Source organism: Pistacia vera, unplaced genomic scaffold, assembly GCF_008641045.1.
Source record: "Pistacia vera cultivar Batoury unplaced genomic scaffold, PisVer_v2 Contig940, whole genome shotgun sequence".
In the NCBI taxonomy this organism is placed as follows: domain Eukaryota; kingdom Viridiplantae; phylum Streptophyta; class Magnoliopsida; order Sapindales; family Anacardiaceae; genus Pistacia; species Pistacia vera.
In genome coordinates this window covers 270,003-342,091 of record NW_022196824.1, presented here as the reverse complement: position 1 = coordinate 342,091, position 72,089 = coordinate 270,003, and the positions used below count along the sequence as shown (strand labels likewise).

The window sequence follows — 72,089 nt, the reverse complement described above, 5'->3', positions numbered from 1 at the left end:
GTTACATGCTGATGAAAAAACGAGATAACAAATAACAAATGACTGAAAAACAAGAGCAGATTGAAGAAAGATCTCATAACAAACTTCAGAATATTACTCTTAGAAAAACAAATGAGAGGGCGAGGACTAGGAGGATAGATGAAATTTAGCATATTTCTTACAACAATATATAGAAGTTCTGAGATAGATCAATAATCATAAAGGTTCCTTAATTTGTATCTAGGAAATTAGTTTAAATTTTGTTTCATAAGAAAATCTTTAATACATTACAGGCATCACATTATTCATAAGTTAAACCAAACATATGTTATATCTATATATGAATTGCTTTCATTAATCACAATTTTAAGAAATATAATAACAATTGATAAGTTTTAAGATGATTATTCGACCTATAAATTTCACTTACATAATACATCTACACATGAAATATATATATATATTTCATGACATAAATTATATACATGAACTCAAAATGTCTGTTATGTTTTTGCATAATGTCCAACAATGAACCCTAAGTCACCAACCATAATTGAGTTATGACAAGTTCACAAAATTTTAAATTATCTCTGAGTGGTTTAGTTGTGTGATAAAAACTCTTGAATGTATTACTCAAAAAGTTTTGAGTTTGAGTTCTTACTCAGTTACTAGTAGAGATAGTCACTGAAGTTTTTACTTGACTGATAATTTCAGGGTTTGAAGAATTAGTTGAGGGCCACATAAACTAGTCTAGGCACTTTACATCACACGAAAAAAAAAAATTTCTTAAATTTTAGCAGAGCATTGCATTGCAAATTTATGTTTATTTATTGTAATTATATGTCCAAGGGTTGTCGTTGGATTTGGAGCCATAAAAAGGTCATAAATACTTTGAAGTTGGGAAGTTTTTTAACTTTAAACCACAATATGACACGTGACATAAAATAAATTATTAAAATAAAATTGAAACATTTTTATTGTGTTTTGTCTCACGAGAGGAGAGGACAGGACAGGAGAGGGGAGAGTGATTTGCTATGACAACGAGAAAGGAAAATAAATAAATAAAAGGGCCAATTTTTGTAAGGGAATCTTTAAGATTTGCCTAAAAACAAAAGAAAGAGTAAGAGTGAGAGAGCACTAGGCCCGAAAAATCCATGTGGGTTTGATTTGATGTTTTGTTGGAATGGGCCTATAGGAAGATTTTGTGATAATCATAAGAGTAGACGACATATTCCCACCCAAGGTTTGAAGAAATCCTAAGTTGGTATCTCAAGTTCTATTTATTTCAGATTCTCATCCTTAAAGTAACGAAAAATGGTTAGATATAATGGCTCAATGGTAAATTGGTCATTTTACAGAGGAGGCCCACATTAGCTGATAGCAGCCCCTAACAAAGCTCCGGCACACGTTAACTAACATCACCGTCGATGTTTTTCGCCTTTTTTGGGCGATTCTTTCACCCAAAATCACCCTTGTCATCACCATTCGAACCCTTATCCTCCCCTCTACAAAACCTTACCCTTCACAACCCCTCATCACTCGCCGATCGCCAGCCACAACAATCGCCACATGCGACTAGTTTTTGTCAGTCTCCACCAGCGAATGGCCACTAAACAGGTGCTGGGGGCATAGGGGTTTTGTAGATTTGGAGACGTTGGTTGCAGTGGTGATGTCCAATTGGATTTTCGTCGCGGAATCCAACGAAGAACGAAGAAAACCTAAGCCTGATGGCGCCGACGATTGGAAGGCCCAATGAGTCAGGAAACAGAGGGGCTTCGGATGACGGACGATGGGGAAGGTGATGGAGGTGACCAGGGGGTTCGCCGCCATTGGAAACAGCCCAGATCCGGTGAAAACTGAGACCATGCGCAATCACTGAGGGTGTAATCAAAGTAATTTCAAAATAAGATGGTTAATTTTATAATTTTAGTAATTTAGAGGTTAAAACATAATTTATTAATTTAGGGTTAAGGGCATTATGGTAATTGCACCCTCATTACCCCTAAAAATTGTTAACAGTGTTATTTTAAGGGTGGGAATCTAGAATAAATGGAACTTGGGATACCAACTTAGGATTTTGTCAAACCTTAGGTGGGAATATGTCGTATACTCTAATCATAATAATTATGTATCAAAGGGCCGCTTCCACTACCGCATCCCAACCAAACCTTCTTTCTTTTGCCTTCTTATCCACCAATGGAAAGATTTTATTTTTAAATTTATCTATTTTTATAACTGAGTATTCTAGACGATTTTTATGATATGACTGTATTGGAGCTATTGATGACACACATGTGTACGCTTCAGTTCCACAGGAGTTTGGCGATAGATATCGAAATCGTAAAAGAACGTTATCACAGAATGTAATGGTTGTATGCGACTTTAGGATGATGTTCAGTAATGTCGTCACTGGGTGGGAAGGATCTGCGCATGATTCAGGAGTTTTAAATTCTGTTCTTGATGATCTTAATTCTGAATTCTCACATCCTCCACCAGGTATAAGTATCTTTTTTTATGTATTATAGCGTATTCGCTCCATTTTTGAGGCCCTGGAACTCAAATAACATGTGTGATTTTATTATGGGAAAATACTATTTGGCTAATGCGGGTTATCCAAATAGAGAGGGGTTCCTCGCCCCTCATAAGCGAGTGGCTTATCATATTCATGATTACTACCGTAACCAGAGGGGCCACAAAAGTTGTTTAACTATAGACATGCATCACTCTGCAATGTTGTTGAGAGAACCTTTGGTGTTTTAAAAAAAAAAAAAAAAATTAAGGTTTTGTATTCTCAATGGAATGAATAATTAGTCGTTGGACAAACAATGGAAGATTGTTATGGCATGTTGTGTACTTCATAATTTTATCAGAATGTACAATAGGGAGAACCTTATCTTCCAATGGTATACTGAAAATATGGGTAATGAGTAAGTATATTTTGATGGCCAAAACGGGGCAGAAGATGGAGGAAATTGAAAGGGATCGAGTCAACCGCAACAAGATAGACGACATGACGACTCTATGGGATAGCATGATGACTGAACTGTGGGCAACACATATGACCATGTCGTAGTTGTTAATGGAGTATAAGTGTACAAACAATTCTAAAGGCTGATAATTAGTAGCTTTGTCAATATGTATTAATGTTGTGTTTTTACATAGTTGGATTAGTACTTGAAATTAATATAGATTTTTTTTTTTTTTATTTAGTGGTTACGAAACTACAATCAAATGTTTAATATTATTAAAATATAAATTGATAAGTTTTTAGGTTATAATAATAAATTATTTTAACAAAATACACCAAAATATTGTATTAATAAATCATTTATAAAAAATATACTAAACAAATATTCAACAATTTATTCAACACAACTAACAAAGTCAAAATACTCTAACATACATATTTTATAAATCTTATTCTCTAATAATAATCCAACTCAACTTCGTAATGCTATTTTAAAAATCCTACCTAAAATAACAAAACAATCACACATATTTTAGGAAGTTTTTTAACTTTAAACCACAATATGACACGTGACATAAAATAAATTATTAAACTAAAATTGAAGCATTTTTACTATGTTTGACTCACGAGCAAGGTTCTGAAACCCGGACCGGACCAGGCGGTCGAACCGGTCGGACCGCCACTCGCTTGCATTTCCGGTTTGAAGAGAGTGTATAACCGGGATTTGCCATTAAACCGTTTCAAACTGCGGTTGAACCGTCGCAGTGTAGCAAACCGACGGTCCAACCGTTATTTAAAAAATTTTCGGTCCACACATTTCCGGTTTAACACATGAAAATGAAATAAAAAAAAAAAAATTTAAATTCAAAACAATCACATGCACACACATAAAAGTCAAACTGTTGTCAGACTCAAACCAAACCTCAAAATACTTTTATTAAAAAACACATTCTTTTTACTTTTGGCTACAGATACACTGATAGTCTGATACAGAGCCGTCGCCTTCTTCCTTCAATTTTTCACTTTTTCTTCTGGTTTGCCGTTTGCTGCTGCCATTCACGATCTCCTCCAGTCTAGTCCTCCTCTTCGTGTCCTCCATTCGAGATCTCAGAAGCAATGTCAGATCTCCTTCAAGCTTTCAGCTAAGCTTCAGGGCCTCACGTCTTCACTCTTCAGTCTTCAAGTCTTCGGTCTGCAGTCTGCTCTACTCTGCTTCAGCGCTTCATTCTTCAACTTCCAGTCTTCTAGTCTTCAACGTGAACTCTTCAATCATCACCATCTCCATTGCTGATCTGCCGGATAAGTCATTTCAGCTCAGATTTCAGCTTCAGCCTTCACATCTGTTGCCGTCTGTCGCCGTCTGCTGCCATCTACGAGCTGCCATTTGCCGTGACCTTCTATTGAATTTTTTTGTGGTTGGGTTGGTGGAATGGATTGATATAATGTAATTTTATATGTTGGTTGGTGGATTGGTAGGTATTTTGATATTTTGTAATTTTGATGGTTGGCCATTGGTGGATTCATATTTGATAATTGATGATATTACTTTGCAATGACTTTAAGTCTTTAATGTTATTTGAAACTTTAGAGTTTAGACTTTAGACTTGAGGATTGAATTTGTAAACTTTAACTATCAAACTTTGATGGTTTATTATTGTTGTAGCCTAGGGTTGGTTTGATGGTTTTTAAAGTTTAAACTTTAATTAGATGGAGAAATTATTGTTGTAGAGTTGGTTTGATGGTTTTTAAACTTTAATTAGATGAAGAAATTATTGTTGTAGGGTTGTTTTTTATGGTTTTTAAACTTTAATTAGATAGAAAATTTGAATTTTTTTGGCTTTTTTTACATTTTTTCTTATTTCAGCATGCTGATATCAGCATGACATTGTGCTAATGTCACCGGTCTGATCGACCGTTCGAACCGGGAATCGGCCGTTTGGCCGGGTCGGCTCCCTGTCCGATTTTCAGAACATTGCCCACGAGAGGAGAGGAGAGGTGGGAGTGATTTGATATGACAATGAAAAAGGAAAATAAATAAATAAAGATAAATGGTCAATTATTGTGCTTGACTCACGAGAGGAGTGGGGAGGAGAGAGTGATTTGATATGACAATGAGAAAGGAAAATAAATTAATGAAGATAAATGGTCAATGTTTTGGGAAAGAAATATTTAGTGAAATTTGTTTAGTTATTTAGAATAGTAATTTTAAAATATTATTATTAGATAGAAGTAGGTGATTATTATAAGATATGATTAAAAAATTAAAAATAATTAAATAATTTAGGATATGATTTTGAGAATAGGGAAACAAATATATATTTTGATTTAGAATATAAATAGGATAAGAAAACAAACTTTTTTGTTTAATTATTTGAAATAGTATTTTTAAAATATTATTATTAAATAAAATTGGATAGTAATTATAAGGTATGACTTAAAAATTAAAAATAATTAAATAATTTAAGATATGATTTTGAGAATAGAAAACCAAATAGGGTATTTATTTTAATTTGGATTACCGTTGGTATAATAACATGGACAACCTAAGATTTGCCTTAAAACAAAAGAAAGAGTAAAGAGCAAGAGAGCAGAGCACTAGGCCTGAAAAATCCATGTGGGTTTGATTTGATGTTTTGTTGGAATGGGGCCCATAGAAAGATTTTGTGATAATCATAATAATTATGTATCAAAGTGCCGCCTCCACTACCACATACCAACGAAGCCTTTTTTCTTTTGCCTTCTTACTCGGCAACGGAAAGATGGTTTTTTTTTTTTTTTTAATTTATTTATTTTTATAACTGGGTGTCCAAGTTATTTGTTTTTATCTCGATTAATTTTTTAATTCATTAAACATTTTACAAACTAACATATTAAGTAAACTATAAATATAGTAAATGATCTTGAGGTGAATTCAAGAAGTCAATAAAAAGAGTAAAAAAGTGTTTATCTAAATTTATAAACTGGCTAAACTAGTTTATAAACTCTAAAATTAAGTTAACGTGTTTGTTTATAACTTTTTTGAGCTATGAGCTAAAAAAATAAGCTAAGAGGAGGAACTTTTTTTTTTTGCTTATAAGCACTCTGATTATAAGCTAGTTTGACCAAATATATTACTATATTATCCTTATTTAATTTTAAAATTTCATAGCATACCCTTATTAAATGTAATACATTTTTTAGTCATTTTATAATAAAATGTACTTATAAGTCACATTTTCTTAAACACGTTAATTACTTATCAGTCACTTATAAGTATTTTAATCAAATTGCTTAAAATTTTAAATACTTATAAGCTAAAATTAGCTTATAAGCACTTGTCGCTTATAAGCTAATTTTCATAAGCTCAGACAAACACTCCCTAAATCTCTTTAACCACCACATCAATCCCTAGGAGATATAGGAAAATACCTTCTTTTATTGATTAATTTTAAGGCTAACTTTATCATTTTTTTCTTAAATTATATTTAATTTTATGACTATTTTTATTCCGACTTTACTTACGTACTTGACTTAAAATTAAGCATCAGAGGGAGAATATTGGGATGAAAAACTGTGTTGGGTAAGCCACAAAGCATGACCTAACATAGGTTACACATGCTTTCACAAAACACGTTTATGTTAATTTTGTACTCTCAATAATTGGACAGATCTTTGCTTTACTTTTATTATATATATATATATTTTTTTTTTGCATAAATTTTCACTCCATTTGTTTAGGATCAGTTTGGTACACTTATATGCAATTAAAATTGAGGGTATAAAATAAGGCTGAACGACTTACACATACTCAAGGTTTGCCAAAACGATAAGTCGATACCCGAAAGGTTTTGAAACGATAAATAGGTACCTTCCGTCATGTTTCGTTAGTGATTTTCGTTTGATAATATTGAAAAGACTAGAATGCCCTTGAAAGTTTGATATTTTAGTTTTTTATAAATTTAAAAATTTCTAAAAAACCCCATAGGTTTGCTAATTTGACTAAATACCCCAATATATAAAATTTTTGTAAAATAACAAAAACACCTCCGCCACCTGCAGTGCCAGATTCTGGCCACCACAGTCGGAATCTGGTCGTAACGCGTTGATTTGGCTTTTTTCGGCCTCGATGGCCAAATCCTCCACAGATTTGACCGAAAAATGCCAGATCGACATGTTACGACACAGATCCGACGGGTATGTGTTGTAACGCAATTTTTCGGCCAGATCTCAGCAGTGGTGGCTGGAATCTGGCATGCGGGTGGCGGGGCTATTTTTTTTATTTTATAAATTTTTTATATATTGGGGTATTTAGTCAAATTAGCAAACCTATGAGATTTTTTAGAAATTTTTATATTTATAAAAAACTAAAATATCAAATTTTCAAGGGCATTCTAGTTTTTTCACTATTATCAAACGAAAATCACTAACAGAGCATGACGTAAGGTACCTATTTATCGTTTTAAAACTTTTTAGATATCAACTCGTCATTTCAAAAAACCTTGGGTATACGCAAGTCGTTCGGCCTATAAAATAAATACAAATTTTAGGTGAGTTGGATTTATCATCTTCTTTATATATATATATATATATATATATATAAAGAGGTAGATATAAACGTGTTTTGAGAAAGCATGTGCAATGATTGCTGTAGTCAGACCGAAACAAAATGTTGGAGGATTTTAGTGAACTGTGAACCAGAAGAGACATTGTGACAGCCATTATGTTATGTTTTCCAAACGTTTTATTTACCCAAATAACCTTTCCTAATTTGTATAGGGATACAAAAAATCTTTATAACTAAAATTAATATTACGTGTATTAACTAAATTATATTAGTCAAAGTACTAATAATTAAAATTTTAAAATATTTCTTTTTAATTTTTAGATACCAATAAGAAAGGTCTGTCACGTTATTTAGTACTTGGATTAATATAGTTTTGGTTAGTGCACATAACATTATTCTTTTCTTTAATTAAATATCGATCTCCCATTATTTTTCAAGAAAAAAAGGCTTAACCTAATCTATAATAATTCAATGTCTTATGCACCATTTCATAGTACATTTTTGGATGTTTCAACCACTTGTTTGATTTTTTTATCTCTTTCTTTTTATTTTCTTTTAAATGTAAGATCGATTTAGTTCAAACGTATTTAAATTTACTCGTATTAAACAAAAATGAACAGTAAAACATCTCAAATATTTATCACTAACATTTTTAGTTTAAATTTGACATTTAAAATATCTAGATTGAAGAGTCACCCAATTTTTTGAAATAATATATATAATTTGTTCAATAACTTAATCAATTTTAAGTAATCTTATATATTTTAAATAATAATAATAATAATAATAATACGTAGTTAAAATGTCTTCCCTCCTTAAATTGTTTTGATTGATTACTTAGGTCATGGCTCACCCAGCACAACTATTCATCCCAATTTGCCTTCTTCTCCCTCAACCTTTCAATCATGTAGTGAAACAACATGGACACAACCTTTACTTATCATAATGCTATTTAAAAATTCAACATTCTCATAAATAATGTATATATAGAAGATTTGAACATTGTAACTTAAAATTTTACTTAATTAGGCACAAACAAGAATTTAAATTACATTTAACTAAAAAGAAAAACATAGGAAGAACTCAACACCACAGTATAACGTGTTACGCCTACCACAATCTTGAGAAAGCAAACAGATAAGGGACATAACAGAATTGGCAATTTCTAAAATGGTTTCCTCCCGAAAGTCTTCACAAACCAATTTTTTATGAACATCTTATTGCATTCAATGATAATTCCAACTACTAACCCTTTGCAAGAACTATCTTCCATACAAATTCACCCAAAGAACTGAAGTTCTGATCCATTTGAAACATCGAAATTCACTTCCAACACAACAAAATACGAAATGGGTATTTGCTTATGTACACCTTAAATGTATAAACGATATGGGGAAAAAAAAAAAAAAAAAAAGTCAGAACAAGGTAGAAATTACAGAGGAAACAAAAGTTAAAAGTGGTTATGAAATGAGAGAGATAGTGGGTGAAGAAGTGAAGAGTTAAATAAGGAGAGATTAGATTAAGGCGAATTAGAAATTTGGTAGAAAGTGAGAGCAGATAGTGATTCAATATTACTATTAAGATTGCGTAGGGTTGGTGTTTGATTTAAGTTCTAAATCTTTTAAAATATCAATTGAGTGAATATCTATAATTAATCTTTGATAATGAAATCATGAAATCTAGCAGATTCAATCTCAATCTAAATCAATATATTTGTAAAGAAGAAAAATAAAAAAGATTATAATTTAATGGACGCGGTTTCAATCTCACGAATGAATTTATTCTCACGCGACCGTGACCCAGTTTCTTTTTCATCCAACAACCTCCGTTCTAAATATTTGTGTACAGTTATTTGTGCAACTTCAATTATCACACCCGTCAGACAAATCAGTTTCACTTTTATGGGTGTAAACTCCAGTACTCCATTATAGCATGTGTTTCTTTGTATTCTTAAAACTGACACGAGTGATAGGTCTCACACGGTCACCAGTTATGACTTGATGAGTTGATGCCTTTTGATGCTTTGCTTTTCTCTCAAGTAATTAATTATTCACCAAAAGGCCTGTAAAATAAAATTTCTATTTTTGAAAACGAGTGGTAAAAGAGATTTGAAATTTTAAATAATTTGGTCAAATTAATTGAATTGGAAGTGCAATATTTCCTCTCATATACTAGAGATTAATTAATTCAAATTCTTACAGTCTATATTAGTAATGTTAATTGATATATATATATATATATATATGCAGGGGCGGACCCAGGCCCCTTGAGGATAGGCCAGACCTGCCCTCAACTTTAAAAAAAAATTGAAAAGTTTTTTTAAAAGGTCAAAAAAAATTTAAAAGTTAGGTTTTATCTTTTTTATATTGAAGTTTTTCTTCCCCAATTCCCAACTTCCTTTTTACATGTGGATCTGGAGTGATTGTAATCCATCTTTTTGTAAACCTTTGTATATTTTATTTTTGTTAGAGTTATGATTAAGCTCTAAATTTATGTAAAATATTTTTGGTGGATTTGTGGTTGTTGTAAATGATAATTCTATTTTTTCCTATGATTTTGCATTGAATTTCAATAGGATTTAGGATACTTCTCATACAATTTGGGCCATAATTGCTACATAATTCTATTAATTTGTCTTTGCAGGCCTAAATGATGATTTTGAGCATAAATGACAGTTTTGAGCATAAATTGCGTAACTTGAACTTGGAAACTTAGAATGACCTGATTTTAGAAGCTTTGGAAAGCTAAGAAGTAGAGCTACAACTTTAATGTTTTGGGTTTTTCCTAATTCTGATTGGACAAGGGTGAAAACTTGGCTTGAATTCGTAAATAGTATATTGGAAACTGAAGAAAAACGTCTTTGGACGTGCTTCAGTATTTCTGTCATAACTTGAGCTGTAGAGCTCGGATTATGCTGATTCTTGAACGAGTAGAAATATAATTTAAAGGGCTACAATTCATATGTTTAACACTTTTCTGGATTCAGACTCTTTCATGCTCAAATTTGGCCTAAAAGATTCTCGCCGTGGTAAGGAAAAAGCTTCGCCGCGACGAAACTGCGTTAGATGTGAAAAATAAAACGACGCGTTTTGGCTTGCTAGGGCTTAGTCCTTAAGTGAAAGAGGTATAAATTAGCACGAAAATGAAAGAAAAAGGGTCTTGGTTCGTCATTTTGAAGGCAGCTTTTGGGAGGAGAAGATTATTGAAAATTTAGGCTTCAAATTAAAGAAGATTTCTCCATCTTTTGCTTATTTTTTAATGATGAATCTTGATTCAGTTTGTTTTTGTTATTTTGTTTTGTTTTTGAGTATGAACTGAGTTATTTAGCTAGGGTTTGATGTAACCTTGATACAATGATTCAAATTTATATGAATTGATTTACTTTGAGTTTTAATTTCATGATTGAGTGTTTATCTTGTTTAATGACTTTTGGATGCTTGATCACCATTCAAATGTGTGTTGTTCACAATGAGACTGAGAAGTGATTTGTGATTGTGCCTCTTGGGATAAATACCGTAGATTAAGCAAACGTTAGAGATAAGTTTAGCGATTTATGAAATCTGGATAGAATTCCATAAAGCTTAAAAGACTTTGAACTATTAATCTTCATTTTGTTAGACGGGGAAGCTTAATAGGGATAAGTCAGAAAATATAGTCTGAGAAGGTATGTTTTACAACTTAGGAAATTCGATTTTCAATCAAGGAATTAGAACTTGGGTAATAGATTCTATGATCTGGGTTAGCGTATCTTGGTGAAATCGACACCCTAGCATTTTTTTTAGCATTTTGTTTAATTAGTTAAGTTGTTGGGTTTTACTTTAATTTCATATTGAAGAGGTTTTTCCACGTAACGATTTTCTTGTGTTTCCTTGTGAATTGAATGTTATTTTCTTATGTTTTCATTAGTTGATTAGCAAACAGTGGCAGAGCGAGGGGGCCCCCCGGGGCAAAAATCCTAGATCCGCCACTGTATATATGTGTGTGTGTGTGTGCGTGCGCACGCGTTAAGGAAAAATTCTTATAGAAAAAATTATATGCAATATTACATTTATAACTCAATCTCACAAATTTTTTTTTACAATCTTAACGTGCAGGTCGCAATTGGTTTTTGATAAGTTTTTTTTCCTGACCTGATTGCGATCTCTCACGGGATTGTGAGAGAAAGTTTGTTAGATAATCTTTATTAAAAAAGTATAGATATAATTATAATTATTTATGTCTTTCTAGGACCTTAAATTCAATTCCAGTTTTGCTAAGAAAGTGGAGTCGAAGTAAGTTTTAAGTTATGATATAATTTATACAATATTTCTTAACTAATAGACTTTACTTTTAATACGATTTGTGATATATAGAGTATTCAAAGCTTATGCATAATTTCAGCTCAACAAGTTTGGTTGCTTGCTTTCAAAGGTCACTTAAACAAGGCAAATAAGATTACTGGAAAGTATATGCATTTGCTAAAACTAGATCGGAAAGCCAAAGTTTTAGGCTCTAAACATATTATCAACTGAATATTTACAATTATTTTTTGATAATGAAATCTCATGCAATTTCATTTTCGATCTTAATCAAAATATGCGTAAAGAAGAAGGGAAGTTAAGAAGACTAAAATTTTAATTGACTTGGTTTTAGTCTCTAATATGACTTCATTTTCACACGGTCGTTTTTCTTTTCGTCTAGCAACCTTTGTAGTCTGTACTCTATATATATCTAATAAAAAAATATACTTTTAAACTTATAATAATATATTGACATTGCTTGTTTGGTAAAACTTTAAATTTTGAGTTTTTTTTTTTAAGTAAATATAAAAATAATGTTTATAAATTAAATTTAATTAAAAATATGATTTGCAATTATAAATTTCATTAATGTTTTTCTAACCATAAAAATTTTATATAATAAACTAATAATGATATTAAACTAAATGTAAATTTTAGTCAAAGTGGTAGCATAAATGAGGAAGTAAAATATGAATAATTAGGTTAATATTATGAAAGTTAAAAATCAATATCACAAGAAGATGGAATTAGCATTAAGCCATTCCCTATATCAACAATTAAAATATTAATTAATATTTAATATTTATTTGGTAACTTCCTATTGTGAGAAAACCAACTTCCTATTGCATCTCATTCCTATCTTGAGCAACAACAAAATTTACTTAATTAATTTAGAGATAGGGGTCTAAAAACTTTGCCAATATGTCAAAGAAATTTAAAATATATATTCTATAATTAAATATACAAGTTTAATTTTACACAAATCAAATTATCAATTTCCACTCTGAAATACATATAGCGACACTGTCCTGATGAAGGATCCTCTAGGCGGGTTCCATTACCGTAAGTTGTCCAACGACTTACCCAAAACTATCAACCTGTTAGATTACTGTGTCAGGGAGATAACCAAAGGTTATCGGCTTGAGTTGGCCACTTCCAATACAAAGAATACCAGTAGAGTCCATACGATTAAGCTTTATCAAAGGGAGCCCACCATCCCCACCCTGACCTTTGATGGCGCGTAAGTTTTCTCGTCAACCAACCTTTGAAAACCCGACCGAACCCACCTTCACCTAGCATTGTAACTGGCCTAAAATTTTTTGTGGCTGCTCTTAGTTCTGCCAAAGTAAACATTTTCATATTCGGAGTTACATTTCCACTTGAATCCATATCTTCCACGATAATATTCTCTTCCGGTTTATTTGGTTGGTTGTCTCTGAGTTTCACATCTGCATATGCAACTGATCACATAAGAAAGAGTAAAAAAAGATCGAGATGATTAGTATTGAAACCTTTTATGATCAGAAATAAAAATATGTATAACTCAGATATTGTAAAAGTCAAAGACAAAACTTCATATAACATCTAAAAGAGAATTTAAAAAGGAAGAGTGAAGATTGAATTAGATACAAGGAAGTGATGAGTGGGTACCTGGGCTGGAAGGTTTGGTGGTTCTGGTCTGGGCTATGGCTGTGACTGTGACTGTATTCTCAGTCAATGCTAAGAACTCCTTCGACGAAACAGAGAAAAAAAAAATTTAGACCAGATACAATGCTGGGTGAAGGTGGGTTCGGTCGGGTTTTCAACGGTTGGGTTCATGAGAAAACTTACGCGCCATCAAAGGTCGGGGTGGGGATGGTGGGCTCCCTTTGGTAAAACTTACTTGTATGGACTCTACTGGTATTACTTGTACTGGAAGCGGCCAACTCAAGCCGGTAACCTTTGGTTATCTCCCTGACACGGTTATCTAACAGGTTGATAGTTATGGATAAGTCGTTGGGCAACTTATGGTAACGGAACCCGCCTAGGGGATCCTTCATTCTGACAGTGCCGCTATATATATCTCTGAGTGGAAGTTGATAATTTAAAGAAGATGGTGGGCTCCCTTTGGTAAAGCTTACTCTAATGGACTCTATTGGTATTCTTTGTACTGGAAGCGGCCAACTCAAGCCGGTAACCTTAGGTTTTCTCCCTGAAACGGTAATCTAACAGGTTGATAGTTTTGGGGAGGAAACATAGTGGAGGGATGGTGATGGTGGAAGAATTGTTGATGAGTGTGAAGATGAGAGTAACAGTAAAGAAAGGAGTAAATGCAGAAAAAACAGAGCATGAAAAATACGTGTTTATATTTCTTTATATCAGAAAATTTTTCCATGTATGAACCTTGACAAAGGCTACAATTTATACACAATCACTTGATCTTTCACACAATCGTCTCCATTGAACTTATTCTTCAGCTGTCATCTTCCACCGTTAGATCTACAACTTGCTTTGCCACTTGCATTTTGTTAGAAAACACATAACGTGTTGAACTGAAATACTGGCGTAAAAAACCAACTTGCTCTGACTAATTTATTGTAAAAAGACTTAAAAACCTGCATGAATTTGCTTAATGTTGCAGCTTGTTTTGCATGGTAACATCGTTAACTGAGAAGGCCAAGAACTGAATTGTTGTTGTTGCTTTGAAGAACAGTTTTGGTGTTGATGAGCTGATTCCATATTTAAGGATTGTTGTTGGGGAGGCCACCAGGGGTTTCTTGTATGTCGTTGGAGAAATGGTTGATGGACATGTTTGGAAGGCGAGAAACTGAGAAGGAAAATAAATTGGGAGAAGTGAGGAGAGAAGGGGGCAAAGGATGATTATTATGGATTTGATTAAGAAAGTGTGGGGATATTTAAGGTTTTTATTTTTTATTTTTTTTAAGATAGTAATTAAATTATTGAACTGAGGAGAATATGTACGTATCACTCTAGTCTACACTCTACATCAATCTTGAGAAAGAAAGAGATTCTAGAGAGTTAATTAATTTTTTATTGGCAAATTAGAAGAAACACCCGATGTTACTATAACTTTCAAACATTCTTGTTAAAGTATTACGTAAAGGAGTGGTTCTTAAATGAATTGGCTTTTGTATTTGGTCATCATCTAAATTAAATTAGATGTGTATTTTTAATATATAATATGAATTATTAATTAATTTGTGGAAATATATATAAATAGAAGAGAAGAGATAATAGTATAATACTCACGTCCATGACATCAATATCGATGTTTGGCCATTCCTAGTTTTAGAAAGGTATTCCATGTATTTGTCTCGAATTGAAGATGTTTCCATATCATAATTTTATGAAAACGGACCTTTAATATAATAGTTAACTATTATTGGGTGGTTTGATAGTGAAAAAATAAAATGAGATTTTATGAGTTCGTGAGTTTGAGTCTTTCCAAACACTAATAAGGATGATCCTACTAGAACTCTTATCTAGCCAACAGTTTTAAAGTTTTAAAGGATTAGTTGAGATACGTATAAATAGGCTCTGACACATTTGATGATAAAAAAAAAAAAAAAAAAAAAAATCGACCCATCAACAATAAATTAAAGAAAGTTTAACCTAACATAGGAAAACATGTACACGTCTTTATTTTCTTTTCTACTGGCAATAGTGAACTGACGATTCCTTGTGCAACTGTGCAGTATGATATCTTTATAGATTAGGGCATGTGGGTCTCTAACCCTTCACTAATCCATGTGAATATGCAGCTAATTAAGTCTTCAAATTATTTTGCATGTGATTACATGTCTTATAATTTTGTCGATATCATAAATGTTTCTTTTCCAAAAAGATATTACAATTTAAAACATCTTTGTCACTTTTCCTATTTAATTAGCCAATTTTTTTAAGGTAAACTTTAGACTTTGTGCGTTTTGTAAATTTTAATTAAAGGAGGACCACTGATTAAGCCACAATTATGAGCATCTTCTAGACTAAAAAAATGTAATAAGTATATTAAATTAGGTCAATGTTGAGTAAAATAGTAAAAGGGGATTGGTTCAACGTTGAATTCTCCAGCACAAGGGTCTACAACAATATCAAGCCCAAGAATATAATGGCGAGCTAGAAAAGCCGGAAGACTATTTCCACCTTCAAAAACCAATGCCTAGATGCATTTATAATAACAAAGGTAAGCTAGTAGAGATCACTAACACAACTACACTTAGCAATAGCATCTCTGTGCAGATTGCATAATTCAAAGCACTTGCATAAAATAGTAAAAGGGAATTGGTTCTCGGTGGTGGTGACTAACTGCCGGCAGTGGCTTGGGGTGGGTGAGAGTGATTTTGTTATAATTTAAAGTTTTATATGACTGAGGTGTTTTAACAAAATTTCAAATGTAAGAGATTAAAAGAATGATTCAAAAAATAATAATAAAAAATACTATTATATTAATATCTAAAAAGGAGGGCAATTTAGTAAACTATATAATATATTTATTAATTTATCTTTCCAACTAAACATATTATTTACCAATTTATTTGAACCAACTAAACACATTTTCTAAAAATTCTTAAATTTTTTTAAAATAATTTTTTTTTATAATATAATATATTTTTATAATAAAATATTATATGATTCAAAGAGCTCTGTACCGCTGTGCAACGCACATGGGAAAAGCAGACATCAATAATGTTTAATGTTTTTTTTCTCAACCACAGCACATGGGAAAAGCATAAGTTGACAGCAAATTAATACTGTAGCAGAAAAACAATTCTTTGTTTTTCAAATAATCTTTTATAAATAGATAAAATGTTTGGGCTTTATAAGTGTGATTTTGAGTACAGAGAAAGAGGTATATTACTTTATTTATTTGAGTAATGATATACTTATAATTTTTTTTCGTAAATTTTTTCTCATAACTTTGACGTGATAATTTATAATTGGTCAATCATCATTTATTAGATAAGACCTATTACGAGTTGATTAATTGTGAATTATCACGTTAGGTTATAAAAGAAAATTTATAGGAAAATATTGTATGTGTATCATTTTCCTCTTTATAATTTACAGATAGAAAAGGCATTTTTAATCCAGATTACAAAGTTGTTGATTGCCCACTATAGTAAATAAAAAACTCGAAAATTTAGGCTTTGTTTGGTTCAAAATTGGGAATACTACTCTTAGTATTCCCAAAAAAGTTAAACAGTAAAATACCAAAAAACTCTCATTTTTGAGAATACTACTTTCAATATTATTCAATTTTTTTTAAACCCTCTAAATTTGTTAATTTAATTAAATACCCCTAAATATTTTTTTAAAAATTACAAAAACACCCCAACAATCCACATTTACCAGATTCCGACCACCACCGTCGGAAAATGGTCGGAATCTGGTAGGATGGAGCACTACCGGCTGAATCTGGCCGTTAGTGCGCTGATCTAGCCTTTTCCGGCCAGATCCACGATGGATCTGGCTGGAAAAGGTTAGATCTAAGGCCAAAGATCTGGCCGTTGACGGCCAGATCTTTGGCCGTAACAGTCGGTCACGACGGCCAACAAACGGTCGTCATTGACCATCAATGACGACCATTTGTTGGCCGTCGTTGAGAGCAAATACGGCCAGATCTGGCCGTTGACAGCCAGATCTGGCCTTTGTCGGTCAGATCCACCGTGGATCTGGCCGGAAAAGGCCATAGCGGCGCATGACCGGCAAGATCCAGCCGGTCATGCGCTGATAAGATGACTCCGGCCACCTCCGGTGGTGGTGGTCGGCTGGGGGTATTTGAGGGTGGGTTAGGGGTGTTTTTGTTAACTTTTAATGTTTTATTATAGGGGGTATTTTGTAAAAAAATAAACATAGGGGGCATTTTATAATTTATAAATCTCACCTCGTAATACCCGCCCAATTCAACTTTTTTAAAAAAACTTTTCACAAAACCCCCAAATTTTTAACCAAACGAAGCCTTAAAGATTTATCCATCTTAAATGATAAGACAGTTCCTGATTTTGTTCTGTAAGCTATATGTAGAGTGCAATGGATGTTTGGCTGCGTGTATGAGTCATGACAGCATTATTGATGTCTGGCCATCCCTAGATTTTGAAAGGGAGAACAATGAAACGATTGGGAGGTCTGAAACAAAAATCCCATACATCCCTTTCCTTTTCCGATAAGCAGAGAGATAAGATAAGATAAGATTTGTCCAATTGGAAGTGTTGTTCAGATGCTAATAAGAACAATCCAACCTAAGTTAGTTTCCGGCATTAATGGACAAGGTGGTTGAGATGTAACATCCAAATTTTAATGGAGATTAAGCAAAACCTGATATGTGTGTGTGTGTCTCTCTCTCACTACTCTCTCCAATTTCTCGATTGTTTTCCATTTTGCTGAAAATATATCCTCTAATTGGTACACTTTTTAAAAGTCTATTCTATTATCCTATTATAATCTAAACGTTTTTTTTAAACAGTAAAAATGTGTTTATTTTAATATTGACTATTTAATTCAAAATCTAATTATATTTTATTCAACTCAAAACATTTAACAATTATCTTTCACAATAAAAAATTATAAATTAACAAAAAAAAAAAAAAACCCACCCACCCAAGCCGTTGTTAGCAGCCAGCAACCACCGTCGGCTACTAGCCGCCGTCAGAATGTCGTATAATCGATTGGATCTGACCGATCATGCACCAATCAGGCCATTTTCGGCTAGGTCTACCATGGATCTGGCAAGTCCACCATGAGTCTGGCCTAATATGACTGTTGATGACAACCATACCTTGGCCGTCAACAACGGCTAGATCTATCTGACTATTGACAACGATTATATTTTGGTCGTCGATCTGGTCGTTTCTGGCAAAATACATGATGGATCTGGTCATAAAAGGCCATATCGGTACACCGGCCATATCCAGCCAGTTGTGCGCCATTTCGACTATTGTTGGCCAGCATCTCAAAGTGGTGGCCGGCTGCCAACAATCGATTGGGTGGGTGGTAGGACTAAAATCATCCCAATCCTCCGCCCTCTCTGCCGCTGCCTCAGACCCCTCACCAACAACGTCAACTCCATCCCCTGTAGATGTAGAAGCACGGGCAACAGTCAATGCTTTACTGGCATCAACATACTCCTTATATACCTCATACAAGGCATCTCGAACAACATCAACATTTGCCTACGCTTCATGCTCAGGATACATCTTAGGGAACGACTATTGAATCACCCTCATCTTCAGTCTAGGGTCCAAAACAACAGCCACACCCATCAATCATTTTCCAAATCATGGACTATATAAACTCATCTTCATCCCGACTCTTACTATCCAACATAATTTTGATTGTACAAACTTGTTTTAGAAACAAGTTTGATGTCGGATAATCACTCCTCGATGTGAGATTCGATGCACCACTAAACACCTTCAAAATTGAACAAATTTTCTCAACGTTATCACAATCCTCCTCATTAGGACAATAATGATAACTCAAATCCCTCTCCTTCAAACAAGGAAAAACACGTCTAAATTTCATTGCCGTTGTCAACATATCATATGTTGAATTCTACCGTGATTTGCAATCAAGAATAAGCTTGCGAAATGGCAATGCCACTACTGAACAATCTCTGCAAACACCTTTAGTCCACTCTCCTATGAATTGATATACACCACGCTATCACGAATGTCTTCAATAATATGTCTAACCTGATAAAGACCATCTTGAACAACCAGGTTCAAGATTTGTTAAATTTTAAACTTTTGTTGTTGTGATGTTTTAGCTAAATTCTCAAATGTAGGGGGTTAAAAATAATGTTCTAAATAATAATAATAATATTAACAAGGAAGGATAATTTAGTAAAAACTCCTTGATAATATTTTATTTCTCCCAACCAAACATATTGATTATTTATACTTACTAATCTAACTAAACATATTAGTATAACATTCTCTCATTAATCTTTAAGATAATCTATCTCAGTAGTAATCCTATATTTTTTGTGATAAATTTTTTTCTCAAACAATCACATCTTTCTAATAATAGAACATTTCTTTAACCAAATGCACCATAAGGTTAAATCATATTAAATATTATATTGACGATATAATAATTAAAATCATAATTGAAGTGAAAAAATTGGAGTTAATACATCGCTTTTAATCACAGTCAAGGTGTTTGCATTTTAGTAATAATTTAAAATGTCAAATCGTTTATATTTGTAGAAAGATTTCTTAATCTCTTAATCTCTTGAAAGTGTCAAATTTATGTGGAGTTGAAAGTGTCAAATTTCTTAATCTCTGCTTCTTAAAGGTTACGACTATTGGCAATAATCAAGCTGTAAAACGCGTTCTCTCAGTCCCGGCCCCCAACTTTAAAGTCTACCGTCTCTTTAGCTTTTAGCAATACTCACACTTTGTTCCGTACCATCTGTGCTTGCATAAATATTATACTGATCAATTGCTCTTAACGTAACACAATATCAACGTCATCCAATGTAGGGGTGCTTGAGGAACTGTCTCTCGAGGTCATACCTATAATTGAAAAATAAGACACCATTAATAATGAGTAAAAAAAGATCTAAAAGCATTTTAAGAAAATATCTAAAACCAATTCAAGTAGGCACTAAGAAAAAATCTAAAAGCATTTTAAGAAAAGATCTAAAACCAATTCAAGTACGCATTTTATAATATACTTAAAGCATTTTATAGTATACTTAAACCATCACAATATGTAACTACATTATGGTCTCCTGAGGCTTTCAGCCAATTGTACTGTAAAACAAAAAGGGCACCAGACAGCGCTGAGAGGAGCAGGTGACTTTCAGAATTTCAAAATTTTCTCCAAACCCGTTATAGTTGGTGATAAAACCATGCAGATTTCAAACAACTCAAAAGCAACTGTAAATTCAAGTGTTTTAAACAACTCATAAGCATAACAATAAGTTCGCGAAATTACTCGCAAGAACTATTCAAACTCAACTGCATAAGATGATTCACAAGAACAAAATGATTAAAGTATTAACTCGCCAGAACTATAATATTAAACCCTAGATGACTAGACTTTGGTGCAAGTCTGGAGAAAATTACAGATTGTAATAAGGGCATATTGACGGGGTAGACTCCACCTCGGTAACCATCCAAAGAATAACATCCTCAATCTCACAACTTCAAATTGTAGAACAAAAACTGTTTTACAGTCAAATAAATTAACAATTACACAAGTCTATTGACTGGATGGTGCTTCATTACAAGGACATCTACGAGCAGTGTTTGAAGTCATACAAAAAAAGGGCGATTTCCAGTTCTTTTAAGCTAATTGGTAAACAGAATGCGAGAACTACAAAGGGAATTTTCGAAATTTCCTTTTTCCTCTCATTTCAACTATAGTCCAGCTAATCATTAAAAGCTACTCTATCTACTGACATAACAAAGTTAAATGGTTGAGCAACTTCAAATTTAAAGTTCTTACATACTTGACTGAACCAAGTTAATAGGCACATGGAAATTTATGGTACTAATTAGAATCTGTTAGAAGAAGATATTAATAAAGCTACAGATTAAATGATTCAATTTAATTTGAAAATTACAGTTCACACGATATTTCTGTTGCTTTATTGGCAGTATGTTCTTTTACGTGCAGGGACAAGGGAAACCTATTATGTATAATATTAGCAACAGTAGTCTGAAGTTTATAGTAAGGATGAAAGAAGAGATGAAAAACTCACCGGTGGTTGCAAGAACACGGGATGAAGCCAGTCAGTTTCACGGTGGTGGCTGGTGTGATTTCACGATTTGGGGCAGTTGATTTCACGACGGTGGCTGGTGCGATTTTGCGACTTGGGGGTTTGTGTGACTATTTTTTCGGTTGGCGAGATCGGCGACGGCGACGGAGAGGACTGATTTCACTGCGAGGTCATCGATTCCAGGGTTAGGGTTCTTCGTTGGGTTTGGGAATTAGGGGAAATGAAATTGATTTGGGGAAAAATTGGGTGTTTTATGATTTTGCACTTTTTTTTGTGTGGGGGGGGGGGGGGGGGGGGGGGGGTCAGATGTCATTTTTTTTAAGTTTTTTCACTGCCATTTAACAGTTTAATACCTCATGGTTTATAAAACTCACCAAAGCACCCTGCATAAGTGCATAGTGTTACGCGAGCTAGCCCAGGCTCGTGAGCCCAGAGCCGAGCTCCCCATTTTCGAACTCGACTCTGTTAATAAACCGAGTTTGAATCGAGTCGACTCGACAATTGTCAAGTCGAGCTCCATACGAGCTTCAGACGAGTCGAGCCGAGCCGGCTCGCTAGCCGCTCGACTCGTCTGACAATCCTAGTAGGTGGAGTGTTTTTGTTAATTTAAAACTTTTATGTGGGGACAGCTGTCATTTTTTTTTTAAGTTTTTTCACTGCCATTTAACAGTTTAATACCTCATGGTTTATAAAACTCACCAAAGCACCTGCATAAGTGCATAGTGTATACGCCGAGCTCGCCAGGCTCGTGACGCCCACGAGCCGAGCTCCCCCATTTTCGAACTCGACTCTGTTAATAAACCGAGTTTGAATCGAGTCGACTCGACAATTGTCAAGTCGAGCTCCATACGAGCTTCAGACGAGTCGAGCCGAGCCGGCTCGCTAGCCGCTCGACTCGTCTGACAATCCTAGTAGGTGGAGTGTTTTTGTTAATTTATAAACTTTTATTGTGGAGGAATGTTTAACTAAATTAACAAATGTAGAGGGTTAAAAAATAATCTAAATATTTTCAGAAAATGTTTTCAAAAAATGTACAAAACACATTCTTAGAATCCTATCCTATTTGATTTAATCATATCCTATTATATTTTGAATAGTTTTTCATAATATCATATTTTAAATAATATATATATATATTTTTTTTTTTCCGAAAATAGCTTCCGAAAAATCTTCCCATATGGGAAAAGAACGCTCTATAAACTTATGATATTTTATTGTAAAAATATATAAAAAAAAAAAAAGTGTTGATAGAGATTTTGAGCTACCCCGATACCTTAGTATATATTATTGACTGATGTTTTAGTCATGGAATTTATGGCTGAAATTTTTCTGCATCAACATCATGGATTCACGGTCCATCAATCTCATTCAATTAAAATAAAATCATTTGATTTAATTTAGAAAATTAAGCAAAATTAATGGACCCATTTGTTAATATCATAAATGTTTCTTTTCCAAAAAAAATATTACAGTTTAAAACATCTTATCACTTTTCCTATTTAATTACCCAATCTTTTAAGGTAAACTTTAGACTTTGTGCGTTTTGTGATTTTAACTAAAAGAGGACCATTGATTAATCCGCTATTATGGGCATCTTCTGAGACTAATTAGTGTAATAAGTATATTAAATAGGTTAATGTTGAGTAAAATGGTAAAAGGTAATTGGGTCAATGTAGAAATCTGTTTTAGCATAATTTTTTACTCCATTTGTTTAGGGTCGGTTTGGTATAGTTTATATGCAAATAAAGTTGAGGGTATAAAAGAAGTAAAAAATTTTAGGTGAGTTGGATTTACCATCTCCTTTATATATCTATCCTATAAAATTTGGTCACAATTTCAAACCGGGATTCGCATGCGCAATAAAGTGCGGAATTAGAATTTTTAGCATAGTAAAACTAAAGTATACACTTTTTTCCATTGTGGTTAGAATTTAGAAATGAAACTTTTTTCATTTGCCGTGTCAACTTTTTCCCCAAACTTTTTTCCTTTGCCGTGTCAACTTTTTCCCCTTGTAATTTGTCAAGTCCAATTTTTTTTTTCGTAATCTAGCAACAAACAAATTTTTTGCGGTCTGAGTCGATTAGTTTTCCAAACTAGCAAAACAATTAAACTGACTCCCCACATTAAATTCAATATTAATGTATAGCCCCCACAAGATAACAAAACAAAACCCATCTTCCATTCCATGTTTTCTACCTATTTTTATTTTCCAATCTTCCAATTTTATTTGTTTTTTCCGTCCTCTTTTTCTATTTTAAATTAATACCCTCCAAAATATGTATCAAATGACTCACATGAAACATTGTTCATGTAACCACTTGCCCAAGTTTTCAATTACAATTAATTCCTACTAATATCAAATGACTCACATGAAACATTGTTCATGTCACCCTTATTTCTTTTGTCAGTTTGTATAGATCTTTATTTCAAGTTTAAAAATATATTTCTTATTAAATATATATGTTGAAGTGAAGATTGAAACAACATCACTTTGAGGCTTAAACAAAATGTTGCGTTTTGAGACAATATTAGCTTAATCCTGGCCATCAAACTGTTAAAGTTGTCGACTACTTCAACATTAATGGGTAACGGAGACGCACTCGGGGGTCCCATGTATAATCGCTGTAGGATTTCTTTTAAGTTACTAAGTCCTTATTGGGTTAGACTTAGGAATATGAATCCATGTAAAACTAGGTTTAGTCTCTTAAACCTAGTATATAGTTATACTTTTCTCTTGTTATGTGTGTGAGAGCAATTCATTCATTGTAAACGAGAGAGGTGAGGCATATTGCAATAATATTAACTCAGCTGGACGTAGCCCACATTGGGTGAACTAGGGTAAATCGCGCGTATTATTTTCTTTGTTTATTGTTTGATTTGTTTTACTATTATATTTTGTTCCTGTTTTTTATCTCTATTTCGTTCACAAACAAGTCCAGATCTGACGGTTGAGGTTTGTCAAAGGGGTCAACGGTATATAAGTGATTGAATAGTTGAAATCAAATAAGGGCAATTATCGGGTTTTCTCTTCTGAAAAGATTACTCTGTTCTCTGTTAGGGTTTACGCAACTTTGGGAAATCATTGTAACTTGGGTAGATTGATTAGGTATTTTTAGTCAATCAAGAGAGTCATTTGCTCGTGGCCTTTGAGGATTCCTGGTGAGTTTCCTTAGGGTTAGTTACTGAGTGATTCTTGTGTAGATTAGTGAGGGTGTAATCTTGATTTGTACTGTTACTGTTCGAATCTTGTTCTAATAGTAGTATCATGAACTCTCTCATTTCCGAAGCTCAATGTGGACGTAGCTTATCCAATCTGGATAAGTAAACCACGGTAAGACTTGCGTTGTGTGTTGGTTTGATTTCTTGTGATTGTGTGATCTATTGGTTGAATTGTGTTTATTGGTTTATTACAACAATATATTTAGTATAGAGGTTCTTGGATGGAAAGAAAAATGGTCGCGTGAAAATGAATTCATACTGGAAACTGAAAACGCGTCAATAAGATTCTAGTCCTCTTTACTTCATTTCTTCTTTACGCATATATTGATTGAGATTGAGAGTGAAATCGCGCGANAAGTAGGAAAGACTAATCAGTATCAACAGGGGTCTAAGGACAAGAAAAAATGGAAGGGGAACAATAAAGTAAAATCTGACACTAGAAAATGTTTCTTTTGCAACAAACCTAGTCATATCAAGAAAAACTGCTTTGAAGAAACATAAAAAAGGGAAACACTGAGAGTAACCTGGCCTCTAGTAAAAACCAATGGGATGAGCCTGAGGTCTTGACAGTATCAACATCTAACACTGCTAAGGAATGCGTCCTAGACTCAGGCTGTTCCTTTCATATAAGCCCACACAAGAACTGGTTCCAGAATCTAGAAACACAGGAAAATGAAACAGTCTACATGGGAAGCAATCAGGCCTATAGAGTTAAGGGTATAGGTAGTGTAACCCTTAGACGAACTGATAGAAAACTCATAAAATTAACCAAGGTTAGGTATATCCTTGATTTAAAAAGGAATCTTATCTCCTTAGGGACCCTAGATGAGGTTGGATGTTCCTAAAAGGCTAATAATGGATGCTTGTATATGTACAAAAATCATAACCTGGTTCTTAAAAAGGAAAAGAGAAATGGTCTCTATATACTATGTGGAGATTTTCACCTTGAATGTTTTAATACTGTATTGCCTCCTACTAAATAGACGGTAACTGAAAAATGGCACCTTAGGTTAAGGCATATGAGTCAGAAGGGTATGAACATCCTTAGTAGTCAGGGAGTGTTTGGGAGGGACACAATTAGCAACCTAGAATTCTGTGAAAACTGTGTGTTAGAAAAACAACATAGACTGAGTTTTTCAAAGGGGACTCACCTAGCCATAAATTGCCTAGAAAACTTACACTCTGACCTCTAGGGACCTGAAAAAAAAATTAAATCCCATGGTGGGAACAATTACTTCTTACCTAAAGTTGAGAAAGTTTGGACATTTCTCCTACAGACCAAAGATCAAGCTTTGAATAAGTTTAGGGCGTGGAAAGTACTGGTAGAAAAACANAATCTGGATAAGTGAACCACGGTAAACCTTGTGTTTTTGTGTTGGTGTGATTTCTTGTGGTTTCTTGTGATTGTGTGATCTGGTGGTTGGATTGTATTTACTGGTTTGTTATAATAGTGGTATCAGAGCCAATAGATGCTAGGATTGATTGATTTGTTGATTCTCTGGTGATCTAGGGTTTTTGAAAGAACTAGGGTTTATCAAGATTTGGGGCTTTTTCAAATTAGGTCTTTCTTTGGTAATATGGAGTCCTAGGTTGCAGATTCAAGTCGTCAAATCATCAATTAAGGAAGTTCTTTGAAGATTTAGGTTCGGGTCTTAGCAAATCATTCAAGAATCCATTTGTCAATTCTGTCTAGGGTTTCAATTGGGGCTTCTTGAAACAGAGTCAATTTTAAACACAAATATGTCAACCACACAATTGGAAATCACTCAATACGATGGAAAGATTGATTTTGGGAGTTGGAAAAAGAAGATGAAGGCATTACTTTCTCACAACAAGGTGGGAATTGCCCTAGAAAAAGATGCATCCAAATGGCCAGAAGAGAAACTGAAGAAGAAGGATGAGATCAATGAGGAAACGTACAACCTCATAGTGATGAATCTGTCAGACAATGTCCTGCGAAAGGTAGATGGGCCAAAAACTCCTCTAGCCCTATGGGGTAAACTCGAAACCTTTTACTCTTTACATTCTGCACCCAATCTAGTTTTTTTAAAGGGTGCTTTATTTTCGTACAAAATAGATAGTTCTAAATCAGTTGAGGATAACCTAGATGAATTTTTGAAAATGACTTTAATTCTTAAAGGACCTGGTCAGGAACTATGGGACACCAGTTTAGCAATGATTTTATTAAATTCATTAACCAAAGATTATATAGTAGTAAAGAATGCCCTATAGTATTTAGGGACTCTGCCTAGTTTAGACTTGATAGTTGCAGGACTCAAAGCTAGGGAACTAGAGCTAAAGGTCCAGAAAAGATCAGGGAGCAATTTGTTTGTAAAAGGTAGGCCAGAATCTAGTCAAGCAGGAAAGACTAATCAATATCAATAGGGGTCTAAAAATAAGAAAAAATGGAAGCGGAACAATAAAACAAAATTTGACACTAGGAAGTGTTTCTTTTGCAACAAACCTGGTCATATCAAGAAAAACTGCTTTGAATGGTTGAAGAAACATAAACAGGGCAACACTGAGAGTAACATGGCTTCTAGTAAAAACCAATGGGATGAGCCTGAGGTCTTGACAGTATCAACATCTGATACTACTAAGGAATGGGTCCTAGACTCAGGCTTTTCCTTTCATATGAGCCCACATAAGAACTGGTTCCAGAATCTAGAAACACAGGAAAATGAAACAGTCTATATGTGAAACAATCAGGCCTGTAGAGTGAAGGGTATAGGCAGTGTAACCCTTAGACTATCTGATGGAAAACTTGTAAAATTAACCAAGGTTAGGTATATCCTTGATTTAAAAAGGAATCTTATCTCCTTAGGAACCCTAGATGAGGCTGGATGTTCCTACAAAGTTAACAATGGATGTTTGTATGTGTACAAAAATCAGAACCTGGTTCTTAAAGGGGAAAAGAGAGAAATGGTCTCTTAATACTATTTGGAGATTTTCATGTTGAATTTTTTAATACTGTATTGCCTCCCATTAAACAGATATTAATTGAAAAATGGCATCTTAGGTTGGGGCGTATGACTCAGAAGGGTATGAACATCCTTAGTAGTCAGGGAGTGTTTAGGAGGGACACAATTAGCAACCTAAAATTCTATGAAAACTGTGTGTTAGGAAAACAAAACAGACTGGGTTTTTTAAAGGGGACTCACCTAGCCACAAATTGTCTAGAATACTTACACTCTGACCTCTAGGGACCTGAAAAAATTAAATCCCACGGTGGGAACAGTTACTTCCTGTATATAGTTGATGACTACAGTAAGAAAGTTTGGACATTTCTCCTGAAGACCAAAGATCAAGCTTTGACTAAGTTTAGGGAGTGGAAAGCACTGGTAGAAAACCAACTAGGAAAGAAAGTAAAGGCACTACGAACTGACAATGGGCTTAAATTCTGCAATTATGAGTTTGATAGATTCTGTAAAGAACATGGCATTGTAAGACATAAAACTGTAGCTAGGACCCCTTAACAGAATAGAGTGGCAAAAAGGATGAACAGAGCCTTACTAGAAAAGGTTAGGTGCCTTTTATTTACCTCAGGGTTGCCAAATACATTTTAGGGGGAAGCTTTAGCCACTACAACCTACCTTGCAAATAGAAGCCCATCCACTGCCATAAATGGGAAATGTCCCGAAAAGATTTGCTCTGGAAGAAGACCAGACTTAAGTCACTTGAGAATATTTGGGTGTGCTGCTTATGCACATACTGTAGGAGGGAAACTTGAGCCTAGGTCCACCAAATGTATATTCCTAGGTTACCAAAAAGGCACAAAAGGGTACAGATTATGGGATAAGGAGACTCCAGGGGTAAAGATCATAGTAAGCCGAGATGTAGTGTTCAATGAGAGAGAATTCCATTGCAAAGGATTTGCCACTGATCAGGGAATCATTAAAAACATTAAAACTTACCCCAGCCCTACAGGGAGTACACCAATTGAGGTGGAGCAACTAACACATCAGTCTAACCCTACCCAACTAGAAACAGAACCCCAAACTGAAGCTGAAACAAAACACACTGAACCTGGACAACCAAAAGAAGAAATCACTGATGAAATCCTAGAACATCAACCAAATGATCTTCAACAGTACCAACCTGCCAGGGATAGAACTAGGAGAGAGGTAAGGCCACCTGCACGTTATTCTTATGTTGAACTAATTTTTACTGCCTTGCTTGCAGGTACAGAAGTCCAGAGAACGGAACCTGAAACATATGATGAGGCTATGCAATCTAAAGATAAAGATAAGTGGGAAGCAGTAATGAGGGAAGAGATGCACTCACTAGAGGTAAACAAAACCTGGTCTTTGGTGCCCAAACCCAAAGACCAGAAACCGATCCAATGTAAGTGGCTTTATAAACTGAAAGATGGTATTTCAATTTCTAATCTGCCTAGATATAAAGCCAGGCTGGTTGCTAAGGGTTATACCCAAAGAGAGGGAACAGACTTCAATGAAGTCTTTTCCCCAGTGGTGAAATACAAAACCATCAGACTGATGTTGTCCATTGCTGCACACCAGAACCTAGAATTAGAACAGGTAGATGTAACTACTACATTTCTTCATGGAAATTTAGATGAGCAAATTTATATGTGTCAGCCTATAGGATTCATTGATTTTAGGGTTCCAGACCATGTATGCCTGTTACATAAATCCCTATATGGCTGCAAACAGGCCCCTAGGCAATGGTACAAAGGATTTGATACCTTTATAATGGGCCTGGGATTTCAGAGAAGCAAGTAGGGGTGGAAGAAATTATCCGAATCGAAAACCGATTTTTTCCAAAAATTGGTTCGGTTTGTAAAAATTAAAAAACAAAAAACCCAGTTCAATTTTCGATTTGAGGTTTTTCCCATACCCTAACCATAACTATTAAGTATATAAAGAATTTTTTTTTTATTAATTTTTTCAAACTCTAGTAACTTACTCCACGCCACCTCCACTTCATCTCTTCCAAACTCTATCGCCAACAGCGCCACCCTCCACCAAAATCTAAAGTCCAATCCCATCCATCTGTCTTCTCATCGGCGACGGCGACGGGAGCTCCAACCTCTAGCCTCCAGTTCCACCAAAGTTGAACCACTAATAGAGACAACCAGAGACGACGACCCAGCTGAGCTAATCCTCAGCAGCTCTATGACCATTAGTCCTAGTCCACTGGCGATTTAGCAAGGTAATGCATTTTCTAATTCTAGAATCTAAAATCTAAGCATTGAAAGGTAGATGTGCTGAGTTAATGTATTTAAACAATATAGAACACTAGCTAAAGCTGATACTAATGAGTAAATTAATCCTCACAGATCTCACGATTTTTATGTACTGTGTTAATCAAAGAATAAGAACCTGCCAATACCAGTAAATAAGAAGTTTTGTAAAAGCGTAAACAAAAATTATAGATGAGTTACTGATGCAGTACCAGAGATAAAGAATGGAAAGATTAGTAGAAATAGAGAAAATATAGAAGATAGAATAACGAAGGATAGACAAGGGAAAATAGAAAGAAATGGAAGAAAACCAGAAGAATATGATGGGCAATTTGCAACATTTTATCAATCTGCAACCTCTTCACTGTGATCTCTGCCAAATTTTTGTCCTCTAGTATTGCATAGCCATACACAATTTTTAGGCTATCATCCAGTTCTTATCTAACAAATTGAAAATGTGTTAAATTAGCATGGGTATATTGAGAGTAAATGAACCTATAAATTATGGTCTGGAATATGACGGGCAAATAAATTATATTATTACCTGTGTTTTTTTTCAGTTTTTTGGGTTTTTAAGGTGTGTTCTGAGATTTTCAGTCAATTATTTTATTATGTGCAATTTTTGTGTTATGTGATCAAAGGATACCATTTTCTTCTGTATGATTTGGTCTTGATATTCGTTGTTGGACCATTTTAGCTTATGATTTGTGTTGCCTATTAACTGGTAGGGGTTAGCAGCTGTTGTACTCTTGAAGGTATTGTAGTTTTGTATCATATTGTAAGGGGGTGAAGCTTGTTGTACCTAGCATCTGAGTTCTTTATTGTTGTGAAGATTCTTTTTTCTTGGATGTGGAATGTCGTGAGGCTAGAATGTTTATTATATATGTTTGAACTTTGATGTACCGAGCTCTTAAGTTTGCCATTTGGAATCTTAGCTGGACATAAGCATTTTAATTCTTAGTTAAAAATTCCTATACATCAGAATATTCACATGAGTAACTTGATGGTCAGAGTGATTTTGCACCACCTTTTGCATTGATATTATTTGGTGGACCATCTTTTGCATTGAATTTCTGTTTTTTGGAGAGTTGCTAACTACAAGTTTATTTATTGCTCATGTAGATGCAGATGCAGGCCTGAATTGTTGGGCACTTGTGCTTATTCAGTAGCATTGTAACAGATTGAAGAAGCTTGGACTTTGGAGATCTGAATTTTGAAGCAGGCTGTTTTAACTTCAAGTTGAAGAAGACTTTTGATTTGCAAATGTTTTTAGTTTTTAATATTATGCCTATGTTTTTATTGATGAGTATTGATTAATGTATAATTGAATACTTTATGTTTTTATTTCATATCCTGGATTCAGCATTTGCAAATAGGTAATTTAATTTGTTTTTAACACAAAGAATACAACAACAATACCCAAATAAAAGAAAAATGTAGCATGAAATTATATGTAAAATAATAAATATTCGAATTTAGGGACTTAAATGTAAAAAATGAAGAATTTAGTGGTGCATTTGAAAACCGGTTTGAAAACCGATTAACCGGATAACCGAACCGAATATTCGGTTCGGTTTAAATTCGATTTCTCCTATAAACCGGACCGGTTTCGGTTTAGATTTTTGTCTAAATTGAAAATCGGTTTGGTTTTCGGTTTACCCTAACCGGTCAGTTAACCGGATTATCCCACCCCTAGAAGCAAATATGACAGTTGCTTCTATTTTGACTTAGATAAAAATCTGCCTATTTACCTCTTATTGTATGTTGATGATATGTTATTAATCAATAGATCCAAATCTAGAATACAAGATCTGAAGAAGAAACTAAGCTTAGAATTTGACATGAAAGATCTGGGAGATGCTAAGAAAATACTAGGAATGGTGATATCTAGAGATAGGAGGAATAACTGTCTAAAACTTGAACAGAGTGCTTATTTGCAGAAACTGGTAAATAAGTTTGGTATGACTGAATCAAGACCAGTCTCAATGCCCTTAGCAAATCATTTTATGCTTAGTAAAGACTAGTGTCCTAAAATTGAAGCTGAGATGATAAAGATGAATGATATCCCATACTCAAATGTGATTGGCTCTATAATGTATGCAATGATAAGCACTAGACCATATCTGTCTTTTGCTATATCACTTCTTAGCAAATTTATGTCCAACCTTGGCAGTGAACATTGGACTGCCCTGAAATGGGTTCTTAGATACATTAACGGCTCATTAAATGTTGGTTTAAAGTACTGTAAGAACAATACTATGCTTGATCTTGTTAGGTTTGTAGATTCAAACTTTGCAGGTGATAAAGACACCAGAAAATCCACAACTGCTTACTGTTTCACACTTGGTGGAAACTGCATGTGCTGGAAATCATAGTTGCAGCCCATAGTTGCACTTTCATCAACAGAGGCTGAATACATAGCCATTGCTGATGTGTTTAAGAAGGCTGTGTGGTTGCAGGGAATGATGTCAGAAGCAAACCTAACTGAAGGGAGGGTTACAATTTACTCAGACAGCCAAAGTGCAATACATCTAAGTAAAAACTCAGTCTATCATGAAAGGACCAAGCATGTAGACGTGAGGTTTCATTTCGTGAGAGATTTGGTTGCCCAAGGAGTAGTTGAGTTGAAGAAAGTACCCACTGAAGAAAATCCAGCCGATATAGGGACAAAGATCATCACACTAGCAAAATTCAAGCACTGCTTAAAGCTGCTGTCCATGGAGTAAATCAACATAATCTGGAGCTGCGAGGGATATGGTCTAGAGCACACTACTCTACTGGATGTTTCAAGTCTTCAAGGTAGAGATTGTTGAAGTGAAGACGAAAACGACATCACTTTGAGGCTTAAATGAAATGCTGCGTTTTGAGACAGTATTAGCTGAAATCCTGACCATCAAACTTGTTCAGATCTAATGGTTGAGATTTGTCAAAGGGGTCAATGGTATTTAAGAGAGTGAATAGTTGAAATCTGATTAAGGCAATTATCAGGTTTTCTCTTTTGATAGAATCCTCTGTTCTTGTTTAGGGTTTTACACAACTTTGGGAAATCATTGTAACTTGGGTAGATTGATTAGGTATTTTAGTCAATCAAAGAGAGTAGTTTGCTCTTGAGGCTTGAGGATTCCTGGTGAGCTTCCTTAGGGTTAGTTACTGAGTGATTCTTGTGTAAGATCTGTGAGGGTGTAATCTGGATTTGTACTGTACTATTCAAATCCTGTTCTAATAGTAGTGTCGTGAGCTCTCCCGTTTCTATCCAATCTGGATAAGTGAACCACGGTAAACCTTGTGTTTTTGTGTTGGTGTGATTTCTTGTGGTTTCTTGTGATTGTGTGATCTGGTGGTTGGATTGTGTTTACTGGTTTGTTATAACATAACACTACGGAAGAAAATCTAGAGTATGTAACTTGGATGAAGAAGGATCAAGCCTTGTTGAGTTGGTTGCTTTCAATACATTAAGCCAAGGAGTACTATCTCATGTAGTAAACACTTGCTCTACTTCTTTCGAATTATGGAAGTCAATTGAGAATACAGTTAGAACTTAGAACTGAGTCTATAGCTAGAATTCTTCAGTTAGGTATGCAACTACAAAACACTTAGAAAGGCCAACAAAGTATTTGCAATGTTTTGCAAAAATGAGGAATGTATAGCTATCCTATATCTTGTGAAGATTTTGTATGCAAATATTAGCTTGTATAAGCCTTAAATATGAATGGATGGCAACAGGGGTAAATGGGTTAGGATTTTAATCCATTCGGGAACTTAATCTCACCCTAGTTTTAATTGAGTTGGGTAAATAGATTAGGGTTTGCGGGTTTTACCGAAGTTATATATTATATATAATATTTTTTAAAAATCATATAAAACAAAAAACTATCACTTGAGACCACTTACTCTACTCTTATCTTATCACCAAACTATTTACTCGATTTGCTTTCGCCAGTCTACTCTTAACACTTCACCTCATTTATCACTTAACTCTTAATTTCACATTTATTTCAGTTAAACCCTTATTTGTCCTCTCTCTTCAAAGACTGGATTTTGCTTGTTACTTCGTCTCAACATCCGTTTTCTCTACGTAGAACGTATATCATACCCACCATTTTCTTCTCTTTTCTGTGGTAACATCTCTGCAATACCAAACCGTTACTGAGTTACATATACTAGTCTTTTGTGGTTTCTCAGATTTATTTCCGTTATCAACTCTTATTTCTTTTTCAATCATTACTTACATGTTGTTCGTTTGTAGACAAACCAAGTTTTCATAAAGGAATTTACTTTCTACATTTGTTCTTCGGCAGCATCTATTTTACTTTTTCCACTATCCTATTCCACTATTCTATCCTAAAAACCCAAAAAACGTATTTTGTTCAATATTCTTAAAATTCAATCATACTTATTCAATTCAAACATTATAATTATCTTTTTCATAAAACAACCCAACTCAATTCAACTTTATTTTTTCTAAAATACAATTCTAAAAAGCATAGAGTAGTGAACCAAACAAATTTTTTTTTTTCCTAAGGCACACACTACAATCAAGGGTATTTATGTAAAATGGTATTAACTATTCAATATTAGGACAATGAGAGATTTCATCTTTTCAGTTAAGGAGTTTAGTTAACAACGGTGGAAAAGGGAGGTTTGGGATAATAATTGAAATGTGAAGGGAGGTTAAAAATAATGTATTTTATCCTCGTAGGGTCTCACAACTAAAACACAAACCTCATGGGAGGTGAGGGATAATAACCCTTTTCAATAATATATTATCATATCAAAATTTGCAACATCTCATTTAACTATAGTTACAAAATTTGTGATAAAGAACAAGTTTCTATAATTTGCAATCACAGAACAAATTTACAAATACAACAAAATAGTTATTCTTCATTGCTTTTACATATAATTGAAATAAATACCACATTTCTTTCCGTAATAATAAAAAAACCCAAAATACATCATCTTCTCTGCCACCCAACCCACCTCACCAACCCCAAAGTCAAACAATAAAAGTTTTTTTTTTTTTAACCACCGAGGGTGTCTGAGCTAGCTTGCACAACCTCGACTAATTTCCTAAGGTTTTAGATTACCGACCAAGTAAGAGTCCCAATGACCATCCCTATTAGTTCAGGGGGAGACTCAAACTCAAGAGCTCATGAAATCTTATTTTATTCTTTTACCATGAGGTCACCCAATAGTAGTTCAACACAATAAAAGTTCATTTCTGCTTGACACTCACATCCACCACCACCATAGCCAAAAACTAAGAAAATCAAAACCCTCCTTGAGATCACCGCTAACAAAAATCAATACAGACAACAAGGTTTTAAAAGAAACTTGATACCTTAGGGAGCTACTTGAAGAAACGTGATCAAGGAGGTACTTGAAGAAAGCTTATTGTAAGTGGAGGTTGCTGGGATTTCTAACTTCATACCTTAGGGGGAGGTTCTAATAGTAACCCTATATATATAATATATATATATATATATAATAATATATATATACCAATAATGCAACAGACACCAGGACTCTACACCAAATTCTACACCGAATTACGTGTCCCGTACTCACCCAGCCACGTTTTACGTTCACAATATTTGTTAGTGAACGACCGTTCATCAACATGGATGGCCATTCACTTACGATGGCTCCTCGTCCTATTAATGGATGAGAGTCCATTTACTATGCACGGGAGTGCACATTTAAAGGACGTCTGTTTACAGTAATGGAAAAATATTAAACAAATAATGGAGGATTGTTCATGGGTTATGGATGGTCATCCCTAAATAAAGGACGGGCATCCACATATAATGGACCATATCCAATATTTAAATAAATAATTTTTTATAAACAAAATTAATGGACGGGCGTTCATAGTTAATGGACACCCATCCATTATTAATGGTTTTAAAATATTAAAAAAAAATTAGGGACGCCCGTTCATCATTTATGGACGGCCGTCCCTAATTTTGGACAGGCCTCTGCAAATAAGAGATGCCCGTCCATAATGTAAATTAAAAAAAATAAAACAAAATTTGGACGGGCGTCCCTAACATGTGGACACCCGTCCATAACCTATGAATGGTCATCCTTTATTTTGGACAGGCGTCCGTACTGTAAATTAAAGAAAAATTAAAATAAATTTAGGTTAAAACAAAAAATTTGGGAAGTTTTTAAATTAAACACAACCGCTTCTTCTTCTCGTCTTCATCCCCATCTCCGCTCTTCTTCTTTGTCTTCATTCCCATCTCTGCTCTCTTCTTGTCTTCTTCCCCATCTCGCTCTCTTTTCTTCGTCGAAGATCCTCATCTGCCGTGATTCTTCTTCGTCGAAGATCCTCATTTGCCGTGATTCTTCTTCAAGTCCTCATTTGCCATTATTTTGTAAGGTTCGTCGAAGATCCTCATCTGCCGTGATTCTTCTTCGTCGAGATCCTCATCTGCCGTGATTCTCTTCAAGTTCCTCTTGCTTATTATTGTAAGGTAATTAGTCAATTTGGTTTGTCAATTTTTTTTTTTTTTTTTTTTTTTTTTTTTTTTTTTTTTTTTGTGTTGTTGGATTTGAAATTGTGTTGAATGGAGTTGGGGTGAATATTATTTGTGTTATGATTTCTTGAATTGAGTTGATAAAGAGAAATCCGTCATTTGGGTGGACTGTGTGTGGATTGATAAATAGAAGTGTTCACAGTTTGCAATTGTGATTTCTTGCATTATCTCACCTCAAAATCCTCCCAACGTGTTGTCAAATACAACCTGCAATTGTGATTTGTATAATTTTGCTTAGTTAAAAGCCACTTCAAAGAAATTTATCTCTTTTGAGTGTTTTTGGCTTGGAAAAAGCTTAGATTGTGTTTACTGCAGTGTTTTTGGTTGAATGGACTCATATTCTTGTTTCACCAACCCTGTTCACTAGCATCTTCAAAAATTTATTATCTTGTATTGCTTTGAAATTGTCTTAGCATTGAGATATTTATGATAATCATGCTTCAAAGAATTTACCTACAAAAATATGTATAGTTTAACCATTGACATGATATTGAATAGAATGACTGTCTTGCATGCAGATTTATATTGTTGAACTTTTACTTGTGGCGTGTACAGGATTTTTTGTTTTTTTCGGTACTTTTATGAGGTTTTCTCTTTTTGATAATCTAGGGAGGTATATAATACTTTTCAATAATAGAGGTTACTTTTTTATTAAGTGATCTCACCAGGGATACATGAAATAAGCCCTTTCAGGAAACTATATATTAACTAGATCTTGAACCATTCCATATTTCACCATATCTAATATGCAGCTATAATTTATTACAAATATGTTGGCATTGCTGGGAATATTTGCTTTAATATTTTGAAGAATTTGTGGACCATCAATATGAAATTTTGAATCAGTAGATTTTGGGATTAGGGTGGCAGTTGAAATATGAAGTTCTCATAGTTTCTGTTCCTGCCCTGTGTAGACCTAAATAGAACTTCATGATTTTCATTTTTACTACCCAATGGATACATTAAGAAGACCTTTATATGTACATGAATTTTGTACTTTATCAAAGAATTTGGTTTAATTTTCTTAGCTTTCTCATCCAATTTTTGTTTAGACAAAGGCTAGAAAACCAGATTTTTGACCACATTATTGTATAATCAATACTGCGAGTATACAAATTACAAAGTCAAGGGTTCAATAATCTATGCCTGTTCCACATCACAAATTTTCTGGGTAGCAAGAACGTCCATTCTTCTCCAAGGAACAACTGTTTCTTGAAGGCACGTGAACAATACCTTCACCAAGTTTAAATTACCAGGGTAACACTGTATGTAATTAGTTTCAAGTTCTGTTTTGCTTCATAGTTGCTTTTTTTTCTCGTTATCTGTGTGATGTGACAATTCCTTTAAATATTGAGCTAGTGATTATAGCTAGAGGTGGGCAGGGATTGGTCCCAAGCAGGCCCAGGCCTGGGCCCGTTTGGGATTGGTCTCTTTGGACTGGTCCCAAATGGGACCAATCAATCATGGGCCTGCGACCGGTCCTAGGTCCATGAGAAAAATTATCACCCGGACTAGGCCTTAGGCCTGGTAGGGACTGGTCCTATGGGGCTTGGATAATTTTTTTCCCCCCTCATTTTTTTTTTTATATTTTGGGGGCAAAACAAAATTTTATAGGGGTAAAATTTATGAATTTTTTAGACTTGGAAGATTTTTTTTTTTATAAATTTTGTAAAATTTCATTTTAGCGCTCGTAATTTATATTTATTTTAAAATTAACAGGGGGTTTCATGTAATTTGATAGAGAACTATATTGAAAAAATACAAAAAAAATTGGGCCCAGGCTTGGGCCTTGGAGGAGGGCCCATGCCCTCCTCCTTAGGCCTGGTCCCGTTTTGGGACCAGGCCTCCTAGGTCCGGTCCTCTCAAGGACCGGGTTTTGGAGCTGGGCTTTTGGGCCTGGTCCCAAATGCCCAGCTCTAATTATAGCTATATGATAGGTTATAATATTTCCTATTAATATTTATGTCTATAATGAAGTTCAATTTTCAATAATTATATTATGGTATGATCTTTTGTCCTCAAAATTTTTGCCTAAACTTGTTAGCCACATTTAAGTTTCTGGTGTTAAAATCTGATTTACCTTCTACTGTGACTGTTAGTTTGCAATTTTGTTTCTTATTTTTCTAATTCTTTGCTCTGTTGTGATCTATATTAATTAACTATTCTCCTTCTCTCTGTCTCTGTACTTTCCATCCATATGTGTATAATGACATTTAGATCTCATGGTATAGTTAACTTCATAATTAAATTGGAAGACATTTGTATTGAGTGGAAAGTTGTTGTTCTTTTATTATATTGGATCTCTACTTATTGAAAGCTTTCATGTGATGGTGTTTCTTAGATTTAGGTTTGAATCTCCTAAAGAAGTAAGATGGTGTTTCTTAATTTCCAAAGCAAAATGATCTGTTTTGGAGTCTGAGAAGCTTTCTCCTATTTCAATGGGATCTTCTTCTCGTTGAAGATTTTCCCCTATGTTCTTATTGGAGTTGATTAAATAAGTTCCTTGTTTCAAAGTTTTCATATTGTCTTATCTGCAGACTAACAGTAAGGGATGATGATGAATTCAGTTATGACTGATTATGATGATGAATTTTTTATGTATACAGGTTTTAGAAGAAAGCAGAAAATGGTGAGAGTAAAAAATACAACCATTTATTATGAAGGCACATCGTCATCTGCAATCCAATTTCGAGACTTGCGACATAAAAAACAATACGAGGAGGTGTCGAAAAGAGATATTTGCCTTGGAACAAGTTTGGATTTAGGACTTATAACAAGTTTAGGTTTAGGTGATAAAATCAATGGTTGGATTTATAATTTGAAATGGGACCGGTTGGTGAATATTAGATATGATGGATATAAGCATTTGATCTATGAGTTTTTTGGTAGTTTGGAAGTTGTGGAGACAGATAATGATGAGTTTCTAGCGTATACAATGTTTTTTAGATTAAAGAATCAGAACTTTGTAGTGAGACCACAAGATTTAGCAACCTAGATAGGATTTGATTTTGAAGGTTTGGATAACGTATCTAGAACGTAGGATTCCAAACAAGCTTGGATAGCTATTTATGGGATAGGGATTTACCATCCACATAGGTGTAAATCTACAAAGTTAAAGAATCCTGTTATGTGAGTATTTCACAGATATCTGACTTACACATTTAATAGTAGGAAAGAGACAAATGAAAATGTGACGGTTAAGGATTTAATATTCATGGAAGCAGTCCTAGCAGGGAGGCAAGTAAATTCAGAGAAGTTATTGATTAAGAAGTTGGGAGAGATTCAAGCAGAAAAAGGAGAAATATATTGGGGGATGCTTGTTACGTTAATATGTGAGAAATTGGGTATTGAGATCAACCCTAATGATGCAGCAAATAAGATTAAGTTTTTTGCAAATAATGTGTTAGGGGATGTGACATTGAATAAAATGGGTTTGATTAAAAAGAATATGGCAAAAGAATGGTTTGTGATTAAGGATGAAATGGAGGGAGATGCAACGGTTCAGGAAGACGTTAGTGTTCTAGAAGGGGTAAATGAAGGACAAGTCTATGTGTGCAAAAGAAGAAGAACGAGTATTGAATCTGGATTATCTCATAATGTAAAAGATATGTCTTTTCATACTTTAGACGAAATAGCAAGCAGATTTGAGCGGATGGAAAAGTTTCAAGAGGAGCATTTTTCACGTATTGAGAGGCAAATGCAAGAACAACATGATCAATTGCAAAGTGATTTCAACTCGTTCGCATCAAGAATAGAAGAAACAGTTGACATCATTAGGGAACACATGACAGAGATTTTCAGCATGATGAAGAACTTCTCAACAGCCTCCTCCTCCTCCAGTCAACCTCCACCCCTTACACCATGATGAAGAATTTCTCAACAGCCTTCTCCTTGTCAACATTCTTGGGGAATGCACTATGAATGTTAATTATGATTACGTGTACTTCAAATACTAAGCTTTATGTATGAAGATTATATTTGCCTTTTGTTTATAAATAGATTGATTTCAGCGGATGTTCTTTATAAAGATTGTATTTTGTTTATAAATAGATTTGCCTTTTGTTTATACATATCTCAACTACTCTTTTGAATGCATATGTATATGTAATACTAGACATACCCAAAGACATCAAAATTCAAATCTAAAATGAAATGCATATCCAAAATCCCATCTACAACTGGAGTCTGCAATGTGACGATAATAAATTCTAAAAATATTCATAATAAGTTACATTAAGGTCATTATCATGAATTCACAACCCTACAGTAGATAGCCTACTCATACACAACCAATGACCAGAATACTAAAAACAGAACAACTGAATCAACATACAATTTAACTGCATTCGGCAAAAATTAACCAAAGCATGAATAATTTCTACCAAATACAATTCTATATGCTTTAACCTGTCAACAATATCAAACATCTCCCAACGAGACAAGTTCATCATTTACAAACTCCTGTCTAGTATAGAAATTACTCTATCCTACGAGATTCTGAACCGGACCAGTGGACATCTGTCATTGTTTAACAACCACAATTTAGCACATGTTATAGAAAACTTAAGCCAATTACAATTATACAACATACATAACACATACCTGGGTAGTAACAACATCATTCGACAATACTTGAGTTTCCACATCGGCCACGGAAGTAGATAAAAGAAACTGTTTCTTTTCTCGCTCTACTGATGATCCTTTTCCTAAAAAGTAGCATAACACATTAATAATCAAGTCGATATTATTCTAAACTTCAAATAAGTAAATAATGTTTCAAAAAAGAAATATCATGTAAGAATAGGTGTATAACTCATACCAATTCTTTGTTTTTGTAATTTTTTTTTAACCCTACGTACAATTTCTTCAACCTTCGACTGCTTTCTTCTGCATGGAGGACGACCTTTGCTACGAATTGCCTGTGGACTAATAATTAGACTATTCCCCTCTTTTGGAGGATTGTCCCCATCTTGACTACTCAAACTGGTTGTGGAAGAAATGTTCACTTTTGTACCAAGCCCTCCCTCACTATCCTTTTGCTCCAACTTTTTTATCATGTCAATCATAAACTCCGTCAACATATTATAATCTTCCTCATTGTTTGATGCCATATCGGCTACTATCAGCATTAAATTAGACAACTTATCAAAACATTGTCCTTCAATGTTGGTGCTCCACCTATTATAACTCACCTTAATTTTCGTATGGCATCTGTTTATATTTTTCCTCTAACGCCGTAAAATGTACTTTTCTAGAATGTGTGAAACCCTTTTATGAATCAACACCATAATGACATGTTTGCATAAAATCCCCCTAAACTCAAACAAATGACAAGTACAACGAATATCACACGAACTTTCTTCAAAGTATACCACAAATGGAACACGATGACTACTATCTCCAAACCAAACATCTTCCAAAACTTGATACTCCTCGTATGAATCACATTTATTCAGAAAAGATAATTCACAATAAATCATCCCCGCAATCTCTTCTTAAAACTCTTTGAACTTTGCAGTTGTGTATGCATTTTGAAATTGTTTCTCAATAGGGTAATTAGTTATTCATGGTATCCAAAATTTGAAAGATCTAAAATCAGCCTCCCTTTCTTTTTCCACTTTATCTCGCAATACATTATCATATTGTTCCACAAATTGTTTCAAAATAGTTTTGGAATTTACATACCCATCAAGAAATGCATGCATACTTTCACTACATTGGGTAGTAGACATACTTGCCCAGAAAGTATCTTTAAGAAATGTAGGCACCCATCATACTCTTTCTTTGTACAATCCACATAACCATCCATTCTCGTGAAGGTTGTGCACATCAACAAATTGGTTCCACCATTCTTCTAACTCTTCACGCGTAAAGGAATCATACACAATATTTTGTAATTTAAACTTTATAGTTTCATATTCCTTATACCCTCTTAACTTTTCAGGCAGTTTCTTCATTATATGCCACAAACACCACCTATGTCTTATACCAGGGAAAACAATCTCAATTGCATTTTGCATGACCTTATCTTGATCAGTGATAATTCCATTAGAAGCAACATCCATGCATTCAAGCTAAGAATGAAATAGCCGTACAAATGTCTCAATGTCCTCATAGGAAATTAACCCACAACCTAACAACGTCGAATGTTCATGATGATCAACCCCCACAAAAGCAGCAAATGACATATCATACTTGTTTGTCAGATACGTTGTGTTGAAGGTGACAACATCACCAAATTCTTTATATGCAGCCCTACATCTAGCATCAACCCATAGCACATTCTGTAATCGACTCTTTTCTTCTATATCAATCATGTACCAGAAATTTGAATTCTCCTTTTGCATTTTCATAAAATACTCAAGTACTGTCGAAACATCTTCAACTCCAAGTCGTAGCCTTCTCACTTTTTCAATGTAGTTCCTACAATCTTTTTGTAGAAACGTCAAATTCTCTACACCTCTTGCCTCAACTGAACATGACTGAAAATTTTTACACGGTCTAATCCCAGCCACATCATTAACTTCAAGTCTCCTTTTCAGATAAGGTTGTATCGTTCGGTTAACCTTGAAATATCTTCTTTTTGTCAAACTTGTAAGATCATGATTATGTTCAAGTACAATTGATTTAATTTCCCATTTGCATTCACCATTCAAAGTTGCACTAATCCGACTCTTACAATCTGTTTTGGCAACATGTTGCTTTTTCAAGGTATTTCTAGACTTACATCTCTCCTTCCTAGAACAAGAACATGCCACTGTCACATATCTCATCTCTCCATCTTCTAATTCATCACGTTCATTTTCCTGATCATTTAATAGTTTTATAATAGACAAAATTAGAATGTACTAATACAACACATCAAAAGAAACAATACGATACAATAAATTTAAAATCATGTTAACGAAAAAGTTAAGGTTTCGAGCACAATTTACCTCAACATCATTGAAATGAGGCAAACTAGACTCTTCCATATTCTGTAATTTAATGCAAAACCAATACTAGTGTTCACGTTCATGAATCTAATTCACAATAATCACCAACAAATATTCTCTATCAGTTATTTTCTATTGTAATATATATTCAATCCAAAATAGAATACAAAACTAAATAAATGCATAAATTAAATAAAAACCACTTAACAACCTCAACAAATCTTTCTAATCTAGACAAATTTTGATCTTCTTATCTCCCTTTCCACTCTAAACAATTGTTTTATGAAAAATTTATGGCTTTTGTTCTTGTCACAGTAGTTAGTTTTTGAGGAAGAAAAGGCTGTTGAGGAAGAAACGGCTGTTGAGGAAGAAACTCGAGAAGAATGCAGGCTCGAAGAACATATGCGAACGATGAAGCAAAAGGCGGCAATAGGTATAAAATGAAGTTTTTTCTTTTTTCTTTCGCTCGAAGAATTTTGGCGCTTGTTTTTGGAGAAGCCGTATTGGACAAGCTAATGTTTTTTCGCAAATTAAAAAAAAAAAGTAAATTAAAAAAACGTTTTATTATATTATGGACGGTCGTCCATATAACCTTTCTATATGGACTCTTGTCTATAACATATAGACGGGCGTTCATAGTTGATAAACGGTCGTTCACTAGTAAAATATTTGTGAACGTGAAACATAGTTGGTATGAGTCACAGGACACGTAATTCAGTGTAGAGTTATGGTGTCCGTAGCATTATATATATATACACACCCCCTGACATATGAAATAAACCGGAGATATTAAATATTGTTACCACATACACTTAATGACTTAAACATCTGTCAATCTCTGCCCTATGGATCAAAGACCAGGCCCAATACTAGGCCCTAGTAAGGGGACAAGCCAGGACAGAAAGAAGCAAAAATACACAGGAGCAAACAAGAGCAACAATTAAACATAGAAAACAAGAATTGATTCTGATACTAGTTCTAGAGTTTGTAGAAGGCCGAAGTGAAGATGACAATAGACGATGAGAGTTCTGTCTACGTCGGAGGACTGCCCTATAACGCCACGGAGCGCACCGTTCGCGAAGTCTTCGATCTCTACGGTTCTGTTGTCGCCGTTAAGGTCTCACTCTCACTATTCATTTCATTTCTCTTTCCCTCACTCTCTCCTTTTATTTTTTTATTTTTTATTTTTTATGTAGGTTTTCTATTACCGTTTAATGCTTCTTCTTCTTCTTTTTGTCTTTCAATTTCAATGCTTCATACTGTCTATCATTATATTTCGTTTTTGGTTCGTAGAGATATTAGTACACTTTTTACTGAAACAGTGAAACTTACATATTTCATGCTTCTTATTGAAAATCTCCACCACAAATCGACTGGGTTATTCTCTTCTTGCAAATTAAGTTGGTTGATCACTGTAAATTTCTGAATACATGAATTGGAGTCGCTAGTTTGGTTATCAGCTATAATTTTATTAATTCGTCCCATAATAACTAAAGGATTGTTGGCTTTATGTTGAATGTCCAGTATTTGTGGTTGGGTAATATAAGATGATCAACTTTGTCTGTACATTTGGCTGCAGATTGTTAATGATCGTGGGACTAGGGGAAAATGCTATGGCTTTGTTACTTTTACAAATCCTCGATCGGCAATTGATGCCATCAATGACATGAATGGCAGGGTATGGATTTTCTCTATCAATATTTTAAAAACTGACTTGAACTATTACTTGCCAGTTTTGGAGGTCCTTCGTTTATTTTAAGCCCTTGACATTGTGAAATTTGTGATAGACAATTGAGGGTCGAGTAGTGAGAGTAAATGAAGTTACAACCAGAGGTGGGAAATCAAACTTTGGTCGAGAGCGGTTTCGTCGTGGTGACTGGGATAAAGGTCGAGATCGTGAAAGGGATAGTGATCATAGTAGGGACAGGCATTGGGATCGGTACAGTGATAGGTCCAGAGGGCGTTCTCCATCTCGGGACCATGATAGAGATAAGGAAAGAGGATATGAGCATGCCCATGATCGTGATCCGTCAAGGGACCATTTCTCGGGTAGAGATCAAGACAGATATCTAAAGGATAACAAGCTAGGGCTTGCTAGGGACCATGATCAAGAGTGGGAAACGAATAGTGAGTTTGATCAAAACCAAGATAGGGAAATTGATGGAACCAATGGCTATCATAAAAGTGTCGTTAAGGGTAAAGAATGTTCTTCAAGGAAACGGAGTGTGTAAGTCGATCTGTATTTACTATTTTCTTTTTTTCTCCCTTATTAAACTATTTGTCATTGAAAGGCCAATTAAAGCTAGTTATTAATTGGCTGTCTATACTAATTTGGCCCAAGTTGTAGCATTCCTTAGTTATTAAGTATCAGGCCCTAGTTTATGGAATTGGCAATGCATTGCTACACTACTGTATTTCTATCCATGTGTAGATCTTCCCTGCACCCTAAAAAGAAGGAAGAAATTAGGAAAGCACACACACGCACATACAACAGCAGCAACAACAACAACAATCCTTACTAATTTGATTGCTGGCAACATATAATCCTTACAAAGAGAATGCAGAATGCAATACGAATTATGAGACAGAAATCAAATCATTTCCATGTCACACGTTTCTATATTTGAATAGATTTATTGTCTTAAATCAGTAAAAGTTTATGTAATAAAGAAAATTTCCATGAAGTGGATCAACTTTTAAAGTTACCTAGAGTTACCTCAGCTTGTTGTGGGACTTGCTTTGGGTACTTTTGGTCTATTGTTGACTCATCAGTTATGTTCTGGTAGGGAGTTTTAAATTAAACACCAACAATCATAGGGTTTATTGTCAATTAATCTTTTTTATAATGATTCCAGTAAAGAATCTAACGTGTCAAGAAAGATGTTCACTTCCTTTGTATGCATCTCATCTTAATAGATCAAATGTTAATATCCTCAATGCTGCTGATTGTTAATATGTTTTGCCAATAAATATAACTGGTGTGGCACATATCTTTTCTAGTATTGATTTAAATCATTAATGTCTTTTCATAAAATGTTGATAGTGAATCGCTTCATCTTTATTTATTGGATTGAAGTTTTACTTTGCCATTCCTTTTCCATGGTAGTTCTACAATTAACGATCAGCATACCAGGGAACTTTCATCAAATTCAGATGATGATTACAATGATGAGGTAAGTTTTTCATGTTAAGCTTGTTTAATGGCCAGCTTGTGTCTGTTGCTTTTTTGCCTTCATTTATCATGTTCCCTTATCAGGTGAAAGAACAGCTGGACAGATCAGTTCAAAGGCGTCAAGAACTAAAAAAGGAGGTGAGCTCTCTTTCTGGGATTTGAATTGATGGAAGTAGTTGTACAAAGTCATATGATATGTTCTATGTTGTAGTTGCTCAAACCGTGCATCCAGTTGGATGTTTCATGTCATTAAATGAATTTTAAAGGCGATTTGGTATATAAAGTGTGCCCCATACAATTGAACTTACGCTGACATTGGTGTCAGGGAATTGAACTTAGTGGGTTTATGAACCTGCAAAGTTGATCCCAGCAACCCTTTGTTGTTATAGCCATCTATTCACTTTCTTTATTATTATTGTTTTGTTATTTTCACATTATTTTGCTTGTGCTAAAACACATTCTAAAGTTTGCTGCTTTCTCAGATTACTCAGATGTTAGACCGGTTAGATGAAAAAGAACGACTTGTCTCTGATTTACAGGAAAGATCTAAGGTATATTTTTTTCCATGGACATAGCACTATTTTTGAGCTTATGTGCTGTTCAATCATCTACTTGGCTCTACTTCAATTTATTCCTTTTCGTCCATTTCCCCACTTGGAATTTGATGGTGGATGCAGAAACTGGAGGATGCGTTGATAGATGCAAAGAAGCTGTCTTCTCATCGTCAGAAACAGGTGACCAAGGTGATTATTTTATTTGTCAGTTGGCTGTAAATAACTCTGCTGGAACATTATCTGGATAACTTCTTACATTTTGTGATTGATCTGCAGCTGTACAGATGTTTTACACAAGTTAACGAGAGTGCCGAAAGACTTAGGAGCTGTGAACAGGAACTTCAGGTCTGTCTCTTCAACTTATAGATATAGTCAGTATGAATATGAAACCATGCAATCATCATTGTTGGTGTGCTCTGCTGTTAGGTTAAAGCATGTTCTAGCATGAAATGTGTATGCTTCTACATGACATGTGCAGTTTTGTTGGTGATGCTGCTCGTTATCCCTTATTGTTGTTTAGCCTAAGGATTGACTGAGTGTTAAAGGCCTTTGATTTAAACCAAGAGGTCCAGGTTTCAAAACTTCAAATCCCCTGAGGCCACTTGCTTGGGATATTATATCCTCTTAGTTTTCTGGCTGCCAAGCTTGTAGAGTGTGGAAGTAGCCTCTAATTTAGAACTTGTGTATTTAGAGAAGAGTTGAGGGATTAAAAAAAAAAAAAAGAACAGTATAGTGGAGAATTTCTTCTGTCCTTTCATATAGGCAAAGAGTGGATCGAAATCCTGCGACCACATTAGAATACATATTTCACTTGGGATCGTGCACCACACTCGCAGTCCTATATATATTAATTAGTTTATTGTCCCACAATTGAACTTACCATTTTATTCATTCCCCTGAAGGAAATATGTTTTGAGTGAGTTTGTCATAACTCTTATCTTCTCTTAATACCTCAAAATTTTAGCTTGTTCTGATTGTGTTGTGCATGAGGTGCAAGCACTGCACGTAATTTTAAGAGAATTTATGATGCAATGTAGGGCTATATATCTAGCATGTGCTGTAATTTGCATGTTACAAAAATATTCAATGGCACATCATGATAATTGATATAATAACAAAGAATGGGAGGAAAGTTTCTGCATGTCTGATGTGGAGAACCTTCAATTGATACTATGGAAATACAATGTTAATCAGGAGGTATGAACTAAAGGTTTGTGCTATGTTACCGTTTTAGGACTTAAAATGCTGAATCATGTATCTTTTCTGTGCAGTCAATGGTTGATGTTGCAATGATAGAAAGTGACATGGGTGATGATCTTGGTTTGAAGGATGGAGGAGGCCTGACAAACGGCATCAATGAATGATATTGTGGTGTAGTTTTGAGGGGTTGATTCCAGATTCTAGCTGTCTTATAATCTACTTAGTGGATATGTTTATGTAGATATCTACACTGGGGGCTAATGAGCTACTAATTTGAAGTGTTAATATAATCACTTCCTTGTATAATTGTATTGTATCTATCAATTCCTTAATACTTTATAGTATTTGGTTGTGCAAATTTTAGTTAAATGGACGATTTTACACATTGTTAATATGCAGAGGCTTTATCAATCCGATTTGGATATGAGACATGTATGCATCTGCGGTCTGCGCATTCACTCTCATTGACGGTGTTTCCACAACTTAAATGCAAATAATTGTGATTTCGGTAAATGGAAAGTATCTATCATTACAGCTATGATATCTAAAAATTTCATGAGAAACGTATGTGTTGCTTGTCCTACAATGTCATAGAGGTAAAAGAGAGGTCTAGGGTTAGCCATTGAGACTCTTATTCAGTCGACAGTTTCAGGGTTTTGAAAAATTAGTTGATGTGTGTGTAAGCTGGTTTAAACACCCTGGTGATTAAAAAAAAAAAAGGTCGGACAGCAAAACAATTCCCCCAATTTTGGGTAACAAATTAATTTTTTTTTTTTTTTTTTTTTTTTTTTTTTTTGTTAATCAAGGTGTTTGAGCCTATTTATGTGTTCTCAACTAATTGTTAAAATCTTAAAGTTAATAACGAATAAGTCCTCAATGGCCACCTTATCAAAAATCTTGGCCACTAATGTTGTTACCATTCACTGGTATTTTTACTTTGTCCAAAGCCTTGAGCATTTTAATATTGTTAGAATTATTGAATATTAAAATAACGTTTTTAAAATTATTTTTTATTCCTACATCTAATTTATTATGGGTATTGGCATTTTTTTTTCCAAAATTGAGGGGGAAAACATTTTATACCAAATTTCAGGGTGATAATGTATTAAACTATATTTTCTTACGACCATTCGATTATTGGCCCTTGTGAAATAGTGTTGCTTGAGTTCAGAAAAATTAAAAACACTTTTTGACTGTTCAGTTAACTTGATGAGTTAAAAGCAGGTACTAGTGTCCCAAAGCCTGGTTTGAATGGAAAAACATACGTACACCTGCGCTTGACTGTAGTCAAATAAACAAGGAAATAAATAAAGGCAGGAAAAAGAAAGAGAAAGAAAAGAGGTGGATATATTATAATTTAACAAAGCTTCTGAAAGACATCCTCCTCCACACTTTCGGTGCTACCTATTTTCACGTCCTTAATTCATGGGGAACATATTACAACAATACCGATGTGTTTCATTATATTTTTAAGCTGTTTTTTTTCCCCATAAAAGATTACCATATGTTTTTTTTTTTTAATTAAAAAAGGGTTATTTCTTCTAAATTAAACAAACATATCGATTGATGACATCATTTCTATGTCGCCTTCTGTTTTTACAAACAAACAAAGACTTTGCTTTATGTTCAAGTCAGTCCAAATGGGTAGAAGCCGCCCTATATACATGAGTAAGGGTAAATCCGTCTAAGGGAAAACGCCAACACCCTATAATCCAATTTCAATCTTTTTCAAGGACATCAAACACTTCAAGAGTACAAAACAAACGTTCACTTTTTAAATATGTCGTTTTAACCCTCTCTAGATATTTAACATAAGAATTTCGAATAATAATAATAATATAACAGTAATAGGGTAGCAACTTCGGAGATCTAAAAAACCCTAACCCTATTCTAATAACATCAAACTTGAGAGTTATTTCACTTCCATTGCTCTCTTCACCATCTTCCCTGAGTGCAGCCAACCCTCTTCTCTCCGCAATGCCATTCTCACCACTCTCCCTTCCAGCTGCTGCTCTCGGACTTTCCATCTTCTATGCTCTCCGAGCGGTCTCCAGCTCCCCGTAAATCAAATCCGGTGAATTGTGGCCTTGTGAGCTGGCCTTATAGAGGTGGAGTTGATTTTGGAGGCTGTGGTGGTGCATCTGTTGGTGGGGTGGTGGCAAAGGTGGTACTGACGGCTGCGGTGGAGGTTGTGCAGTGTAAAAATCTTGTGGTACCGGTGATGCGGCACAGAAATGTGTTGGAGTATGAGGGAGGATGGTATAGAGAGTGGGAGTTCCGTTGTGGGCTGCAGCTGCTGCCGTGGCATACTCTGGTTGTACCCAAATGCCACCTAAACTACTACTGTGGTGGGGGGGCTCCTGGTGCTTGTGGACTTGGACTAGGTCGTCTTGTGTGCCTGTATTTCTGTTTGAACCAAACAAGTAAAAAAAAAAAATCATTAGCTTTTACCAACATTTTACAGTATGGTACGCATGTCAGGGCTGAAAATAGGACAAAATCTGTTTCATGCCTTCCTGCCTGCAACTGCATGTCTCGTAGAAAGAAGGAGAGAGAGAGAGAGATACCTGCAGATGGCTTTTAACTTCATCATTAGTCAAACCGTCAACCTTCATCAACTCCCGGATTTGCTTTGGAGTCGCTACTGTTTGCATGACCCAAAAGGATTTTGATTATCAAATATAATCATTATGACAATGATATATAATTTGACTATCTTTATGAACTTGAACAATAACAAATTTATATGACCAAAAAAAAAAAAAAAAACACTTTTTGTTTGCTGGATTTATTGATTTGAGTTCCTGTTTGTTCTCTTACCTTGAGAACCACCAAGCATCTGAAGAGCATTCACGAATCTGCGGTGCAAGTCCGGGGACCAACACCTCCTTGCTTTCCTATGAGTTTGGGAAGCATTTGTAGGATTGTTTGAATTTGTTTGACCATCTATTGAATTACAAGTGCCTTTTACTTGTTCAATCGCAACCCCAACATTCCCAACCTTACCAATATTCTCTCTCCTTGAACAAGAAATTCCATTTTCATTATTTTCATTGCATTTCTTATCTTCCATCTCTTTATCAGCAGATGCAAGGGCCAAATCGGGCAGAGCCCTTAAAGTTGGACTCGGGCACGAGTTTCGTTCTTTTGAGAATGGAAGGAAAGCTCCTCCATTTCTCTGTTTGCTATCGAGGGCCAGCTTGGGACTAACATTGAATCCTACATCAGTCTCTTTAGGGGACGTAGTATTGGCTTGTGGTTTGGTTTCATTGCCTGTTTGGCTCCAAAGTTGAGCAGTTGTCATCCAATTTGCCTTATCGGAGATGGTTGGGGATTTGTCTGAGTTTTCGGAGCTGCAATTTTTGAGGGGTATGAATTCTTCAAGAACTGGTCGCGGCCCTTGATTTGCTCTATAGGCCTGTAGTTGTTGCCTTGAAACCTCCACAGCTGAGGAAAAAGAAAATTAAAAATATTGATTATTATATAACTTTCTTTTGGAAATTTAACGCTGGCTTTAGTTCTTTACGGATATAAATGTAGAATAACATAGCTACTTTTGAATTCAAAGAGATGGGGCTAACAGAAAGCAATCACTTGTTTCTATAAAATGAGAAAAAGATAAATTAAAGAAAAGTTTGGAAGCCAAACGTCGCAGCAAAGAACATGAATATCCAGCAATAGCTAGAACCAGATTAAAACAATTTCTTTATGTTATCATAATCAGGTTCATGGTTCTAGCTTGAATTCCTTGTATGTTCTTTATCTATAAGTAAATAAATAAAAATAATAATCATCCGAAATGCAATTAAAGAATAAGATGATGAGTGAGTTTGATGTATATATATATGCATCAAATAAGAAGTAAAAGACATAATAGAAATACGAACCGTCGGTGAGAAGTTGCATGCAAAGAGGAAGCTCACGCTTCAAACCATCAATCTTGAACCTCTCTTCCTCAAGACGAATAAGGACCTCTTCAAGCTTTTGGGTTTGGTCAGCATGGTCTCCAAAAGATTTTAATAGCATAGAATAGCTGTGTGGTTTGCAATCCAGACTTAATTCTGAAGGGGATGACATGGTTTAACTAGGTATATTATCAACAATCAAAAGCTTTCTTCTCTTCTCAAAACGCACTGTTGGTTAAGATGTTCATGCTCAAATAGGAATTATAGGATATGTGGGAACAAACAAGAGCAAAAGATTTTGTATGGCCTCTAGCTTTCTAGGTTTGATTTCAAAGAGAGAGAGAGAGAGAGAGAGAAGATGTTGTTTGTGAACACAAGGAGGATCGAGGGGGGATCGTCTTCTTTTTAGGGGTGAGTTCAAGAGAATAAAGTAGAGATAGATTAAAAGAAAAAGCCAAGGGATAAAGAGGGATGGTAACTTCTTGCAAAGAACAAAGGCAGAAAAAAAAAAAGCTATAAATCAGAGAGAGGTTCTCTCTTTCTTCTTTGAGAGAAGGAATCAAACCTCTGACAGTTGAGGGGTCATGTGCTTATGGCCTGGTTTTTGAACCCCCTTTGGTATAGTCTTTATACGAATTCAAAACCTGTAAATAGAAAAGATGATTCTTCTTCTCACTGTTATCTTCCTTTTTCTTTTTTCTTTTTTTCCATTTTGTTGATAATTTATATAACCCTATTACTCTGTCATGCAGATGCGTCTTCATCCTACTTTTACATTCTCTTAACAGTGTGTCATCTTTCACAAAACGTAAAGCCTCATTTCTCATTTATTAATCTGGTTTTTCTAATACCATCCTCGATATCCACATAGAATTTTGCACTATCCTGATTAAGGAATCATTAGTTCATTAAGTAGATGAATAATATATACAATATATAAATTGTGGGAGGTGATGATGATGATCTTAAAGATGGTAAAAAAAAGGAATGAAGGGATTGTACGGTTAGGATGAAGCGATCATGTGTGAGAATATGATAGACGTTGGACAAGTGTAGGTTGATAGAGGGCGTGGGCGTATTTACCAAAGTATTCGAATTAGGTTAAAAAAAAAATAAAGAAATAATGATTCTGGGATGATTAATAAAAAGAAAAGGGGATTGAAAAGCAGCATATACCATTTTATAAAAATTAATGTAATTGTAATAGTAATATAATGGAGAGAAAGAGAGAGAAAAAGGACATATTCAGAGAGGTGCTTAGTATCAATGCACCATGCAACTTTCTTTTTGGTTTCAAAAGTTGCATAATTGTTCTAAAATTGAGTGCATTCAGAGAGAGAAGAAAGGGGAATATGTAATCTAATCTCTTTCTCTATAAACATAAAAGAATAAAATATTTGGGCCTAAGGAAAGAATATCTTAGTTCCAATTCTACGACTCTAAATTAAGGGAACAACACAACCTTCAAAGCTTAAAGGCAAAATCCCACCCCAAAAGAACAATAAAGGACTCTTAAGAGCCGGGAATCTTCTTCTGCTACCAACTTTAATGAAGTGGGTTGGAAGGTAAGCAGATTCTCCCTCTAAATATATTTATTATATAATTAAGCTTTGCACAGTAATGAAGATCCATCATCATCCATGCAATTTTATTTGTAGATTAATGGATTATATATACATGTGTATATGTGAAAAGATAGCATAATCTTGATTAATTGCTGCAAGCAATTGAGAAATAAGGAAATAAATCCCGAAGGGTTGGCCTAATTGTCAAAGAAGTTTCCTCCATTTCCTTGAATTCTTGGATTTAAACTTTGAGGTCATCTATTACAATAACATTGTGGTTTACCCGATCTTTTAAGTTTGTAGGGTGTTCAATAGACTTTAAAGTTTAGTTGAGATGTTCGTAAGCCGGCTCAAACGCCTCGGTTACCAAATAACTAAGAAAATAGGGTGTGTTGGGGAGTGGAATATTATGCATAGGATACCATAGGAAAATGGTAATGCAATTAAATTTGGAGTGGTAATAGTATAGTATAACATGCAGTAAAGACAAAGACGAGTGCATCGAATTCCCTTTTATCTGAATTTTGTATGAAATGTGAAGAGGAGAGGTTAGTCGCTTTCCAGTTTCCATAATCCAGTCTTCTCCTACAAGACTCCAACCCATGCCTTTTCTCTTGATTCTCTCTCTCTCTACTCCTTCCCTTAACAAAGCTAAAGATAAATGAGAGCCTGAACCGATTCTCTTCCTGACACGTGTCCTTTTATTCTCCTATTTCCTCCTTCTGAATATCCCTTTTGTCTGGTGCATGTTATTTTGGGAATATTCCCTCTCTTTCTCTTTTTCTTTTTCTTTTTCTTCCTTTTTTTTATTTGTTAAAAATCGACACCGAGCTTCTATTTCTATGCTCCATTCCTAACCCTAACCTAACAAATTAACCTTACCCACCAAAGTTCCCACTCTATCAACCTGCGCCACCCAATTACATGATTTGGCTTCTGNGTGGTTCAAATTGTAGTATATTTAAAGATTATTTATACTGAAAAGTAGTTGTAACAGTGATGTATTAGGTTCATATATTTCTCTGTTTTGAATGAAAAATGCAGACTGTTTTTGCATCAGTTCTTTCTCTTCTGTTTTGCTCTCTCTTATGCACAAATAACCTTCTTTCTCTTTGCTTTAGAGCCTTGAAAAACCTACAGTGGGGCGATTGAAATTAAACGAATGAGTCAAAGAGAATTAGTAGAATTTAGAACACCCCAACACCCATCTTTGGGCACCAATCACTGGGGCGCTGCTTCTCCCTTGTTAGCAAGAAACATACCCAAAGAGTCACTTGAACAAAAGTATTTAAAGCTGAACTCAATCCGCACTCGTGATGAGATCTTCCCTGCTGAGGACGATGACTTCAACTACTTAACCCAAACTCATGTAAACAAACATCAGCCTGAACTTGCAGCCCCAACGCCAAGCCGCCGCGGTAGAGGATTTTTCTCAAAACTTACGAGAAAGGAGAAGTTGCCGTAGGATCAAATTCGAAGAAAAAGAGATGGTTATTCCCCAGATGGGATCCTCGTCATAGGTGGCCTCAAGGTTGGTGTTAATTGTTGAGTTCATCAGATTCAAGAGCCGGCAGTGGAAGTCTTGAGAGAAGATTAGCCAGCGACATGTCAAACATATACAATATTTATCATTTTCTCTTTAATTTTCTTGAAATGTAAGGATGAATTCTTGTAGACTTGTACGTTGCATGCATGCTCCATCAATATTGGATTTGGATTTTTCTTTGAATCAGATCTCTTGTTTCGGTACATAAATAATTTACAACTACACCTGAGCCATAGTGTCTATGTGGGAAATGGCCAAATGGGAATAGTTCCTGGCCCTCTACGAAGATCTCAAAACATGCACTTCAAAATTCCAATATCATTGATCGGGAAAGTGGACCGACGGTAAAAGGGTGATGTAATTTCGGTAATGTAGTTGATTGAAACAATAAAGAATATAATATAGGTGATCTTTAACTAGATTTGTCACATCAAGTTGACCTGTCATCTCTTAAACTTGGAGCGGATTGACCAAAGTTTCAAAATATTATTAAGAGCAAACGACATAATCCCACCCGAAGTTTGGGGAAATCCCAAGTTAATACGGTTGGTTCAATTTATCCCATTTTGCCACCCTTAATCTAACACTGTTAATAACGGATGGATCTGACACAGTGACAATGATTAACAATGACTGAAATACCCTTGAACCTTTGACTTTAGATTATTTAACAAATAAAAACTAAATAGACTGTAAAAAACCAAAAATGCCCATATCTTTAGTTTATTTTCCAAATATAGTGAAATTACTCTAATGCCCCTAAACCGTTTGAAAGGTCAGTAACAATTGTTTGAATGTTGAGGGTTTAACTGTATAATGACAAAGTAATATTTCTTAAAAATTGGCATACATCCTGAAAAGTTTCAAGTTTGAACACAAACACATCCTACACAAAACCAACATCAAAGATCATACTACAACCATACATACTGAGTTAAACACTTTTGCATTGAACATATATATGAAAAATACATAATTTGGCCTTGAAATGTGATGATCAACAGCCCAAAAACAGAAAATTAAAGCCGCATATTACATAAAAAAAACCCACTGCAGCAGTCCTAAATCAATTACAACATTCATAATAGACAACCTAAATCAGTTGCTATCTGTATAATATTATAACACCATATTTGCACACCAAGACTAACAAACAAAGTCCTATGTACAACTTCCCCAAATTTCACCAAAATACAATAGCATGCTTCAACTCCACACATCCAAAAAAAACCAACATCATGCTTCTATAGTTTTATCACACCAAAAAACAACAGCATGCTTTAACACCACACTCCTTAAGTACCTGAAAAAAATCATAAAATCAATTTAAGGGGCTGCCCTTGACAGTTTGAAGCAATGTCACAATGTTAAAATTTGAAGGACTGATGTTACACTAACCTGCTACCCTTGACAGTTGCTTTAATGTTGACATATCTAACTTATTGGGGCTGATGAAGCTTCTCCTCTCTAAACAAAGCATAGTAAACAAATGTTAATGCAAGAAAATTCTATTACAAAAACAATACTAATCATGTTAAATAAAAGCTTTAAAATACCCTTTGATTCTTGTTGTTTGAATGATTTTGTGGGCAATGTCTCTTGTTATGTCCTAAAGTTCGAGAGATCCCACACCTAAGTGTAGCACCTTTGGTCATCCTTGGTTCTTCATCAGCATCCTTTTTTCTGGCCTTTTTGGGTCTCCCAACCTTGTTATGTTTGATAGGTGGATTCAGCTGCCTACCCCCAAGCAAGTCAGGCCAACTAAGTGGGTCAGGTATGGGGTGAATGTGATCAGCATATGTTTTTACGTATGAAGTGATCCTTAATGAAGAGTCCACATAATCCTCCATATTTCTAATGTTCCTAAAAAGCAAACAACGGACTGCATGCACACAAGGGACTCCAGAAAGTTGTCACATTCCAAAGTCACAAGTTTGAGATTGAAGGTTTAATATGTAACGTCTACTAGGAAGGCAGTTGTTATCCACCACTTCAAACTCATCACTCCTAGGGCAGATAGCTTCAACATTCTTAGCAAACTCAATTAGACCATTGATTTTCCTATGTACAACAGGGGGAACAGTTGTGACCCAATCATTCCTAGCCTTTGCCCTAGCTTGCATCTGTACCATAATGCTCTAACAAGCTTAGTATGGGCAATTCTCTATTCTCTCCAACCAACTATTAAAGACTTCACACATGTTATTTGTAACATGATCAGATTTGGAATCAAGATCGAATGCATGACCAAGATCTCACATCATTTTCAATCATCCCCCTATGAGCTTCTCTATCTACAGCTTCAAACTTTTCCATGGCTTGTTGAAAATCAATGATATTGGCAGCCCTACTAACAGCCCAAAACAAGTTCCTTAACCTCAACACAGAGAATTTTTTCCTAAAGTTAGCATAAACATGCCTAGCACAATGTCTAACACTAGCATTTGGCCAACAGGTCTGTATAGCATCCACCAAACCCTTCTGCCTATCACTCATGATAGTGATAGGGTCAATGTCCCCTATAAACTCCTTCAACAAGGTCATAAAGTATCTCAATGATTCCTTGTTTTCTATCTCACAAATAGTAATTGCTACTGGGAAAATGCCACTGTTAGCATCCATAGAAACTACTGACAATAGTACTCCACCATAAGGCCCTTTAAGATGGCAACCATCCACACCTATAAAATGCCTACAACCCTCTATACATGCCTTCTTTTGTGCTGAAAATCCTAGGAAACACCTCTAAAAGTTTGGAATCCCTTCTGGACTAACAGATTTCACATAACCTGGGTTGGTATGTTTGACAATGTGATCATATTTCAACAAACCAGTAAAGGACTCTGCATGGAGCTTGTCTGACCTCCCCTTTGCCAGCTGATTAGCTCTATAAAGTTTGGATCTAGACAACTGTAGATAGTGTTTCCTACCCAACACGTCTACCAATGGCTTAATTGATGAACCATTTTGGGATATGATGAAGTCTCCCATTTTTTCAGCCACCCAAGCAGTTGTTGCCTCTCTATTATTATAAACCCTCGTGCATGTATGTGAGTGCCTATACTTCCTAATCTGAAAAGACACATCATCAGGCATCAAAGCAGTATATAGATGAAATGGACAGTTTGCTTGCTTACATTTGGCCTTAAATCTTCTTCTCTCACTGTGAATCTTCCTAATAGAAAACCCCCTCTGAATTACATAATCTCGAAACACCTTCCTAAAGTGATCAACTCCCTCAAACACTTGACCAACTTTGAAGTGGATTTTCCCATTATCCCCATATGCAAACTGTTGACCCTTCATGTGCTTACTAAACCTAGTTACTGCATCTTCATCATCAATAGACCCTTCATATGAACTGTCCTCATGGTATTCAGACATTTCCCCTTGAACTTCAATGTCCTCTACCCTACCACTACCTTGCCCAGTTTGATTTCCCTTAACCCCACCACTTCCTTGCCCAATTTCAATTCCCTCTACCACCCCACTTTCCTGTCCAATTTCTATTCCTTCAACCACCCCACTTCCTTGTCCATCCTGCCCACTCTCATGGTCTTCTTCATAATCACTTTCAACACTCCAATAGAACTCATCTGGAATACCCTCTTCAGCTTCCTCATTATCCTACCTCACAAAACCCTCATTGTCCTCTGGTTCGGCTTCTAATAAAGTTCTAGGTTCAACAAAGTCCACTAGTATGGCTTCTACATAGACCCTTATCACTCGCTTGCCAAAACTCTTATATTACTCAAATATGAATTCCATATCATCATCCCCTTCCACTATGTATCTAGCCCCTGACAAGGGTAGCTCAACCTCTACCTTAAACTTCTCATAAGGGTTCATTTTGACAACCTCATTCTCCGAAGCCACACATTGTTTCACATCTTTAATAAAACATATGTAACTATACTCATCCAGATCAACATTTAGTATTTCATTATCCAACCAACCCCCTAGAAAATCTGCGGGACGCAACGGACTAATTTGGCGGGAGTCCGACGTGTTAGCCATCCACGTGAGCTCCAGCTCATCCTTCCCGCCAACAAACCCTAATATCTTCCTCGCCCCACTTCGTCTTTCACCAAGCACTCTCCAAACTACCAAATCTCTTCTCAGTCTCTCAACAATGAGCTCTTCAGAGTCTTCACAATCAATTCCCTTCAAATCCAAAAAGCCACTCCACTTCAAACCCAAAGCCGAAACTACCAATCCGAATCCGGTGACGACCAAAACCCTTGAGAAGCCGTCACCGCTCCTCTGACGGGCCCGCAATAGTGGCGTCGCCCTCTCCATCAAAGAAGTTCGAAAGGCCGCCCAAACACGAACACAGTCGCAACCACATCTGATGGACGAGATTGAATATGCCAAAGGGCAGATCGGCTCATGGTCCACAAAACAATCCCCCGTAAAACCAGCTCATGGGTCCAACAAATTGCCGGAAAAGTAACGTTCTAATGATCTCTAATTTTTTACTAACTTGGATTTAGCATTTTTTTTGTCTAAAAATAGTTTTCTCAATTTCAATTTGTTTTTTTTTTTAAATCAAATAAATGGCAGGTATAGGCAGCTGGCCGAGTTTTTTGATAGCTTAGATAGTGCGATCCGGTTATTGAAATTGATGGGAGAGGGGACCCCAGAGACCACCTTAACAATTTCAATGACTTGATGGAGCTACACCAAGTCTGGGACTTGGCTAAATGTCGATGCTTCGCAGTCACATTGGTAGGGGACGCCAAGAGGTGGTATAAGAGGCTCAAGGCGAACTCCATCAACTCTTGGTAACAATTCTCCTCGCGGTACTTACAATAATTTCAAACGAAGAGGCGGTTCGCAATACCGCTCAGCTACTTGAGCAACATTCGTCAGGAGAGAGATGAAACACTGACCTCATACCTAGTGAGGTTCCAGAACGAACAGGCAAAGGTTGCGGATGCGCCCGAGGAGTAAATCCGAACTTTGCTATTTGTAGGGATCAGACCAAACACGGAGCTATGAAAAGAGCTCTAAAGTGAAGATCACATAAGCTTGGCCCAATTCTATCAGATGGCTACAAATACCAGAGGGTAGAAAGCTCGATGGCAACATTGGCCAAAGGCTCAGTGCAAGGAGCCTTGGATAGGCGACAAGATCGCCCATTGGATAAGTGTAGGGGCCAAGACTACAACGATATAGACCGCAACAGGTTCCAAAAAAGACAAAGAACAGATAACCGTGGAGACAGGCAACCTTTCCTGCGGTATGCAGAATACACCCCTTCACTAAAGACATCGCCCACATATATGAAGTCTCCCATGAGGCGAAGAGACTGCATGCTCCAAAAAGAATAAGGGGGGCACCAGGCAGAAGAGATCGGCAAAAGTACTGCTGGTACCACAAGGACGTTAGACACAACACAAATGAGTGTCAAGCTTTGAAGGACGCCATTGAGGACCTAATAAGAATGGGTCACCTAAAGGAATTTGTTAAGTCGGCACCAGCTCACGAAAACACTGGCGAGCAAAATAACCAGGTCTAGAGCCAAGTTCAAAACCAGGTCTAGCAAGCTTTGCTAAACCCCAATGACGTCCTGGTGGGCATGATTTACGGGGGGCCTGACATAGTGGAGAGCTCAAGGTGTGTCGCAAGCAATATGCTTTAGAGGCTAGAACAAACTCGGTCCCCTAAATAATGAGCTGTGAACCGAAGTCGCCCAAACTGCCTAGACAAGATAGTGAGGTTGTGGGATTCACAATCGAGGAATACGAAGAATCCCCTCGCCACAACCATGACGCGATCATGATCGCAGCCAGAATCGGCAATGCCCAAGTGTTAAGGGTAATGGTTGATAATGGGAGTGTAACAAACATCATTTTTGTAGGAGCTTTCCGAGGAATGAGGTTCACAGAAAGAGACCTAAGGGCATGCCCTTCATCACTCTATGGGTTTACCGGGGACAACCTGGTTCCCAAAGGAATGATCGACCTTCTTGTGACTCTAAGGATAGAGCCTAAGGTTAGGACGATGGTGGTCGAATTTTTAATGGTAGACTGCCCGACCACATACAATGTCATCCTCGAAAGACCGATCTTGGATGACTTGAGTATAGTCACATTAGTGCACTGCCATGCAATAAGGTTTCTGACTCCTAAAGGAGTCGCGAAGATCAGAGGCTGCAGAAAAGAATCTTGGGAATGTTACAACCGGGTCATACATACAGCACAAAAATGGCCGCTCCCGAAAACAATGGTCATAGCAGAATCCAAGCCTAACCTCGGACCACTCGAGGATATTATAGATCCTCGCATCCATAGAGAAGAGCCTGCGACAGGGCCGACTGAAGAGATTCGATGTTTGAAGAGTGCTGGTTAGTTTGAAGAGTTCTGGGTGAAAGGCGAAGCGGCGAGGAAGATATTAGGGTTTTTGGGCGGGCGGGATGGATGAGTTGGAGCTCACGTGGATGGCTGACACGTGGACTCCATTTTGTGTAGCTTATCACCAATGACAAATTCAGAAGCGTGGAACATAGGGTGTTGGCGGGAAGAGTTGGACCCAGAATATCAGTTGCTTGCCTTTTCTATCCAAGTAGGATGAATAAATTTAAACCCTATGAACCAATAAAAGAGCTTCTATCTTAGTCTGACCATCCCCCGATTTACAGAGGAACTCATTTTGCTAAATTTGTGGCCCATTTCAGGTCCAAAGGGCTAGACGGTAACTCAACCCTTGCTCATTTTAAATTAGAGTGACCCTGTGCCATGCCAACAATTACATAATTAGATCTATGGTTGAAATAAATTAGCCAATCATGATAATACTATATTAACTGTTGTATATTGTTTCACTTTATGTAGTTTTTACTTTTTAACCATCGTAGCTTATGAATGTAGATCCTCAATAACCATAAAGACCTGAAATAAAAGAAAGACCATTAAAGAAGTTTGCAACCATAAGTGTCAGCGAGGAAGACCCAACTTGCGTGCTGACAATCGGTAGCAGTTTGACTAAAGAAATGGCCAGAAATCTGGTAGGGTTCCTGAAGAAGAACCTCGACGTGCTTGCGTGGGTGTATGTTGATATGGTTAAGATTAGCCCCAAGGTAATGTGCCACAGGTTGAACCTCGACCTTCAAACTTGGCCCATAAGGTAGAAAAAAAGGGCTATAGATGCGGAGTGCTCTCAAGTGCTCAAGGATGAAGTTGACAAACTTCTGAAAATCAACTTCATCAGGGAAGTTAAGTACCTGCACTAGCTCGCCAACCCAATCCTGGTCAAGAAGTCGAATGGCAAGTGGCGGACTTACATCGACTTCACGAATCTTAACAAAGCTTGTCTCAAAGATTGTTTTCCGCTACCATGGATCAACCAACTAGTAGATGTGATAGCAGAAAACGCACTACTCAGCTTCATGGATGCATACTCCAGATATAACCAAATCCCCATGTACTAGCCTGATGAAGGACATACTTCTTTTATTACTGATCGTAGAATTTATTGTTACAGAGTTATGCCATTTGGCCTCAAGAAAGCTGAGGTGACCTACCAACGCTTAGTGAACAAGATGTTCGCTGACCAAATTGGTCATACCATGAAGGTATACATCGACGACATGTTCGTCAAATCATAGATCGTCGAAAGCCACGTTGAGCACCTAGGGGAAATGTTCGACATCCTTAGAAAGTACCGAATGACGCTCAATCCTTTGAAATGTGCTTTTGAGGTGAGCTTGAGGAAATTTTTGGGCTTCCTCGTAAGCCAAAGGGGTGTAGAAGCCAACTTGGAGAAGATTTAGGCTCTGCTCGACATGAAAAGCCCGACCAGCATAAGACAAGTGCAAAGCTTGGCAAGGTGTGTGGTCGCACTTAGTAGATTTGTTTCCTAAGGCACGGACAGATGTTTGCCGTTTTTTGAGACCTTGAAGGGGAAGAAAGGTTTCAAGTGGACAGATGAGTGTGAAAGAGCCTTCCAGGAGTTGAAAAAACATTTGGGACAACCTCATTTGCTGTTAAAGCCCTTCCAGGGTGAGCCGTTGCTACTATATTTGTCAGTATCAAAGTCCGCTGTTAGTGCGATGTTGGTACACGAAAAGGGAGGAGTACAATGGCCGGTATACTATGTAAGCAAGAGACTACTCGACGCGGAGACGAGGTACCCAAAGATGGAGAATCTCGCCTTTGCCCTTGTCACTGCTGCTAGAAAGCTGCGACCCTGTTTTCAAGCACACTCAATCCACGTGCTAATAAATTTCCCACCAAAGAAAATAATGCGAAGCCCGAGACATCGGGTTGACTAATCCAGTGGACCATGGAGGTGAGTCAGCATGACATCAAGTACATACCGATGACAATGATCAAAGGTCAAGCCTTGGTGGATTTTATATCCGAATTCTCCTATCAACCAGAAGCTGAGTCAAGCCCGTCGGGGGCAGATACCTCGGGAGAGATCGAGCAACAGAATTTGAAGTTCGACGACTCATGGCAATGGACTCTATATGTATATGGCTTCTCAAATGAGAAAGGAACAAGAGTGAGGCTTTTACTCGAAAGTCCAAAGGGAAACCCGATCAGAGCCGTAGTAAGATTCAGGTTTGCCGCATCCAACAATGAGGCTGAGTATGAGGCATTGCTCGTAGGGATCCACCTCGCCAAGGAAATGGGGGTAGAGTCCATTAAGATTTATAGTGACTCACAACTCATGGTCTATCAAATTACCGGGGAATACCAAGCGAGGGAAGACAAGATAACGTCCTATCTCCAACTAGCGAAGACCGAGCTCAAACAGTTCAAATCCTTCACAATCTTCTAGATCCCAAGGGAGAAAAACTCGCAGGCAAATGCATTAGCCCGCTTAATTTTTGCAATAAATCAAGAAAAAGTCGATTCCATCCCAGTTAAGTTCCTCTCGGGACCAAGCATCTCCACTTCACAAGGTCCAGTTTTAACTACGGGTTGGGGATATAGTTGGATAGACATAATCACCACCTACTTAAGGGACGATACACTACCAGAGGAGAGAATCGAACCCAGAACAGTCCACAACCAAGGTAGCTCGGTATACACTCATCAATGATAAACTATACAAGTGCGAGTTCAATGTATCGTTGTTACGATGTATTGACCATGAGGATGCAGATTATGTTCTGAGGGAGATCCATGAGGGAATTTGTAGAAATCACGCAGGAGGCAGATCTCTAGCATACAATGTACTTTGCCAAGGATATTACTGGCCAACAGTTTTCGACGATGCAATTGACTATGTTCGTAGATGTGATAGATGCTAGAGATTTGCAGATATTCCGAGAGCCCCACTGCAAGAATTGACCACTTTGACAAGCCCCTAGCCACTTGCAATATGGGCATCGACCTTATCGGGCCCTTGCCTTAAGGAAAATGGGGCGTTAAGTTTGCAGTAGTTGTCATGGACTACTTCACCAAGTGGGCAAAGGCTGAGCCCCTAGCAACAATAACGTCAAACAAGCTGAAGGACTTCGTCTATAAAAAACATTATTTGTCGGTTTGGGATTCCTCACACAATAATAATCGACAACGGAAAATAGTTCGACAGTGAAAACTTCAGGACCTTCTACGAGCAACACGGCATCAAGAAGAGTTTTGCTGTTGTTTATCAGCCTCAAGTCAATGAACAAGTGGAGGTTGTGAATAAAGTAATCAAACACACTATTAAGAAAAAGCTCGACGCCCTGAAGGAGAGGTGGGCCAATGAACTGCCCAAAGCTTTATGGTCCTATAAGATGACAACCAGGAGTTCGACAGGTGAAACCCCGTTCTCTTTGTCATACGGGTGTGAAGCAATGACCTCGGTTGAAGCAGGGAATCAGCTCATTCCAAAGAGAAGTTTTCGACGAGGAAAAGCAAATGAAGATCTTCTCCACCTGAGGCTGGACCTAATCGAAGAACACCGGGCTAAGTCCCAGCTAAGGCTCGCCTCATATCAGCAGCGAGCCAAATGATACTTCAATACCAAAGTAAAAAAAAAAAAAAAAAAGACTTTGAAGTGGGCGATCTAGTTCTCAAGAAAGTCGTTCAAAGTACCCAAAACCCGAACCTAGAGGCACTTGGACCCAAATGGGAAGGTCATTTCAGGATCTCCGAGAAGCTCGCGCTAGGATCTTTCCACCTGGAACGCCTTAACAGCGAAGCAATAATGCGAGTTTGGACGCCGAGTACTTGCGAAGGTATTACCAATAAGCAGCTCGAGTTTCACTTATTTCTTTGTTCTTTATTCGTTGTAAAGCCACTCGCTGCCAAAGCGTTTGATCAATAAAAGAGGTGTCATTCATGATTTTCCTTTTTCATAGTTAATGTCTTTAATCCATTAGCGTTTATTTACCGACTTGTAAATCGCAACCTCAGTGATGATATTTCGAAAGAGAACTCAGAGTTAAGAATCCCGGAAAGGCAGCTTATCTTAGAAAAGCCATGCCAAAATCCAACTCTTTAAGAATGAAATATCCTAAATCGACAAAGTTAAACTCAAAAAAATTCAAGGAAAAAATGCGTCGAAGGAAATCAGCCCCAAGCCGGCAACCAAAATTCAAAAAGGAAGATAAGTTCGAAAGTCTACTCGTTGCATAAGATTTCCTCACATAAATCAGGATGGAAAATCCTAAATTGACAAAGTTAAACTTGAAAAAATTCAAGGAAAAAACACGTCAAAGGAAATCGGCCTCAAGCCAGTGACCAAAAGCTCGAAAAGAACGATAAGTTCAAAATCAAAGTTAATCGGCGCATAAGATTTCCTCACAAAAATCTGAAAAAGCTCCTTGAGAAGTGAGCTATGCATGACTTATAGCAAATTCGGATCTTATATTACAAGTCCAACTAGGACAAACGAAATGACTCCGCAAAAATATAATAGCCACTGCTGAAAAAGGAAATGATGAAAAATGTTCTTATATTAATTAAGTTCAATTACATTGTTTCAACAAAAAAAAAAAAAGTAAACATTCTCCCAGGCTGTTGGAGGAGCAGAGGGGTCATCCTCGACTGATCCAAGGAGCTCGCCATCAAGGGGAAGAAACGGTTCCTCGATAGAAGGGATGACAGTAGTGTCTCCAAGGTTGAGAGCCTCGCTCGAGAGAAGTGTAGTCAAGGGAACCATATCCTCAACTTCCAGCTTGAGCCCGATCTTCTCTCTACCTTTCTCGACCTCTTCCTGTTCCTAGCCCTCGCCATTATCCTCGAAGTCATCCGAATACACGTAAGCCATTCCCTAGGCTTCAACCTTCATCCTTTCGACTTCCTTTTGATAAGCTCGCAGAAGGAAAGAAAAGTCGATCGAAGGGTGAGCCTCTCATAGCTTCTGCACAAGGAAGACTGACATCTACCAAGACCGAGTAGTGATGACCTTATTCAGCTCTTCAATTTGAAGCCTGAGTTGCCCGGCTTCGGTTTTGGCTTCCTGCTGACCTACCGCCTCTTGGACAAGGTCGAGCGAGGATTGCTTGAACTTGGCCTCCCAGCTCGCGACAACCTTTTGAGTCGAGGAGAGCTCAGAATTCAGCTTGTTGTTGGCACCTCGCTGCTGTGCTAAATTCTTCTTGGCTTTTGCTGCCTTAGCTTTAGCCTTTGCTCGAGCAGCCTCGCTCACATTAAGCTTGTCAAGAAACTCTCTTTCCTTGACCCCAAAGGCTGCCACTTCCTACCTAAGCCGTTCGAGCTCAGCTTGCTTAGCCTCTTTCTCTTTCTCTGCAACCTCGGCCTTGGCCAAAGCATCCTCCTTCACTGTCTCTACCAACATCCACCCCATGTGAATGCCCTCTAACGTCGTTTGCTCTCCTCGTATAAAAGCATGCTCGCCATGGCAACCTAAAAAGATAAGATGAAAAGTCAACAAGAGGCGAGGATAGCATGCAAATAAAAGAGGGGTGAGATACTGGTACCTTTGCCGCATATCTACATCTTAAAGCCAACATTTAGGCGAGAGGCGAGTCTCTGACGGCCGCAAAGGTTTGCAGGGTTACACAATCTCTAGCCATTGCGACCTTGGTCGATCAACGTGTCGACCGCAACTTTGGCCCTTCATCTGCTTTCTTACTCTTTGGCTGAGACGAGCCAAGTTTACTCCTTCCAACAGCACATGCCTCGCCCGTAGGAGCAGACTTCTTCTTGGCCAAGTCCTTTGCCACTGTTTTCTGAAGGCCGCCAGCCTGCGTGACGACCTCTTTGCCCGAGCCAATCTACTGCTCGACCGTATTCTGTTTGCCCAAGACCCCTTGAGGCACTGTTGCTTTCTTCTTTCTCGAGCCATTATGTTGCTCGGATGCTTTCTGTTTCTCTGAGCTCCTAGTCAGCTCGGGCATTTTCTTCATCGGCCCCTTTTGGGGCTTGGGAACACTCTTCCTGCCAACTGCCTTAGAGGCAGTCACAGGCCTCTTCGCACTTGGGCCTTCCCCAAGCTCGCCATCGGTGTGCTTCGTGTTGGTAGTGTCTACAAGTATCTTTGTCATTGAAGTAGTCGGTGCCTTCTTGGCAGTCGACAGGGTCGCCGTTTTCTTCTTGAGGCCCTTGGGTTTCTCGATCCACACTCTGCAAGAAAAGAAACAAATGAACTAGTGACTTATTTGAGCGGGAAAGTAAACACGAGGAAGTGACAACTTAAACCTTTCTCTAAAATTGTAAGGAATCTGGTCTTGTCCCGACAAAAGTCGTATGCTTTCAGGTGAGGAAGCGTGAGAAGCTTGTTGACATTACACTGATTATCGGGAAGGTCGCTAAAACGCTGCAGCCTCTACAAACTCGCGGATAGAAGATAGTTCTACCCTACGTTAATTGCGAAACAAAACAACTCAGTTAGCTCGAATACAATGCTTGAAAGTGACATTTGCGCACACGGGGAATCAATGTCTTACTCGCGTCCGAAGCGAAAGCGTCGGTCTCCCGGGCTTCGTAGAGGAAAAATTGAGAATCCCAATACAGAACCTTTTTTGGGACGTCGACTAGCCCGTTGAAACGTACCTTTCTCACCTTGAAAAGGTAGTACGTTTGATCTTGCCCTTTCTTGAACCTATACAGATGGACAAACTCTTCAACAGAAGGCTTGCCCAACTCTGCGATCATGTACGCGATGTACACACCAATGAGAATGACATATGAATTTGTGGACAACTAGAGAGGAACGATGTCGAACCGCTTCAACACATTATCGATAAAACGATGAGGGGGAATGGATACCCTGCACCTCAAGAGGGTCTCAGAGATTGCCACCCATCCGAGCGAGGGGTTCTTTCGAAAATATTCCCCTGGGACCATCAAGTTAAATTGCGGCGCATAAACCACTCTTATGCGTTTGAGATCCCTGACGGTAATCGAGGATTGTGGTTCTTTGCACAACCTATGGGCTAGGGATGGCTAGGAATGAGCTAGCTGAATCGAAGCACGTCGAACAAGCCTGCGGCTTCAGGGTCCGAACTTCATGCGACGAATTCTTCGGAAACCTTAGGTGTCGTGTCCCCAAGAACTGTCGAGCCCACAGGCGAACCAAACATACGATCATTCCACACTTGTTTCCTATGTAGGCACCTGAGATAGCTTGCGCAATATGACGAACGTATGTGACCTATCCAGGATATCGGTAGCCACCGCGTTAAACCCTAAATTCGAGACCCTCGAAGATGCACCCAAAAACCCTACTAAAACCCTAAAACATACAATGTGGCCACTACGGTAGCCACCATTTGACGCAAAAGTTGGGAAAATGGAAAGAGAAGAGAAAAGAACCTTACCGGAATAAGAAGTGCAGAAAACTCGCCGGAAAGAATGTCGTGATAACGATAAAACAACAGCAGAATGCACAAGAACGCCAGAGAAATTTCGTGGACTGAATGAGGATTCTAACAACTTCACCACCTTTTATAATAGCTTGCATGGGAGACAAAAGGGCGGGGTTTAATCGCAGTCATAGTCATCGAGTTGCATTGAATCTCGACCCTTCATTTGTCAAGCAACCTCAGCCTTTAGAAGTGGCCACGTGTTGACCATCTGCTGGGGGCAACGAACCATCAAACTGTTACACTGATAACCATCGCCACACGTCGCCACGGCTTCACCCGTGGACAATTGTAGTCTCCCATGCGCGACGAAACGTGATTGACAAAGGTTGCTGGATTTAATGCAACACGACCACACTGAAATTACATGTTTGCCCTAACTTTTTATATTCTGAGTTTTGTCAGGCATTGCAGGAAATAAAGACCCAAGTGTGGAGTACGTTGGCCAGACATAAGGTCGACCCTTGAAGCTTGATCAAACCTGCACCCGGATGCCTGATGATAAGACTGAGCTTGATATCAAATCGAGCAATAGTCTTCGAAGTCCGAAACGAGCATCAAACACTAGGGGGTAGATGTTGTGTGTGATTTTTCCACCAAGCTCAAGCTACCGTGAGGATATAGCTCGACCCAAAACCAGCTCGGCGACGATGTTTGATCGACCCAGCATAAGCTCGTCGAGCTGTAGCTCGATCCAGCAGAAGCTAGTCGCGAATAATTCGAGCAATCATTCAATCAATTCCCGGATTATCTCAGATCTCAGATATTGTGGAAAAGATTAGATCAACAACAATTTCTACGCAATCCCAACGCCTAATCGCGAGAATATTGGAATTACATTTCAGATTAATTGTAATCCCTTTGTTTTCGCTCTTTCCTTCCTACAAATCTTGTATATAAACCCCCTCATATTATGAAAAAGGGGATACAAAATTTTCATAGAATTTACATTGTAAGCTCTCACCGCAAATACAAAACAGTGGACGTATGCTTCAGAGTTTACCTGGCCGAACCACTTTAAAAACTTTCATTGTCTTTTACTTTATTGAATCTTTATACATTTATCGCTGATTATCTTTAATCACGCTCACATCCATTCCGGTTCTGACAGGGTCAATCAGAATTCTCTTGTTGGTGCAGATTTCTGTATCAACAAAAAATGTAGTAATATTAATAAATATTTTTAGAAATTTTGATACATACCATATCTCTTGTATTTCGTTCAAAACGTTTTCTTTTTACACTAATTAAATTGTTTTATGCTTATCGTTTGCGCCACTACTTTCCGTACATCTTCATTGTTTATGATTTACGTTACCTAACCAATCTGTAACATCAATTTAAGAGTTTAAATTAAAGGGTTATCTCAAAGATAAACTCATTACTTTAATAATTTTTTAATTGGTACAGACGGTATATATACAGTATTCAACACAATACAGACTTCCACATGCTATTTTACAAACATATCCAAGCACTGATTTTTCTACAAAATCATTTTTAAAAGTTTTGTGTAAATGCATTCAAATAGAGCTAATCAATTTCAATGATGTAGTTGAGAAATCAATTTCCCTCGTTTATATGGATAAGGGCAAGGCTTGTTCTGTATAAAACTTCTAATGGATGATCCTTACACAGCCCAGTTTCCTCCATTAGAGCTACATAAACCAAAAGCCCAAATAGACGTATCAAAGTATCAAACTGTAGTGATTCCCAGGTTCATGAGCTTTGTTTTTTCTGTAGTTGTGCATGCAGTCTATGACATTAATCTACTAGGATTTTATTGTTATTAAGATCATACGGAACATCAATTAAAACAATTCATTTCATGTGCCAGTGTTTGACCTTCCTCAAAAGTGTTGCTGATGGTTGATACAAAAGTGAGCTTCCAAACAATCCTTTGATCTTCTTGATGCTTGATATTCAACTTGGGAATGGAGAAGCTCATTTCAGCCAAGTGCAACATTCAATCCGTGCCAGAATCTTATATATTACCACCAGAAACCAGACCTGGGATTTTTATTGTTCCGTAATTTGAAACCATTCCAGTAATTGACCTCGGAGGAGAAACTACTGCTGATCGAACAACAAAAATTCAGCAAATTATGAAGGCCTCTCAAGAGTATGGATTTTTTCAGGTTGGCTATACATTCATTATTTTCTTATGTCAATAGTCAAAATTTTTAATCCGAAAATTGAAATATATCATTTATATTATAGGCTAACATATATAAAGTGGCTATTTGGGAAATGGTTTTACTGTAATAGGTGATTAATCATGGAGTCCCGGAGAGGCTAATGCGTGATGAATTGACCGTGGCCAAAGAGTTCTTCGAGCTGCCAGCCGAGGACAATGCCAGCTTATATTCTGAAGATCCAAAGCAAAGTTGTAGATTATATACAAGCATAGACTGTGTTAAGGAAAAGGTGCATTTCTGGATCATCAGTGTCCTCCAACTTGTAATTAAAATGCTTATTGCTTTATCGCCATTAAGAAATGCATGTAATCATTTGAAATTATAGAGGTTCAAGAATGGCACAATATTGTAGACTCCTGCAGACTGAGGTGTAATGTGAATTCACATTTCATTTAAAAACAAACTCATTTTAATAACTTAATATATATCTTTTATATATATATATAATCTTATTTTAAGTTCAATACAACGTTCGCAAAACTTCAGGTTCTGTTGCGTGTGTATGGTGAAAAAAAATATGTTGATAAGTGATTGGTTCCAGAATATACTGTTATTTATTCTGTCAATTGTCAAGTAATTAAAGAATTACAATAAATTAATGCTTCATTTTTTATCTAGCTAGCCTTCAAATTGTCATTGTGGTGGGTGCAGATTATCAGCAATGCCGACCGTAGAGTCGTAACGAACACAAGTCGAGCACGAACAACTGTTGCCAGTTTCATTCATCCCTCTAGTAATACCCATATTGAACCTGCAAAAGATGTGGTTAACAGTTGCAGTCC

At 36.3% G+C, this 72,089-nt stretch overlaps 2 protein-coding genes across 3 annotated transcripts; one reads left to right on the top strand and one right to left on the bottom strand.

Moving 5' to 3' along the window:
* The first annotated feature begins 44,306 nt into the window (after positions 1-44,306).
* On the top strand, positions 44,307-48,718 carry LOC116120643 (serine/threonine-protein kinase fray2). 2 transcript variants are annotated; one of them, XM_031406606.1, is made up of 9 exons: positions 44,307-44,513; positions 44,976-45,074; positions 45,184-45,623; positions 46,503-46,569; positions 46,653-46,706; positions 47,051-47,119; positions 47,246-47,302; positions 47,399-47,467; positions 48,394-48,718. In XM_031406606.1, exons 1-9 carry the CDS (start codon positions 44,403-44,405, stop codon positions 48,484-48,486), a joined length of 1,059 nt encoding a protein of 352 aa, XP_031262466.1. In that variant the 5' UTR covers positions 44,307-44,402; the 3' UTR covers positions 48,487-48,718. The 2 variants fall into 2 exon arrangements, with proteins under 2 accessions (XP_031262466.1, XP_031262465.1); XM_031406605.1 differs by having other exon boundaries at positions 44,308-44,513; positions 47,246-47,311.
* A 1,312-nt stretch (positions 48,719-50,030) lies between these two features.
* Positions 50,031-52,666, bottom strand: LOC116120650 (myb family transcription factor EFM-like). The gene is given in 5 exon segments (XM_031406616.1): positions 50,031-50,665; positions 50,667-50,728; positions 50,890-50,966; positions 51,143-51,769; positions 52,210-52,666. Coding segments are annotated over 5 exon segments (1,581 nt in total). The 5' UTR covers positions 52,400-52,666; the 3' UTR covers positions 50,031-50,040.
* Positions 52,667-72,089: the final 19,423 nt, after the last annotated feature.

Excerpts from the sequence above, each read along its gene's own strand:
- LOC116120643 (XM_031406605.1), top strand. The coding sequence starts at position 44,403 with ATGACAATAGACGATGAGAGTTCTGTCTACGTCGGAGGACTGCCCTAT. Across the intron at positions 44,514-44,975 it reads GTTCTGTTGTCGCCGTTAAG|ATTGTTAATGATCGTGGGAC; the intron begins GTCTCACTCTCA and ends ATTTGGCTGCAG. Across the intron at positions 46,707-47,050 it reads GTCAAGAACTAAAAAAGGAG|ATTACTCAGATGTTAGACCG; the intron begins GTGAGCTCTCTT and ends CTGCTTTCTCAG.